Source organism: Vicugna pacos, chromosome 24, assembly GCF_048564905.1.
Source record: "Vicugna pacos chromosome 24, VicPac4, whole genome shotgun sequence".
Taxonomy (NCBI): domain Eukaryota; kingdom Metazoa; phylum Chordata; class Mammalia; order Artiodactyla; family Camelidae; genus Vicugna; species Vicugna pacos.
The window spans coordinates 7,542,129-7,614,217 of record NC_133010.1 but is presented as its reverse complement, the minus strand read 5'-3'; the positions used below and the strand labels follow the sequence as shown (position 1 = coordinate 7,614,217).

The following is a 72,089-nucleotide window of genomic DNA, read 5'->3' as shown; positions in this document are numbered from 1 at the left end:
TCTCCCAACTCACACATGTGGACATAATAAAGCAAAAGAGGGTGGGCAGAGTGGGCAAGAGAGAATTTAAACTTACGGTTTTCACTGAGTAAAAGAGAAATGCTCATTTGTTACTTCTTCTAGGCTCACTAGAAATTCTGGCATTTATACATGGTTTGGTTGAATGTCCTTGAAAAACTTGTGTGAGAGAAAAGAGCCAGAGAAGCCCATTTTTCAGATAGTAACACAGAGCTATGCAATTGATTGTGATGGTTTCCAGTCCATTCAACCCAGAATCTTAAGTCTCTATTGAGCTGTTTAAATTCATCTATAAAAGTTATTATTTTCCTTTCTACAACCAAAAATTAAAATCTAAGGAATTTGTATGTTGTTTCCAATACTGAGGTTCCCATGAAATTTTGTGTTAAAATCATCATGCTGTATCACGTTTTAAAACCACTGACTTACATTAGACAAATGTATATGTGGAAACAGAAAATCATTGACTCAAAATCATCAGCAATGCAGATATTAACACAATGAATTATTGTGTATTAATTTGGAAATGATATAGGTCCAATCTCAATCAGTGGAATTCAGAATTCTAAAATGTTTGTAAGCCAAGTGTCTTGCATCATAATGGCACAAATAACAAGTTTCAAGGAGATAGATTTCATATATTGCTAAAAAGGTGGGAGTCGATGTTGAGTTTAGAGTCATCAAAGGAAAGTTCCTGTATGTCCACAGAAGGCAAGAATATCTGCATCTGATGAAGGGGAGTCCAGGACACGAGGTGTGTTAGAAGTGTTGAGAAGTACGGATCAGAGTCATCTTAAAAAAAAATAGTTTCTTGAGAATTATTTCTCAGATTGTGGTCTGAGACCATCTTAAACAATGTCAACCCAAGTTCATGTTTAAACAAAAGAACAACAGCATCAAAAAGGAAATTCCTGGACCAGTACTTCAAACCTATGAACTGTAATCTCCAGGAGTGTTGCCTTTGCACATTCTAAATGATTCTGAGATGGGAAGTTAGGGTAATGGTGTTCACTTTCTTTTTAAATAATAATTTTGCTTAGGTCTTCTGCCCAGTTTTGGATTGGATTGTTTTTGGATTTTTTTGTTAGAGTTATATGAGCTGTTTGTATAATTTGGAAGTTAAACCCTTGTCAGTCATATCATTTGCAAATATTTTCTCCCATTCTGTAGGTTGTCTCTTCATTTTGTTTATAGTTTCCTTTGCTGTGCAGAAGCTTGTAAGTTTAATTAGGTCTTATTTGTTTATTTTTGCTTTTATTTCTATTGCCTTGGAAGACTGCCCTAGGAGAACATTGCTAAGATTTATGTCAGAGAATATTTTGCTTCTGTTTCCTTCTAGGGGGTTTATATTGTCTTGTCTTATGTTCAGTTAAGTCATTTTGCATTTTATTTTTGTGTATGACATGAGAGAGCATTCTAACTTCATTGATTTGCATGTGACTGTCCAGCTTTCCCAACACCATTTGTTGAAGAGATTGTCTTTTCTCCATTGTATATTCTTGCCTCCTTCATTGAAGATTAATTGACCATAGGTCTGTAGGCTTAATTCTGGGCTCTCTATTCTGTTCCTTTAATCCATATGTCTGCCTTTGTGCCAGTACCATGCTGTTTTGATTACTGTAGGTCTGTAGTATTGTCTGATGCCTGGAAGGGTCATTCCTCCAGCTTTGTTCTTTTTCTTCGATGAAGCCATACAAATGACCAATAGGCACATAAAAAATGCTCAATATCATTAATTATCAGACAAATGCAAATCAAAACTACAACAAGGTATCACCTCACACCAGTCAGAATGGCCATGATTAAAAAGTCCATGAATGATAAATGCTGGAGAGGGTGTGAAGGAAAGGGAACCTTCCTACACTGTTGGTGAGAATCTAGTTTTGTGCAACCATTATGGAAAACAGTATGGAGATTCCTTTAAAAACTAAAAACAGACTACCATACAATCCAGCAAACATAGTCCTGGGCTTATACTCAGAGGAAACTCTGATTGAAAAAGACACATGCACCCCAATGTTCATAGTAACACTAAAATAGCCAGGACATGGAAGCGACCTAAATGTCAATTGACAGATGACTGGATAAAGAAGATGTTGTTTGTATGTGTATACACACACACAATGGAATACTATTCAGCCATTAAACATCTAAATAATTCCATTTGAAGCAAGATAGATGGACCTAGAGATGATCATATTAAGTGAAGTAAGTCAAAGGAAGACAAATACCATATGATATCACTTATATGTGGAATCTAAAAAAACTGGCACAAATGAACTTATTTACAAAACGGAAGCAGATTCACAGACATAGAAAACAAACTTATGGTTATCACGGAGGAAAGGGGGTAGGGAGGGATAAATTGGGACTTTGGAATTTGCAAATACACACTACTACTTAAAAAATAGATAAACATCAAGGTCATACTGTATAACACAGGGAACTATATTCAATATCTGGTAATATCCTATAATAAAAAAGAATATATCTATATGTGTGTGTGTGTGTATATATATATATACTTACTGAATCACTATGCTTACACCAGAAACTAACATAATATTGTGCATCAACTATAAGTTAATTAAATAAATAAATAAATAATAGAAAGTTTGCTTGGTTTTAAGTTTTCTCAAAATCATCATCATTGTTCATTTTTCTCCTTATTTACTTTTTAAGATACATTGCTCCCATTCACTGATCCTAACAAACGGTCACTTTTGCAGAAGAGAAATAACTTTCTAATTTTTTTTCTTTTTTTAAACTCAGGAAAACATAGTGTATTGTGCTGTTTCGTGCTGTGTTGAGTTGCATGATACTATATTGAGTCATATTGTATTGTACTGCATCCTATTGGATTTTCCCACTCCAGATTCGTATCTAAACTTACACGTGAAAATGCGCCCCACAACTAAATCTGAAAAGGGACTGTGCAGGGTTCTCTCTCTATATATAACCCCTTGGGTGAAAGGGAGTGTTGTAAGAACCACCAGCCAACCTGATGTACAGAATTGTCACATGTCATCATTACTATACTGAAGATTTGAAATCATCTGCTTATCTGTCAGGAGTGGGAATTGTGATGGGCATTCGTGGAGCTTCCCCTGCCAGGAGAGGCTGGCACATCCCCACCCTCTCCCAGGGTCGTGAGTACCCCGCAAACACTGAAGAGTCTGCTCAGACTGGGCCAACCCCCAACGCATCTGAGTGCCAATGATACAAATAAACTCCATGATAAACACTCAGGACCTGGTTTAATTTTTCACACTGTATTTTGCATTTTGATGAGGGAAAAAAAATCTGAACTGAGGGCAAAGGAGGGAGAGCAATGGTGGTGGGCATGCTACATTTTTCATCTGAAACAGCATGATTTACTTTAGCCGTTTCTAGACTAACAAATTCTGTAACTGACATTCATGCTTGGAATGCCTTCAAGGGATGTGAAGGCAAGTTGATTTTTCATCTTAAAAGCTATTCTGGTGAATTTGGCCTTGATAGGGGGTGGAAGGAAGGTAGCATGCCAGGTGTGGATAAAATACACTCAGCTCTCTATTTGAGGTTACAGACTTGAACCTCGTTGTGTGTTTGAGGCACACAAAAACACGTGTGAGTTTATTGGAGTGTTCTACTGGATGGCATCCACTTTTTCTTTTGCTCACTCTTCATGGTAAGGACTTCTTAAGTAACAAGTTATACTCCTGAAAACACTGCACCAAAATCAGAATCACATCTGCAAATCTTCACAGGTGATGGTGATGGCGATGGTGATGATAATTGAAATAACAGTTCACAGGCTGGGAGTAAAAACCACCTAAGATGCTGTGATCCTGAGAGTCACCATGAACATGTCCATAACCATCCTTTTACAAAGTCTTATAAACCTTGTAAATGGGCTAACGTCATACACACTGTCATTATCTGAAATAGTTGGGGTTTTTTTTGCTTATCTTTGTGACCATTATTTTCACCTGCAAGATAACCACTATTTACTATATGTTCCTATAATATTATATGTGCATTTATGTATGAAGATAGATTGATTAATATTGACACATGTACAGAAATGTTTCTTTGCTATTATTTATTCTGTCAAAATGGAATCTCCTATTTGCATCATTATTACTTTTGTTAGTAACAAACTGAAATTTCCTCTCAAGTCAACAGGTTGAACTCTCATTCATTTATTTAAATGATTGAATAATTATCCTTGGTAAGGATTTACCACAAGTTGTTTAATCTTTTATTTGATTGTCAATATTTTGTCATAAATTGAACTTTTCATTTTTAGAAAATAGATTTCCAGGAGTGGACATCCAGGTTGAGGAACGCCTGTATATTAATTTTGAGAAACATTGCAAAATTGCATTTTCTCTCTTGGTATTCTTTATCACACTTCCCATCGTCTAATGTCCTTTATCTTTATTTATTTTCTGTTTCTCCCACTAGAAGGAATGATTCTATGAGACCTAAGGTTGTGTCCTTTGTTCATTGCTGTATCTTCAGTGCCTGGCACATATCAAGTGTGCAATTAGTATTTGTTGAATGAACAAATGATTTAGAATTTTAGATTAGGTATCATCCTTAATGAAGGACCTCTTTTTGTATTCCTGATTTAATGGAAATGCCAGAGCTTCTCCATTTAAAATAATGTTTAAATCTTCTGATAAAAACTATTCATAAAAAAACCAACATGCTTTTCTTTTGTTCCTCATTGCTTAGAGTTTTTGCTGTCGTTTTAATGAGGAGTGACTAATAGACATCATGGAATTAGTTTTCAGCATTTACTATTTAATTATATTTTTACACCTTGAATTTACTTATGTATTGCACACACTGATAGATATTGTAATATTGAATCATCCTTGTGTTACTGGAATAAATAACACCAAGACATAGTATTTTTATGTACCATTGTGTTACGTTTTGTTAATAATCAATGAATAATTCCCTCTATGCTTATAATTAAGATTGTTCTACAGATTTTTTGTTTGCTTCAGGGTTTTACTTTTGCTATATTTTTGGTTTAAAATAGTACACTCTTAATAAAATGACTTGGTAAGACAGTCACCTTTTTATAACACCAGAATATTCTACATATTGTTGGAATTGTATGTTCATTAAAGCTTAGATAGAGTTTATAGCAAAACCACATGGTCTTTGGCCATTTTAATGGCAGACCTGAAATCAACATCACCGTCTCTTCTAAGGTAATTGTTCTATAAAAGTTACCTACTTTTCTGAAGTTAGTTTTGTTATTTTTTGTTTCTAGAAATTTGTTGACCTTTTCTAGTTTTCAAAGTCATTGCCTAGAATGGTATGTATCCTCTTCCGTAACTTTGGCTTTTTTGACTTTTTACATTCCAAATTACATTATGTCTGACATTTTTCTTTTTCTCTCTTTTTTTTCTTTCTCCAAAGTAGGCTGGGGAGAGTTACCAATTGAATTGCTCTTTTCAAAGACCTACATTTTAAATTTACACACATACACACACACACACACACACACACATCTACTAAAAACCAGCTCTGTAGCCTAATCTGTGTTTTGAACACTGTGTGTCTATGTTTCCCTGCATATAGAGCCTATGGGGAGAATAAAAATCCTAGTTGATTAAAAGTACTAAGGTAATATTACATGAGTGTTTATTTAGTGTGGGCAAAGCCAGTGTAAATCCTTGGTTAGCATACTTTGAAGTCATTCGGCTAGCATTTAAGACAATAGGAAATAAACTGTTCCTCTGTATTATTACCTTTTATATATTCCAGGTAAATGATCCCTACTTTACAAATTTAGCCTTTTGATACTTTTCTGCCAAGAATGCTAGAGGAGATGGGGGGACAATGACATAAACTCACCTAAACCCGTATTAAAACACTGGAGGTATTTTTACTGTACATAATTCTCAAGAAAATGCCATGCTTCTACATACCCCATTAAATGCAAAAGTAACACCACACATCTCCATAAAAAATACCATCTCATCGGAGGTGTGAAACCTTGACGCGATAGCTCTCAGGATCATTATGCCAACAACTTTAAGTGACAGGATTTGGTAGACTTACTGCTGTGAATTACTTCCTATTTTTAATTTTTCCAAGAGATGAGGAGATAGGCCAAATACTATACAGGGCTTATTTTGGGGTGGGAAAAAAGCAGCATTTAATTGACAGATAAAAAGGGTATAGAAAGGGTAATTTCACTTTCCATGAGTGGAAGTAAGGTTTTATTGTTGAGAATTAAATTAACAGCACATGAAATTGGCTTTTTCTAAGTTCATATTTTTTGATCAAAAAAAAAAAAAAGAGAGAGAGAAAAATAAAGGAAGCACACCCTAACAAAAGTAGAGCTATAAAGCTTCTACCAATGAGCAGTGATTGAATTTTCTTTATTTATTAAAAAGGAAAAACAGCAAAACTCCTATCATCCTGTGTGTTTGTAGGGCTTCTTGCTGGAGTATGGGTAGTCTTTATTTCTGTAACACTATGAGATTCTGCCTGATTCCTGGTACTGTTCGTCGCTCATCTTCAGATTGTTTTTGATACACGTTGCCCCTTCTTTAGCTGAAATATCTCCCTTATTCTGTTATAGCTTTTTATGCGGGTGATTTTTTTTTTTTGACATTTTACCTGAGGAAGGAAATATCTCTTTGGTCTTACCGAAGGTCCTGAGAATATCAGTTTGTGAATACTTCTATATCATGATAGCCACCAACATAACCCACCTTAAACTGAAGTTATGCAGCCCATGGGGAGAATCAGATCTTAAAAATGTGAAAGTAATTATAATTTGGAAAGTACTGATTTTTTTTTTAGTCTTTAACATATGGGAATAAAATGATAAAATTCCCCAGATAAATTTTGAAAGAAAGTTGTTTTTACAATGCCAATTTTTTCACTGTTGATAGCTGTCTATTGACATTAAAGCTAAGGCAGGTGTTTAGTTTTTATAAAGCAATAGGGTATGGCCAATGAAAAAAGTCAATTAGGGACCTCCAGAAATTCTTGCCTTCACAAAAATGAAAAACATGAAAAAAAAAAAAAAACCTGGCAATAACTTCAGAATTAACTTTTTCAGAATTCTGGAAATCAATCAAAGGCTTACAACGATCTGAAGAACAAAATTCAACTGATACTTACTGAGAACCGTGAGCTGTGTATCATTTCAATGCACCCTTTTCCTATTCCCTTCTCCCACGAACAGCTCACTATAATTTTGAAAATCAATAATTGCAATCATGGTGAAAACCAGCAGCCAGGCAGTGACCATTGGGGACAGAATGGCACAGGAGCTCTTTCACAACTTCATCCCAGAAAATTATTATTATTTGACCTGGCTGATATTTCCCTGAAAGACAAAGTTGCAAGGTTGGCTTCATGAAGACACGAAATGGAGCTTTTCCAGTGTGAAAAGCCTTTTCCCCATGCATTTTTTTTTCAAAAACAGTTAGAGGAAAGTGACTCCCTTTGAAAGGTCCAACATATTGTTGGGTATCCAGAAGGTCATGCATGTGGAGAGCCCCAGACACTGACCTTTGGCTGTACTGAAGCTCTGCACAAAAAGGAAGTAGAGACTAAGACCAAATTGTCAACTGCCTGATCAAGTATTGAAATTATGCCCCAACAAACACAGCAAGTCTCTTAGCACAACTTGGAAACTCACTGTTTCATGCGTCAAGGAAATCTCTGTCCATTCTTTAGCTGACCCCTAAGCTAACCAGAGACTTCAGTGGCACACATGACAAAGAATACACACTTTACAGAGTTGGTTCAGAAAAGTCACTCAACAAAAAATGGCAGGTACAAAACAATAATGAATTCTAGAGGGAGAGGAATCTGATTTCCAGATTGGCTACATGAATATTTAAAATATTCAGGTTTCAACAGCAACAAAATATAAGACATGTAAATTAATAGGAAAGTATGTCCCATACACAAGAAAGAAGATCAATAGAAGCTATCTGGAGCAAGTTGTGCATATATTGGGATTTCTAAACAAAGACTTTAAATCAGTTATTTGAAACATGTTCAAAGAACTAAAGGAAACCAAGTCTAAAGAACTAAAGAAAATATAAGAATAATATCTTACCAGATAGAGAATACCAGTGAAGAACTGGAAATTATATTAAAAAATCAAATGGTAATCCTAGGGTTGAAAAGGATAACTGGGAGAAAAAAAAAAAAAAAACAAAGTTCACCAGAGGGGTTAAGCAAGCACTGAGGAGTCAAAAGAATAGGTCAATTGAAATTATCCAGTCTGAGGGATAAAAAGACAATAAAAATAAGTGAACAGAGTCCAGTGGGGATTCCATCAAGCTTACCCATATGGGCATAATGGGAGAAAACGTTCCAATTTTGATGCAAAACACTACACAATCAAGAAGTTTAACAAATTCAATAAAAAGTAGGAATAAACTCAGAAAAGCCCTGGGTTAGGATTCTCCAGCAGAGCAGAACCAGTGACATTTGGGAGTGTGTCAGTCTGTCTGAGCTGCCATAAGAATATACCATGGACTGTATGGCTTGTAGAAAACAGAAGGTTATTTCTAACCGTTTAGGAGGCTGGGAGGAACAAGATCATGCCATGACAGATCTGGGGTGGTAGCTAGTGAGGACCTGCTTCTTGGTTCACAGGCTTTGGCTTCTCATTGTGTCCTCACGTAGTAGAAGACTGTGAGGGAATCTCTCCAGAGCATCTTCTGTAAGAGCACCAATCCCATTAATGACGGCTCTTCCCGGGCAAAAGCAAGATGGTGAAGTAGAAGGAAGCTTGTAGCTCACCCTCTCCCACAAATAAACCAAAACTCACATCTCTGGACCTACTCAGCCAACCAGAGCACCTGCCAAACTCTGACAGAGTATCGCCCTCTTTGAAAGACAAAGACGCCAAAAATCTGGTAGGAGAAAAGGAAAAAGAAAAAAGAAAAAGCAAAACAGTGTGGGACCAATCCTGCGGGGAGGGAGCAGCAAAGGAGGACTGGTGCTCGTTCACTGGGTCTCCCCCCTCCAATGGAGAGGCCAGCAGGACAGAGCAGGAGCCTCTGAGGCTCAGAACTGCCCCGAGCACCCCTTGACCAACAGAACTGAGTTAAACGGGCACAAAGTGTCCCCGTGACACCCAACACGAGACGCAAGCTGGCAGCTGGGGGCCGGGACCAGCCGCCTGAGCTGGCTGGAGGACAGGAATGGCTGCACTGAGGCAGCCCCAGGGGACTGCAGGGTGCTACGTGCCATGGCTGAGAGGGGATACAGAGCAGAACAACCTCAGTCCCCCATAAATTGTGAAAAATGCAAAGCAACACAGTTGGTGTGCCCTGGGGGTAGGGGTGCCATAGCCTTTGTCTCCGCAGACCTGGGCTGCCATTACTGGCACTTCTCATGAGAAGAGAGGTGGGGCAAGCCACAGCTGCCATCTCCTCCCATGCACAGCACCCAGGCAGGTGTGGGGCTGAGACCTGAATCCACACCCAGGGGCTCTGCACCTCCTGGGCAGGACTGAGACTTGGTTACAACCTGAGGCAGATAGGATCTTTCCACCCTGGCACCCAGAGAACTTGCACTGCCAAGGCAAACAAGGAGCTGAGATTTGGCACAGAGCAGGGGCAGGGTGGTTCCGCGGTCTTCCTGAGCCTGCCTATGGATTGCTGACCCGAGATGGAGCAGGCAGCTGCATAGAGCAGTGGAGCAACTGGTGCCAGGAGAGGGTGGGTGGCCCCCCACCTTCCTGGCAGGAACACAGCACCTGACCATGGTGCTGGGAGGGGGCACGATCTGCTAGCCAACAGCCACTGGGAGCAGCACAGACAAGGGTGCCAGCAGAGGGCCTCTGGAAACAGCAAGCTGAGTACGTGAAAAAGGCGAATACACAAAGACCTCTCGATAAAATCATTAAGAGCAACCGTCTCCAGGAGGACTAGATAACTGATACTCCTTCAGCCACAGTGCCAGAGAGATATGAGCAATATGAAGAAGCAGAGGAACCACTCCCAATTAAAAGATCAAGAGAAATCCCCTGAAAGCACGATCAAGGAAATAGACATTGTGGTATATTTATACAATGGAATACTATTCAGCCACAAAAACTGACAACATAATGCCATTTGCAGCAACATGGATGCTCCTGGAGAATGTCATTCTAAGTGAAGTAAGCCAGAAAGAGAAAGAAAAATACCATATGAGATCTCTTATATGTGGAATCTAAAAAACAAAAACAAAAACAAACAAACAAACAAAAACAAAGCGTAAATACAGGACAGAAATAGACTCATAGACAGAGAATACAGACTTGTGGTTACCAGGGGGGTGGAGGGTGGGAAGGGACTGGGATTTCAAAATTGTAGAATAGATAAACAAGATTACACTGTATAGCACAGGGAAATATACACAAAATGTTATGATAACTCACAGAGAAAAAAATGTGACAATGAGTGTGTATATGTCCATGAATGACTGAAAAATTGTGCTGAACACTGGAATTTGACACAACATTATAAAATGATTATAAATCAATAAAAACTGTTAAAAAAAAGGAAATAGACATTGATGGCCTACTAGATCAAGATTTCAAAAAAGGAGTGATCAAAGTACTGAAGGAACTAAAAGATATAGTGTCTAGAGATACAAAATATGTCAAAAATGAAATTGAAGCTATAAAGAAGAACCAAGTAGAATTAGTAAACTCCTTTGCTGAGATGAGAGCTGACCTAAAGGCTGTACAAAGCAGGCTAGATAATGCAGAGGAACGAATAAGTGACCTAGAAGACAGGACAACAGAAATTACCCAATCAGAAGAGCTGCGAGAAAAACAAATTAAAAGCAGTGAAAACAATATAAGGGACCTATGGGATAATATAAAGTGTGCCAATCTACGCATAATAGGGGTTCCAGTAGAGGAAGGAAAAATAAAGGTGATTGAAAAGGTATTTGAAGAAATCATGACTGAAAACTTCCCAAACCTAAAGGAATCAGATATCCAAGTACAGGAGGCTCAGAGGGTCCCAAATAGGAAGAACCCAAACAGACCCATACCAAGACATATCATAATCAAGATGGCCAGAGTCAAGGATAAAGAAATGATCCTAAAGGCCACAAGAGAAAAACAAAGAGTGAGTTACAATGGAACCTCCATAAGACTCTCAGCTGATTTCTCTACACAAACACTACCGGCCAGAAGGGAGTGGCAAGATATATTCAAAGTCCTGAATGACAAAAAGATGCAGCCTAGTATACTCTATCCAGCAAGGCTATCCTTTAGAATAGAAGGAGAGATAAAGAACTTCACAGACAACCAAAAACTAAAAGAGTTTAGCAACACTAAACCCATGCTAAAAGAAATATTGCAGGCCTACTCTAAATAGAAAAGAAGCAGGATGCTACAGAAATGAGAAACTCATAACTGGAAAGGCGATAACTGCCATGAATTACAAATAGAATAAACACAAAATTGTAAAAGAAGACATCGAAATCATTAAGAGTAGGAGAGGGAAGCAAGGAAAGCCACTGTGGAAAACAGTATGGAGATTCCTCAAAAGACTAGGAATAGACTTACCATGTGACCCAGTAATCCTGCTCGTGTGCATATATTCAGAAGGAACCCTACTTCAAAATGACACCTGCACCCCAATGTTCATAACAGCACTATTTACAATAGCCAAGACATGGAAACAGCCTAAATGTCCATCAACAGATGACTGAGTAAAGAAGATGTGATATATTTCTACGATGGAATACTACTCACACATAAAAACCGACAACATAATGCCATTTGCAGGAACATGGATGCTACTGAAGAATGTCATTCTAAGTGAAGTAAGCCAGAAAGAGAAAGAAAAATACCATATGAGATCGCTCATATGTGGAATCTAAAAAAAAAAAAAGCATAAATACAAAACAGAAACAGACTCATAGACATAGAATACAAATTTGTGGTTGCCAAGGGGGTAGGGGGTGGGAAGGGACAGACTGGGATTTCAAAATTGTAGAATAGTTAAACAGGATTATACTGTATAGCACAAGGAAATATATACAAGATCTGGTGGTACTCATAGAGAAAAAAATGTGACAATGAATATATATATATGTTCATGTATAACTGAAAAATTGTGCTCTACACTAGAATTTGACACAACATTGTAAAATGAGTATTACTCAATAAAAAAAAGTAAAATGGAAAAACAAAGGCAATATAGCTTCCAAATCATTGAAGAGAAAATTAACAATAAAAAAATTAATCAATTCAGCTTAAAAATAAAAAGAGGGCTCTTCCCTCGTGATCTAATCACGTCCCAAAGGCCCCACCTCCTAATAGCAACACATGGGGAGTTAGGTTTCAATGATTAGATTTTGGGGAGACACAACAGTCAGATTGTATGTAGCAGTCTACCCCTGGCCCCCCAAATTCTTGTTCTTCTTGCATGAATACATTCATTGTGTCCCAGTAGCCATGAAAACAGTGGGTCTTAATGTTTTGGACTTGCTTAGGACCTATTATCCCATTTCTTTTATCCTATTTCTTACTTGTGGAGTGGAGATCTCTATTCTATGTCTGTCCCACCATTGTGTCTTGGAAGCACAAAACTAGTTTGGTTTCACAGATTCGCAGTAGGAAAGCACTGTGCCTCAGAATGAATTGTCTCATCCACACGTTCTTTGGATGAGACAGTTGACTTAGATTTTCAAGTTGATATTTAACTGGCGGATTTAAATTAATAATTTAAATGCAGAATTGTTTTGTTTTCCTTTGCTAAAACTAGGGCGTGACTTTCAAATAAACTCATTCCTTAGCCTTGCTCTATAATCCTAATTTAGCAATATATTAAGAAATATAGGTCTGAAATCTCTTTAAAAAATCCGTTACTTTATGCTGTTTAAATTATGATTTATTTCCCTCTGTGATTTGGCATAGTCAGTCTTACATTCACATCAGGGACAAGGTTACCCCCTCATTCTCCAGCCTCATTCATATCTTTGAAGTTAGATCAGAGGGACAGTGGTTGTTCTCCAGAACAGCATCTCAAATGTGTACACAGATTGTAACAGCATCTTATTTTCTTGCATTTTACTTTATTATCGAATCAAACTCATTGTTAATCTATGCACATTTCTTGAATAGAATTTTAGCATCGTGCTCCACTGTGTTAAGATATATACTATTTAAGTTGTAGAAAACTCATCTTTAAGAGTGTCTTTTCGTAGATTCATTGTTTCATGGAGAATGGTACTGCCAACCTGCATGGTTCCCCTATCCGCATTAAATCCAAATTAATTCCATTTATCCATCCATAATTTAGGTGCAGGTACTAACATGGGAGAAGAGCTGTGGGACCTACCCTCACAGAAAGCACAGTATAGTCAGGGACGACACAGCCAGTCTGCAGACACACTCATTTTATCGTGTTTCACATTATTGCACTTCAGAGATCCTGTGCTTTTTGCAAGTTGAACGTCTGTGGCAAACCTTGCATCAGGCAACTCTACCAGCAACATCTTGTCAAAGGCATTTTGTGCACTTTGCTTCTCTGTGGCATCTTCTGTTAATTCTCACAATATTTCTAACTTTTCCTTATTATTATTTGTTATGATGATCCGTGATCAGTGATCTTTGATGGTTTTCATTTGACCTACTGAAGGCTCAGATAATGGTTAGAACATTTTAGCAATTAAGTGTTTTTTTTTAATTATGCATGTTGTTTTTTTTAATCCATGATACTTTTGCAAACTTTATAGACTATAGGTTACACACAACTTCTATATGCACTGTGAAACAACAACAAGAAAAATGTGTGACTCACTTAATCATGATATTTGTTTTACCGTGGTGGTCTGGAACCAGACCTGTGATATCTCTGAGGGATGCTCAAGTCAGACAACAGAGTGTTGGTAAATACTAGGAGGAGAAAAAATAAAAGCAGAGTGCTCTGAGGGGCAGTAGCAAAGAACTCACTTTCTACTGGGCAGTAGGGAAAGTCCACTGAGATGATATAAAAATAAGCTAATATTTGAAGGCTAAGAAAGATCCAGTTAGGCAAACAGTGACGTATGCTAGAATTGGCCAGCATGGGATAAGATTTCAACATTTACTACTATGAGTTTTAGGCTATTTCTATGTTAGTTTAAAGTCAAGACTAAATGCTGCTTTGTTTTAAAAATTACAGATCAGGGTCATTGGCAGGGAACACAATTTCCCTGGAGCTGGAGAAGAAGAAGGGGCACCTAATTTAACATTCCCTTTAGGAAAATGAGGGCTGCTTCTATCTTCAAAGTGAAATAGAGATATTTCAAACCTCTGGAAAGATTTCAAAGATACTCTGTCAATGTTTCTAAAGAAGAGATCTGAAATTGTTTTCAAGAAGTCACTATCCAACAATTATTTACCTATTCACGTTCAGAGAGTTGGCATTTAAACACATGTTTTCCCAATTTTAAGTTGTTGGGTAATGGGTTTTGTACAAAGATGCGATAAATCGCATGGTTTTTTGAGAAGATACGAGAGGAAGTGATTTGAGGCCCCAGGTTTTCAGTTCTCCTATGAGAGCAAGTGGAAGCAATGTGTTATTCCAGCTCCGTACTCAGAGGTATGAGGTTTAGATGATTATATGCATCTAGGTGTAACTAGATGCAAATTCCAAATTCACAATTTCTCCTGAAGTCACACAAATTTTAAAAATATTACTATAAAAATTACCTGTTAACATATATTTGCATATATTTAGAACAGTAAAAATTAGTTATAAAAGCAGTTGGAAGTTCCAAAGCTGAAATACCTACACAGCTACATTAAAATGAGATGCAATGTATTCCTTATCTCACAGGCAAAGTTTTGTTTTTTTTTTTCAGTAATAATAGAACAACAAGTCTAAAGAAAAATACAGCTTTTACACATTGCTGTTGAGAGACTAAATTGTTGCTTCTTTTCAAGAGGGACAGTTGGCAATAAATGAAAGTTTAAAAGTAAGTATGCCCTTTGACCCATAATTATATTTTTAGGAACTTATCTTTAGGCCATTGATAAGAAATTCTGGGCAAAGATATTTATAAAATGTGTGCTTTATAGTCTCATAAATCTGAGAATGACTCATACCCAGTTAGGGAGCTGGTTAAATGTATCATGGTTTATTCATATGATCTTATGTATGAAAATGATTAATGAAAATTGTACATTGTATGACTGAAAAATTGTGCTGAACACTGGAATTTGACACAACATTGTAAAATGATTATAAATCAATAAAAAATGTTTAATAAATAAATAAATAAATAAAGTTGTTTATATTTATTGAAAATATTTATAATATAGTTTGGGATAAAATGGATTTATAATTATATTAAGATGGCTTTAGAGGTTCTTGTTCAAGATGGCAACATAGGAAGGTCCGAACTCACTTCCTCCCACAGATATGCTGAATCTACAAGCTACATGCAGAACGAACAGCTCTCTCTGTAAGAAACCCAAGAAATAGTGGGGTCAATGAGAAAAAAATGCACACTGAAATGGGTAGGAGAGCCTGAGACAGAATTTCATCATAAACCCACCCCTGGTATGGAAACCCACAATCAGAAGGGGAAACTCACAACCCTCAGTGTCACCCTGAGCAGTGAAGTTTTCCAGCCCCACATCCGACTCCCCATCTTTTAAGACCTGCACCTGAGAGATGGGCCTCCCTATCGCATCTAACTTTGAAAACCAACAGGGTTTGCATCCATGAGACCCAAAAGGCTAGATCGAACTGAGAAACAGTTCTTAAAAGTCTCATGCAGATCGGATCCCCAGGACGCAATGCAGACACTTCCAACTGAAACTTGCCCAGTCTTTCTCTGCAGAAGTCCTATTTGCCTAATCTTCAAAGAGTTTGTCTGGGGCGGGGGTGGGGGCAGGCATCTAATTTAATACACATCTAGGGGCTTACTGAAATGCTCAGCAAAGATCACAGAGACCAGCGTGTGCCATCCACCCTCTCCCCTGCCACCTTGCTCCAGGTTGCTCTTGTCTCCCAGGAAGAAGCCTGTGCACACATCTGGGGCTCTGGCTTTTGCAGCTGCCACCCAGGGCACAGCCCTTGATTTATCCAGCCCTGGTAACCAGCAGGGTTTACATCTGTGAGCCCACAAGAGAGTAAAAAATAGAGAAATCGTTCTTAGCCAGCTTCCCCACCTACCTCCAGTAAGAGAAGCACCCCGTTTCCCATCAAAGAGGTCTATTAGGTATTTCATACCTACTGAGAGCTGATTAAACACACATCTGGGGGTTAACTGTAGTTCTCTCTGGAGGCTTCTGCCATCTTCATGCTCTCCCTCTGCCCCACCCAGGGTTGCCAGTGTCTCCAGTTTCGCATACTTTTCTTGTCCCAGCTTTTAAGGCTGCTGCTCAGAGGACACATCCCTTGAGAGCCTGGCTCTGGTGGCCCGTGGGGTTTGTGTTCACAGGTTTAACAGCACTGCAGCAAACAATAAAACAGTTCTTAACTGGCTATTACCCCAGGGCTCACGGCAGAGGAAACAGACAGAAATGCCCATCTCCCAGTCTTCCCTTGAAAGAGGTATATTTGCATACTTAAAAAAAAAAAAAAGAACAATCCTGAACTCCTAGCTACAGAGAGCGGATTCGTGGTTGCCTGAGGCAGGGGCTGGGGCGTGGGTGGAATGGGTAAAGGTGATCAAAGGTTGCAAGCTTCCAGTTATAAAAATAAATGTCTTGGATATAATGTACATATAATGTGTTGAGGATATAATCTACGTATGATGTACAGCATGGTGATCATAGTTAATAAAATTGTGTTGTATATTTGAAAGTTGCTAAGAGGATAGATCTTAAAAATTCTGACTACACACACACACACACACACAAACTGTATGTGGTGATGAATGTTAACTAGAGTTGTTACAGTTATCATTTCACAGCATATACATACATTGAAACTTTGTGTTGTACACCTGAAAATGATGCAGGGAAAATGAATGTGAGGCATGAGGAGGGCTGTGTCCCAGGTCTCGGTGGAGCCCCTGGGATGTGCCCCACCAGGTGTGGGTCCTTGGCTTCTGCAGGAAAGAATTCAAGAGCGAGCCACAATTGAGTGAAGGTAGATTTATTCAGAGAGACACATTGAAAGGCAAGAGAAAGGCCATGAGGTGCGGGGGTTGGGGGCTCAGATTAGAGTAAAAGTAGGTACACACTCCATAGACAGAGTGCAGGCCGTCTCTGGAGAGGAGGGAGTGAGACAGGCGGCCGTGAGGCACGGTGTTGCCAGTTTTTATGGGCTTGGTAGCTTCACATGCTAACAAGTGGGAGGATCATTCCAACCACCCCAGGGAAGGGGCTGGGATTCCCAGGAAGTTCACCGTTTCCCACTCTTTGACCTTTATGGTCTGCCTTGAAACTGCCATGGCGCCTGTGGGCATGTGATTCACCATGCTAGTATATAACAGTGAGTGCATAATGAAGCTCAAGTTCTACCAGAAGTCAAATCTCCGACCATCTTGAGCCTCAAGGCCTGTTGGGAGTTGAGTCTTCCACTATTTTGGTGTTAATTGCTGTGTCATTCCTTGAATGGCGGTGCCCTGCCCCCTTCCCTCCTGTCTCAAAACTAATAATATATGTCAGTCATCTCTCTATAAATGTATATGTGCTGCCAAAATGAGCACATCTCCATAAATATAAATTAATCTTTAAAAAAAAGATGAAATTTACTAAATAAAAATTTCAGAAAAACTCCTAGAATGCCACATTCACAAAAGAGTTCGTGCTTATTTCTGCATGGTCAGATTACGGGCGATTTTTTTTCTGTTTTATCATCATCCACATTTTTGGTAATAAAATACATACTCCTTCCTTAACAGGAGGTATAATGTATTACTTTTCAGTTCAATTTCTAAATTTAACTTACATTAACAAGTAAAATAACACCACCAAATGTGAGGTCAAGAGGCTTTTAAATTTTGCATTCAGTTTTTGTTAGAGCAGGCAGAGAGCTAGACATGAGCAGGAAAACGGGGATGCAGGCCAAATGGCAGGAACTGGACAGAAAGCAGGGGCACAGGCCAAATGCAGGAAACCAGACATTATGGAAGCACCAGGGGACCCCAGGCAGAGAAAGAAGAGTGGGAACCTCTGAGCTGTTAACGTGGTCACACCTCTTGGGAATGATGAGTGGCCTGGAAGCCAACAAAGAAAGATGAGAAAAGGCAGGAGCCTCCTGTGAACAAATCTAACCTTTTGCTCATTATGCCCTCATTTCTATAAAATTAGCCTTGCAGATGAGAATGACCCGTCCTGCACCAATGCTATGACACTCCTGATGCAGATCAAATAAGGACAAACATCCCTCCCTCCTTGGGAAGGTGGAATTAGTCTGAGAATCAGGGAATATGGCCCCAGGCCATTCCCTCGCTAATGACTATTGCAACCATTCATTTCTACACTCATGTAACCAACTTGCCCAAGAAAGTCAGGGCAGCCGCTCACCTGAGCCTGCCCGCTCTCCCCCTGACAGTGTGCTATCTATGCCTTAATAGATCCCCACTTTACTCTTTTAATCTCTGCGTCTTGTCTCTGAATTTTTTCCGGGATGGGACAAGAACCTGGGCTCTGGTTACATCTACCGGCAACATCTTGACTGAAGATTTTTAGCGCTAAAGATGCAAACTTCTAGAGTGACGTTAAGGATGTTTTTCCTTATTTCCCCAACTCCTGAGCCATATTCTCATGTTAAATCCTTATTCGTGGCATTTTATGATCATGCATATATAAAGGAAGCATTATTCAAGAGAAGTAATGTTTGTTAAAGTTTTATAAAATACATACAAGAGCCAGATACCATATGAAAACAATTTGGAAATAAAAATTATTATACAGTGGTTTTTAACTCTGTGATGCTTCTTCAGTTGGCATCTAAGGTGGTTTTACTATCACAAGATGACAATGTCTATACACATAGCTATACTTCTAATGCGAGTTTAACTGATTATTTTTCTCAATATGGCTCCATTCAAGGTGACTTCAGATATTATTCAGGTGAGTTGTATTTCCCAGAAAGAAGTGGACATTTGAAGGTCCGTCGATATTATTTTTTTCTAGTAATAATAAGCAAAGAAAAATCGAAAGATCAATGATCTGAAGAAATCTCAGAACCATTAGCTTAGGCTCCCATGATTGTTTCACAGTGGATCAGAGATGCTACAGATGGTCCCGGTTCTTTACCTGAACATTTAGAATGGAGGGTGGACAAACCACTGAGGGTCTTTTCTTTAAATATCATTTCACAGAAGAAGAAAATCTTCCAGTTGAAAAACCGAAGGTAACATGATGTTCATTTTCTCTTAATCCAAAATCTCTCTGGTATAGTAATAAAGCATATTGCTGTGACGTATTTTAGTCTGAGTGCTATTAGGTAAATGGGATTTATACAACAGTTTCTAAAGCTAGCCATGGGAACTAACAAGTTTCAGGTGTTCCAAAGCATTCAAATACCAAAAAAAAAAAAAAAGCATAATTTGAGACTTATAGCAACTTCTGAAGTGGGCTGAGCAAATAGCGTTTCATTTACTGCTGAGGGAAGTTCTGACTGATCCCAGAGGAGTCACAGGTGAGTGACTGAGTGATGAGATGGAACTACAAATGAAGAGATGATTTTTCTTCCATTATTTATATGTCTGTCTGTCTGCCTATCTCTCCGAAAAATCAAAATCCCATCTACAACTGGAAATTAACTTTTTCATTAGTGTTCAGAAGTCCTGGGGGATTGTGTTTGCTTTCGTTGCAGAAAGTTGGAAGGAATATCCCTGAAAGCAGAGAGAGAGAGTGAGAGAGAGAGAGGGAGGGAGTTGCACATTGAACTTCTTTGCTGGCACGTTCAATCTATTCGCGGTTGCTTTTCCCCTTGAACTGTCTGGCAAATTGTTGATTTTATTGTCATTGACATTTGTTTCATTTTTTTCCTCCTGGATTCTTATTGTAAACTGCATATGAAATGAGAAGCAAGCAAACAAACACATCTGATTGTCTTTAAAGCTGTCCCAGAAATGGGCACTTCATGGGTCGCTGTGATTTCTTCCGGTGTCCTCTTACTTAAGTGCGTCCGTGTTAATAGTATTGTGGCCTCTTCTCTTTATTTTTTATTTTATTGTATTACTTTTTACTCTGTGTAAAGAGGTTTCACGGCAAAATCTCAGAAATGTCCTTATTAACTTGTAAACCATTGTGTTGAAAAGATCTATTGACATATGATGCACAAGATGGTCCTAAGACATTCTCAGCGATGTAGAGAGGAATAAAGTGGAAAAAAAAAAAAAGATACTCTGCAAACTTTTAGCAAAGCCTTCTTGTATATAAAGCTGAAATGACTATGAAGAGTTATTAAGAAACAGAGAAAACATATCATCTTCTGGAAAACATGACTTGTACTGTTGAATTGCTTTACATTTTAATGTGCAAACTTGTTCTCGGTTTTTTCCACTGGAGGGGGGAACATCAAACCACTTGGCATTCTGTGTGAGACATTAATGTATAAAAATGTGCAGCAACATTTTTTAAAATATATAATGGAACAAAGACCAGGATTCCTTTTCCCTTGTCTCTCTTTTTTTTTATTTGAGGACCACCATGAGGGCATTTAATATGGGTTAAACCAGATTCAGAAAGCTTTCACTAGACAGTTAACAGAAATGACTAAGAGCTTAATCAGCATATATCTTTTAAATACATTCAATAGAGGAATCGGACTGTTCATTGCATTATAATTTATAAGGGTTTTGTTTTTGATTACATAAGGGAAATGCATGTTTTTATGCCTTAAAAGCTTCTTTTGTGATGTCAAAAATGTATTACGTTATTGTTCAGAAAATGGTGTTTCAATCTGGTGGGAAAGTCTAAAATCACCGGAGTGGAAAAGATGACACGTAGATTCTTCAAAGTCTTGCCATTTGTGATTTCCTTTTTTCTTCCAGAGTTCTTTTCTTTTGGTTAGATAATGAATGTAGCTCTGCTCAGTGGCATCTTCCAATTCTTCCTAAGTGTTTAAATCTTATATTTAGTATATTTGTGGAAAGGCAGTTTCAACAGGATTAAAATAAGTAGTTACAATTCCAAACAGACATAAGGAAATAATAAAATGACGTTGAAAATTAAGTTTGAAGTTTTTCTTTTTCTTTTCTTTTTTCACATTCGGTGGCAGTATAAAAGTAATTCAATCTTCATTTCAATGAGACCTAGGGTAACTATGTGGATCAGCTATTCTATCAAAGCTGATTATAGGACATAAACTCCTAAAGAGGGAAACCAGCTCTTCTTATAGTAAAGTTTATCAAGATACTAACAGAGGATCATTTTCTGAAAAGAGGTCCCTTTGTAACCAGTCTCCCCCTCCGCCAATGGCAGCCCGTTTCTCTCCCAAGCAGGTCTCCTCTGTTTATCATTTTCCTGTGGTCCTACCCGTATTATAACAAAGACAATAAAGAATCATCACTCATTATGAAATTACTGCGAACTCTTATCAGTCAAAAGGGAAAAGACATTTTCCTTTCAGTGGGAGTTGGCTGCACTGACTGTTTTTGTAAGTCAGCCGAAGAGGGAAAAGCTTTCTTTTAGTTTGCATCCTGCGTTGTTCAGAGGAGAGCTCAAAACTGAGACGGAGTCATCATTCTGAGAAACGGGACACCCAAGCCACGCATCTGCCCTCCCTTTCTCTCTTCTCCAGAGAAAAGGATTTGCGTACACACTTCCTTCCGAGCTTTGTCCAAGTTGGCTTGTGACAGATGCAGAGGAAACACCAGTACATTAATCAGGCATTGCCATTGTGGGTTGGGCAAAGGAGAGTGCTTCGCTTCTGATGGGAAGATGACCCTGGTGCGGGGAGACAGCTGCCCCTTTCCAGCGCCTGAGGACTTGTCTTTTGAAAGCAACTATAAACTCTGGTAAACAAAGTATATTTTCTATGGTTGCACTTACTCATCCAAAATTAATTTAGTTATAAATGGTCTACATTTTGTGGGGCTCTTCTGAAGAAAAGAAAAAAAAATTAATACATGTGAAATTGTTTTGAGATATCAATATGAATCCATGAATATAAGGAATTTTTGTCCTTAGGAAATCAACACGAACTAGTCCCAAAAGCATCATCTTAAGTTTCCAATTGTTTTTTAACTTCAAAATATTCATAGAGTGCATGTTTTATATAGATAATCCTCTCTCTTAATTCACACTTGATTAACTGATCTTGATAATAGCACCAAGGTAGATGTTCTGTAACTTTTTAAGTTTAAATTACACAGAGAACTCTATTTCTGACTTGCCGTATTCTAATGTCACATCCTACATGTTCCTACTTCTATTCCAGTAATTATTACCATGTTATGAATATACTATAGGAGTCTTTAAACGGATGATTTTCAAATGTTTTAAACAGTGCAATTGATCTAATGATATCTCATTAGAAACTTCAAGACATAAAACATAAAATAAATAAAAGTGTTAGTTTCGTTAGCAAAAGTAGATGCTATGTATTCAGATCTGGCATTTATTTTGCAAAGGGTCAACCACTGGAGCAATGATACTCTGTAGCTGAGGACAATAACTACAATGTTTTTAGGTCAGTTACTATGATTGACTTCTTTTCTGTTCTAGCCCTTGAACTTGTTTGTATCTAGTGGAAAGCGGTGGCTCATTTGCCTGTTTTTTTTTTTTTTTTATCTGTCTTCCAGAATCTGGACTTTGTCTTGGTTTACATACCAACATAAATCTTTTAGGTCCTTACAGGGCCATGGAATGGGTCCCTCTACGGAGATGACTCAGTTCTCACTCATTCCCTCTGCTCATCTTTTTCCCTAATACAGAGAAGGCAGAACATTCAGATTTGACCTTTTTTGACATGGTATTGCGGTGCTTCGTAATCTTAATAAAACAATAACAAACATTCGCTGAGCTCTTACTCTGTGCCAGGAATTATGCTAAGTAATTTGCACATAATGGCTCTTTTAATTAAAAGGAAAAAGCTACATCAGACCATAAAATGATTATTTTATTACAAGCTTTATTACATTTTTTATTCTGTTAATAAATGTGCACTAGACATCAGTGACCCGTTTGTAGATAATATGAGATATGAATCAGAGAAACCATATTCACTAGGTAAATCAAAAGCCCTCTTGGCTCTAAGGAGGGTCATTTGTTGGGTGGATAAGTAATTGGCCTTCATTGGGTGCAATCCATCAACTCCTCTCAAAGAACTGGTTAATTGAGGGAAATGTCAATCAATGCATTTGTCAATCTTATGAACCCCGCCACACTTAAAGGCATTAAAATCGCATCAGAGTCTTGCTGTTTGCCTCTCTGTATCCATTTATCCACACTAAAAGGAAGGTATAAGATATTGCCATGAGAATCTATACAAAATGCTCAGATAAATCATATAATTAGAACAGTCAATGTTACGTTACTTAATAAAATGGTGTTTTTCTATATGGTTACAGAGAACACATGTGTCTTTACAAGCCTGTATTCATATACAAACTATACGATTGTACATATTTATTGTATGTTTTTACATACATATGGTTGTATATGTGCACATACATGCATATGTATATATATAAATATGATATCTATACATAAACACACATCTCTGTTATTTGATTGCATGCCTTAGGACACATTTTACTAAATGAATTTATATTATATTTGCATTAACATTTAAAATGTATGCATATGGAGTTTTCCTCAAAATACAACATAAAATTTGAAACAGTAATCAGTAAATTAAATGAATGAATAACTGGGATCTATTTCTCAGCAGAAGTGAGGTTCTTCCTGTGAGCAAAAGCAGGGGAAATCTTTATGGAAGATAACCTTAATTTTCAAAATGTCTAGCTGCCAACATGCGTTGGAAAATGAGGATGACCTTAATTTAGTGCGGTGAATGCTCATCAAAGCTCTCAGCCCAGGTGACTCAGTCATGCTGTCAAACATTGACAGAAATTGACACATTGTAACTGACTATACTTCACTTAAAAAAAGAAAAAGAGCCCCACAGGCAAGGTCATTTTCTGATGGCCGGCTCTTCTCATCTAGATGCCCCCTTTCTGTGAAGAAGTTGAGGGAAAATCAGAAATACACTCCCTGTGAGAAGATCAGCTTAGATAAAGTTTGCTTCTCAGGAACTGACTTTTCCAAGCCACCTCGATCCAGACAACTGGCATGTGGTGCATTTCGAAGATGGATTGTCAGCTGGGCCCCCACAGCTGTGAGATTCTGGCACACTCTCTCTCTCAAGCAGGCGAGCAGGAAGACAGATACTGTCATCTGGGGGGGGATGGATCACCCACAGAAGTTTAGAGGAGGAGAAGTGTCTATGTCCTTTGGCAAGCGCATCGAAATCAATCCCTCACGCACAGGCACAGAGAGGACAGAATCACCGCCTAGCCTGCCGTCACCTCGCCCAGCGTACTTTTAAACCACCCCCTCATTCATCCGTAAGTGGAAAACAAATCGTTTGAAATGAAGTTCTTTGGCCCCCGGTGCAGATGGTACCATGTTACCTCCATGAGAAAGAAACCCAAAACACCTGGATTTTTAAGTCCCAAATTTCCTCAAGAGCACCTTCCTGCTCTAGAAAGCCAAGATCTATTTTTCTTTTTTCCCTCGAGAAGTAGAGTTAATGTTTGCTTATGAATAAATGTTTGCTCCTTGCGCTACAGTAACTGTGCATCTTTCTTTATGTGCTTGAGCTGAGCAATGATGGACTGGTCGGGGGCCACTCTGACCAGCAGAGATACAGTTTTGTAGAAACGTGCATCCTCAGTCCTTTCTCTTTGTGTTTTCACTTCTTGAAGGCTTTTGGCTCTTTCTCTTTACCATAGTGCAAACACTACTATTCCATTCTCAACTCCTATTCTTGTAAGTCCACTGCCATAGCTAACTGAGCTATTTCTTCATCTCATTAGAAAGTTGCAGAAGAGAGAATCTGATTGGCTCAGGCCATCTAGTAGGCTAGCTTTCTCTCCGTCAGGTGTCCTCCTCTGGTCCAATCAGATGTGGCCAAGAAAGGACAGTCACAGGTTACGAAAGTGGCTATAGGAGTTGAAATGGGCAGTTTACAAAGAAATAATGTGAGTATTGGATAGGCATCCTTAATGTGTCATTGTCAGCTACTTCTTTCTCAAGCTAGGTCAGTAAGTAGCAGGTGAAACAAAAATTAAAATTTCAATCACTTATTCTCTAGATTAAGAACAAAATTATCATTATTTTATGTCCAATTGATTCATCCTTCATGTCACTGATTTAAAACTCTGACCACAGGGTTTAATTTTTCAGTTTACATACTTGTCAAAGTTCAGATAAATGGTGTTATATCCTTGTATGCCCACACCTTGTGTGGTGCCTGACACATAGAGTTTAATTAATGTTGGAATAAATGAGTTAATAAAATTCTTAAAAGAGTCTGTGTTTACAATTGGCTTTGAACCTATTGAAGCACGATATCCTAAAAACCTAGAAGAAAATTCTCTTCCAAAAGGCAACCAGTGAGCTGAACTTCAGTGGGGTATTTAATTGAATTTTCGACATGTTTATAAATAATTATGATTTGGGTCTGGGCAGTTGCCTGATATCAATCACACTTTGCAAGGGCAAGAATACATTGCTTCCTGTTATATTTAAACACATACTCCAGTGTTTTCAAGTGTTCAACTTGGCCAAAATATTGTAAGCAATATAATTAAAGTAGAAACTTCTTCTCGTTAATTGAGCCATTTTATTCCAAAACTGAAGCATTTATTCAGGACGAAGCTTTCATGCAAGGATAAAATGATGGCCAGAGGAGTTTGTTCTATAAGCATCTCTCTCCTTGGAAAGTCTGATGAGCAATGAAGAGAAGAATGTTTCCGCTTTGAGAAATAAGCAGGGCGTTAACGAGGCCGAGTTAAATGCCATGTCTTACGTGTCACTTCATATAAGAGTCTTTCTTCCTACGTGAAAGATAGATTCCAACTACTCAGGCTGGTGTGACTTGCCCTAATTTGGCCCTACTCTACATTTCCAACTTTCCGTTATCCCACATTCCATGCTCATTCAAGATTTGGGACATTGTCCATCACCCTGTTCCTCATCTTTCTCTGAACCTCCTCTTCAGATTTCAGAGCCCAGCTATGTGATCGTCTCATTCTCTCTTTGTTTATGTTTTCTTTTTTCTCGTTTTCCATTTCTAGGAGATGACTGAGTACCGTTAACTCAAGAAACCATAGAAGAGTGACTGGTCCACATCTCAGAGAATCTTTAGTCATGACAGCTAGGGGTATCAAATGACTTTTTTAGATGCCAACGTGGGTTATGATTGAACAGTGAGTGGCTTACGAGAAGAATTAGTTTTTTGAAAAGGACATGATCTGGAAAGGCAAGTATCCCTCTGCACATCCTCTTCCTGAATCACAACTATTTATTCCTTAGTGTTTACATCAGGTAAAGCTTTTAAATAATATTTGATGTAAACCAAAAGAATGCTTTAAAACAAGTGATCATTTCCCTTAAACTCATAACTTCTGTTTATAATCTCTTTGGCAAACGTAAAAATTAACACTGAGAGGAATTCTTGAAGGGTGGTCAATAAGATTCTTTTACAATAATTTTCCCTGCCTGAAGTGCCCCCTCTACGAGGCCCTTAGCTCAATTGTTTTGTTACTGTGCCTTGTTGAGTTTACTATTATTCATTTGCTTGGAATTACTTCTTCTCTTCTGTTCACCTGGACCGAATTCACCTAATCTGTCAAAGTCATATGTGCTTCCCGCATTTTCCATGAGCATGCTCCTGAATAATGAAATTGCTTCTTGATTCTCTGTAGTAATTTCGGGCTGTGCAAAGGTTTATTTGGAATCAGTGTTGCGGACTTTTAGAACTAGGATGCATGTTAGAGATTATCTAGTCTCATTTGTAATTTTGCAAAGAGAAAAATGAGACCCTCCTCCGTCCAGTTTCCCTCCTGTTCTGTGCCTGCTTTGTAAAGCTCAGTTTCATTAATGGGATAACTTAGCTTTAATTTAAAAAATGATTATTGACTTTATTTATGCTAAAATGCTTTTCTGTGAATTTGTTACTCTCTCTTTATGATATACATACATATGTCATACATATGTAAATTGTATATATCTATACATATATATGTATAAGATATACATTTAAATCTCTATGTGATATATATGCATATAAATATATTTTTCACATATATGCTTTGATATGAAACACTTCTACTGTTATAAGGATTTTCCCATTAATTTAGGGTTCCCATTAGGCTAGACAGCAATAAAAGTCTCACATCTGAAGAAATCCCTCAGACCCAGGGAAACTGGAATTGTTGATCACCCTACATCAAGTTATTCTGTCTTCTTTGCAAACAAAATTTTAATCTCTGTAAATATACAACTAAGGTATTCCATAACCTTTTATTTAACCATTCCTCTAATGCTAAGTATTCAGGTTGTTTCCAAGGGTCCAACATACCCAGATTTTTATGTTTCCCTGAATTGAACGTCTCTACACTAGATGGTATGGACAATCCAAGGGCAAACACGCACCCCTTAGACCTGAGCTGTCTAATGCAGTGGCCAGGAGACGTAGGTGCCTAGCGAGCTAGGCATTTTAACTTTGCTTTTTCCTCATTGAATCATGTCAGCAACAGCATGAAACAGCCAATGCTAAATTGATTCAAAGATGAGGAACTAAGCCTCAGATGACCAACAAGATCCAAATAGCATTTCCGCATTTGAACTCAATTTCTGCATGAATTCAAAAATGTATACTTTACCTCCTCTACTACAAGGCTTCACAGGATTATCATTTTGAAGTTCAGTCTTCAAGACAGACAGATCTCTCTCTGTTCTGGCTGTGAAAGAATTGGTAACAAGGTTAAATCCAGGTGATGGAAAGAAGCAATCGCACAGCGGGTGGGACTGTCTCCTCTAGCAAACAGGCAGCTCCATCAGCAGAAAGAAGCAGAGGCAACGACCTCCAATGGGTGGTGATATCTTGTCAGCCCCCGACTTTCCCATCCTGCTGCCTAAACTGATGGATGCCCTTCTCATCTCAACTAGTGGGAATTGAGCAAAAAGTCTTCTCTAGTCCGCTCTAAGACGTCACAACATTCAGGTACTTTCCCACCACGTCGGCTCAATTATTTTGATTCAGTTTTATCCTTGTTTATTTGCATGTCTTTCTATTCTAAGAATAGAGGTTTTGACATTCTGCTTGATTTTTACAAACCCCCTGAACAAAGACATTTATTATACTCATAACGAGAACCTACAGCATCATCATTAGTTTGACTTTGGACATTATTTAGCATTTAGATTTCACCTTTATTGAACCTCTTAGATGTTCACACTTAATCTAATCAAACAGAACTCACAAAATTTGCACTTCAGCTGGCTACCTTTAAGGGGCCACATCTCTAACTAGATGAATTTCCCCCTTCATGGTCCTGCCCAATTTAACTTCAATGCCTTTCCTTCCCTGATCGTGTGGCTGAGATCTAATACTCCACACAGCCAAGCCTGAGAAGATAAGGCAGGGTCAAATGCGTTGGCTGGAAATATTGTGCTCAAAAGAGAAAGAAGGCTAACCAGCAGTTACCTAGGACCCCCCGATACAACACAGGAGATAGACTGCCCTTGGCAAAGCCACGGGCAATATTGGTAAACGTTTGTTTTTATGATTTTAGGTGAATTAATCTTAAATGCTTTCAAATGAGAATTCCTCAACAGTCTAATAGTGTTTTGTTTGTTTCTTTGTTTGTTTCTCCTTTGCATGTTTAGGTGAAGACTTCAGCCGAGAGACATGCAATAATATCCTTGTGAATGTAATGAGTTTTTAGAGTACAGATTTAATTATATTCGACTTTGTGGGGGTAACACTGTCTCCAAGAGGAGTACATGTGGCATTCCATAGACATCTCAAGGCTGCTTCTTGCTTTATATTAGCCCATTCAATTTCCCTTTCCTTTGGATATTTCAGTTATTAGAGTTCTTTAGAGAAACAGAATTGGATGGATAGATAGATAGATAGATAGATAGATAGATAGATAGACAGACAGACAGATAGAGAGATAGGTAGAGAGATAGAGAGGGAGAGAGATAGAGAGGGAGAGAGATAGATAGGTGGATAGATAGATAGATAGATAGATAGATAGAAGAGAAGATTTACTGTGGGAATTGGCTCACTCAAATATGGAGGCTGGGAAGCCCCATAATGTGCCCTCTGTAAACTGGAGAACCAGGAAAACCAATAGAGTGTAATTCAGTCTAAGTCCAAAGATCTGAAAACCAGGGAGCCAACGGTATAACTCTTAGCTGGGGACTGAAGGGCGGAGAATGTAAGTCCTATAGTCCAAAATCTCAAGAACCAGGGGCTCTGATGTCAGAGCAGGAAAAGAAGGCGGCCCACATCAACAGGAAAGAGAAAGTTTGCTTTCCGCCATTTTGTTCTACTTGGGACCTCAACATATTGGATTATGTTCCCCTCTGTTGGTGAGGGTCAGATTTTCTTTAATTCAGTCTACTGACCCTACCCTCTCAGACACATCTAGAGATGCTGGTATACCTACTCTGGGCATTCCTTAGCCCTTTCAAGTTGGCACAAATGTAACTATCACAGTTCCCCCCAAGCTGTTATTCCCCCAGTTTCTGACCACTGCGTCTCCTGACCTCCATATGCAACTTGCCTTTTCTTATATTCGTTGGGAAGCTTTTGGACTTCCTGCTTTGCCTTAACTCCCTTGACATAATAACACTCACACCCCACCCTCCCAAAGCTATGGGATTTTGGTAATCCAAGTTCATCCACCTTATCTCCCAGTTCTCTCCTTTTGTAATTCATAAATTGACGTGAAATAGAGCAAAGAAAGGCTAGAGGCAAAAGTACCTCCAGGACCTAGACCCTCTTCCCCCCCGTAGTTTGCACTTTCCATATAACTTGTTTGCCTGTATGTTTTCCCTCTTTGAGATAAAGATAGTTATAAACTTCTCAGGGTTGAACTTCTTTTCTTCATTCATCTGGGACAGTCTTCCTCCCCTGAACAAACAGATACTTTTTTTCTTTGGCTCTGTAAAATGAATTATTTGATCTGAGAGTCCATAATGAATTTTTCTCGGTCTTAATTAGATCATTAAACCAGGGGTTGAGATCATAACATGTCATACTAATGATATCTATTTAATCACAATGTCCATTTGTTTTCATTACAGCAAGTTTAGAAAGCAATTCCGAAGTGCTTTCCAGGGTGTTAATTGGTCTTTGAGGTTTTTCTCTCTCTTTTTTTTTTTTTTTTTGTTTTACATGGAGGTGAAGAACTCAATGGACAAGAAAAGAACGATTTTACTAGGTCACTCAATGGTTCTCCTTTTCTGTCTCTCATTATCCTCTGTTCTTCAATATTCATCACTCTTCTAAGAAATCTAGACAAGGTTTGACTATGATTTTTCAGCATGCTGGGTAATCCCGGGTCTCCATTTATTTACCCAAATGTAAAGGAGGTAGTAAAGAAAACAACTCCTAGCAAAAACAATAACAAAAACAAAAAACAAAACAAAACAAGAAACAAAAACCTTCTTAATGTCTTCTTTTAGAAATGGCAACAGGTAACAGCAGATGTCAGCTCTCCCAGCAGGAAAAAGGAGGAGCAGTAAGACATGACATGAGCATTAAAAGAGAGTGTCTCAAAGTTGGGTCCCAAACCAACACTGACAGCATCACCTGAAGACTTATTATGAAGTCTCACACCAGAACTGCTTAATCAGACACTCTGACGATGGTTCCAGGTGATTCTGAATGCAGGCTGGAGTTTGAGAATGCTTTAGAAAAATAGACTGTGAAGCACTCCCAGGTTACTTAAAGTGTTAATAGGCCTCACCAATATACATAGTGGTAGATAACTTCTCACATGGCTCCCAGTGCCAGTTCCTGGCATTCACACCCTTGTATAATCACCTCCCCTTGCCTATTGTCTGGACATTTGCTTAGAATAAAGCACATGTTTATCATTAGTGTACACAAGACACTGACTTTCATATTGCTAGTACTCTCTCTCTCTGGCTTTTCTCACTGGCCTGTCCTGATGGTAAGGGACTCAGAGCACCTTCTGAACCATAACAGCAAGGGACTGAAGCCCTCTGTCCAATAGTCTGGGAGGAAATGAATCCTGCCAACAGCCACGTGAGTGAGCTTACAAATTAGTCCTTCCCCAGCTGGCCTTCAGATGAATCTGTAGCCTCATCAGACCTTGAATATGACCTCATGATTGACCCTAAACCAGAGGACCTGGTTTAGATTCCTAACCCACAGAAACAACGAGATAATAAATGTGTGTGTTATTTTAAGCCGCTCAATTGTGAGACAATTTGTTACACACCAGTAACATACATACAGACACACAGATACACATGTCTTCTATGTATAATTTTTAAACTTTGTAACATCATTCAGCTTCATATGTATTTAATGAGCACATACTGCTTTGAACATTCAGCTCTTCAGTAGCTGTGGGACAAATATCAAGAAGTATTACCTACTCTTAAAGAGAGAACATTTCTTAAAAAATATGTTTCCTTGCATGGCAAGCCTAGGAGACAATGCTTGGAAATAAAAAGTAAAGCACTAGACCTAAAAAAGTTCAATCTCAGAAAGGAAATGACCCAAAATAAAAGATGTTATGTGAAAGAATAGCGTCTTCTATTTATCAATAAATAATCATATACTGAGCAATATGCATGAGCCAAGCATTTAATCATTGTGCCAGCCTTTTAAAATATGTACCGATAGTCCCATTTCCTAGATGAAAAAGCAGTAAGTTGCTTAGACCAGAAAAAGAACCTACCCCAGTTGCTATACAGCAGAGCCAGGTTTCAAATGCAGGATGTCAGACTCCGGAACTTGCACCCTTAACTGCTGCAACATTTTATCCCCATAATATGAAGATGGCATTCTTCTTGTTCCCAACGCTGCCCCAACATACACATATTCCTGGCCAATAACAGATGCTCGGTATGTTTTTAAGAATGAGTGAAAGACTGGGACTATTTTGAGATGTGCATAGAAAGCAAGCAAGGAGTAATTCTCCTCCCTTTGCTTATCTAAGCAGATTTTCATCTGCCCGCTTTTCACCTACTTTTTATGGGATTCCTCTTTGTTAGGAAGCAGTCCTATTTCCACACGACAGAAGCAGATCCGCAGCCCCAGGTTGTGACGCTTTGTTCCAAGTCAACATCCTCTAAATGTTGTCAACCCTTTATCAACATGGGTTTTGAACTCCGCAAGTCCACTTATCTGTGGATTTCTTTCACTGAATACATACTACAATACTACATGATCCTGGATCGCTTGAATCCCAAGGACCCAGAACCAGGGATACGGAGGGGCTGGAGGACCAACTATAAAGTCATATGGGGATTTTCCACTGGTAGAGGGTTGAGGCTCCATGTTCAACGGTCAACTGTGTCAGTTCATCCCTGTGGTTCTCAGGCATTGGTCTACATCTGAAGCACATGGTGAACTTGTTAAAACTGTGAACAGCTAGGCTCCATCCTTGCAGATCCTCACTCCACAATTCTGAAGCAGGATCTGGGATCTGGAATTCTTTTTCAGCCGAGCACTTGGGAGGTTGTTACGGACGCCAATGAAATTTTTTTTTTAATTTTACGTAAGGAAAATACTCTAACAGATCTATGCAGACAATTGCTTTAGCCCCAAGGCAGGTAACGATAAACAAATTAAATACATATTCAAATCAAGTTGAGGGAAGATTGTAGGCCCTCTTGTCACAATCAATGTTATACATACAGTTTTCAGGGCCGAGTTACAGTTTCTTAGTAATTGCTCACTGAGACATAAAAATACACCGAAGATTCATTTGAGAAAATAAGATGGTGAGATTGCGGGGAGAAAGTGTCCAGTTTCAATTAGGAGCTGACTATATTTGATATCACTCTCACTAATTGAAGAACACTGGTCTTTGTTACCTGGGTCAGGCAGAGATCAAGAGAACAGGCGGTTGAGAGCAACTTCATAAGCACCTGTTTAATATTTGGCTCTGCAATTTCCCTAAAGTTGATAAAAGTGGGGATATGGTCGTTACCTGAAGATTGTTTAGAGGGACCGAGCCTTGGCTCGTGAAAAAGGAGCTAATTAGAAAGTCACCTTTCCAATCTGGGAAGTGATAAAGTTTAAAGAATGTCAAGCAACGGGCTGACCTGATAAAACTGGTCTCTAGCCACTGTCCTCATCCCTCTTAACAACCAAAATTTTTCATTCACTTTTCCCAATTTAATTTTCCCCTGGCTCTGTTAGAACATACACGTTTGTTTTCTAGTCTCATCCTTTCTCCTTCTTTGTGATGAACTGGATACAACGCTGTCATAAATTCTTTCAGAATTAAAATAGATGACGTGTCTTGTTGGTCCTTAACCACGTGTAGATTTATCTTCTTCAAAGGCCCCCATAGATTATTTGCACGCAATTTGTCTTTATAGAGCTCATACGGTTTTGAACACAACAGTTGGCTAGCCAAGCACGCTACCTAAGACACATGCTGGAGAGAATGTTAGTGGTGGGGAAGGTGGCCACTTTTTAAGGCACAAAACTTGTCAAACTAATACAGTTACTGGGAAGATCAAAGTCTGGATTTTCGTGCATAATGAAAACTAGTGAAGAGATCTCTTTTTTAGCTTCAGTTACTACACAGGGAAACATTTTGGAAATGAGTGATTATGCAAATCTAGGGTATCAATATCTCAGCATGAGTTTGAAAATGAACTAAAGGCATGAGTGACAGACGAATAAATTGAAGATTTGCATCTTTTCTCACTAGAATTAATGGATATTTTAAAAATAAGCATTATACAATATATGATTTAAAGCAGCAAGTCATATATTTTTTCCTAAAGAATTAGAACGTATTACAGAGATGGTAACGTTATTCTGCTTTCATCAGCTCCTGAATACATTTTAAAAGTAATGACCATGTTTTATTAAAAATTTCTAGGATGTAAGCAAGGTAACCACTGAAAGAAAGAGCAAACTTTTTTTTTTTTTTTTTTTGCTTTTTAGTTGAAAATCATATGGGAAGCCCCATCGTGGGAAATTGGAAATAATAGATACAGGCATAAAGAAGAAAATCACCGTTACCAGGGTTACGTGCTCAGATAACAGCTTTTTCATCTGGCATCCCACCTCAAGTCTGAAGGTTGATGATCGTTACAAGAACATCCAAACATACATATATTTTTTTCACTTTATTTTCCCCTTTATTGCTCATTCAATTACTTCAGCAAATATTTATTGAGGATCCACCAATGGGGCTACATAAGAGAACAGAGAGTAAAAACTCTGCCCTCAAGGCACTTAAATTCTGGAGGATTAAAGGGAGTGAATTTTTATATAGATGAGGATGAAACATTTTCTTATAGATTCTCTTTCTTCCCCATCAGGTAGGCAAGCACTCAGAAGCAGAGCAACCAGCCTGGTGAAGGACAAAAGTGGCCACCAACCTAGTAGGTGAAGAAGACAACCCAAGAGACCTTGACATTGGTCAAGTTCGTGAATTCACACGAGAAAGGATCTATTTCTGGTAAGTGATGAGAAGAGAGTAGACTCATTCAAGTCCACTGAAAGAACTTTGTCGGGTGTGGAAGAGCTTAGATGGCTTTTGCATGGCTAGAGCTGTATAAATAAACCCACTTTTATGCGGGGGAAATTGTCTCATCAGCTGACAAAGAATCTTAAAATAGATTTAACTAGCAAGTCTTTTGTGGCACTGTGTTATGCGGTCTGGATTGAAACAACGAAGTGCTGTTAGGGATATAAGTCGAATTCAGAATGTGATCTCTGATAGAGAAATAAGGTACATTTACATTTGGGTTCGATGTAGAGGCATACTGATGGATCAACAATTTTGTGTGTGTAAGGAGCTGTTAAAAAGCCAATTGTGCCAGGTAGACAAGCCTCACATATTTTAGAAAAGGGGTTGCTGTGAACTTTGAAGGGCTAATAAAACCACAAGTGGGGAAAGGAAAAAAAAAATTCTTGGCTCTTGTTGATGAGAGGAGAAATACAAAACTCTGAGAGAATGAATGCATGTGTTAAACCCCTCCCTGTTGGAGGGAGAGAGAGAAAATGAATTTTTATTTTTAATTTGACATAAGTCAAATTTCTGACAGCTATGAATCCAGAGATAAAAGATTCTCTCTTAGGGATTCTCTCAGAGGTTGTGGGTCTGGAACCATTTTCCCAGTTTTCCTAATTTCATTTTTCCCTTTTTGGCCCTCATACGCAGGTCCCGATCATCACTGTCTTTACAAGGTCTTTATTTTACAGCTTTTATCTCGTCTGCCTAAATCCCTCCCTCATGCGCACAGGCATACGTTTCACGTTCCTCCATGGTGTGTTCAGGTAGGTCTGTGCGCATGTGTTTTTTTAAAAACAGAGCGTTACTTTGATTTTTCAATAAACATAAGTGGTATCATGCATCAAATCTCACGCTAATTTGTGCTTTAGTAATTGACACGGTATATTACCATCTACCCTTGAGCCTGTACATAACTGCATTTTAGGAGTTTCCAAACTTTTTTTTGTTCCGGAGACCCTTTGGCAGTCTAGACTCCCCAGAATGATCTTTTATGGAACCTTACGGACCATAATGTCTTTGATGTTTGTGGTCGCTATACCCATGCACGGTGGATTCCAAAATAAACCAACTATTCTGAAACACACTTATCAAAATACTAAAACAGCAAATGTGTGGCGTAGCAATATATGTGCTTACATATTAACACATTAAATAATACAATCCAGTAGCCACTTTCATACCTGCCATCATTCCATTACGGTGACTAGCATATGAAATGCTTCGAGATGTCCAAAACAAGTTTAATGTAATTTAAAAATAAATGTGACTTCTGTTAGCGACAAAGTCAAGATACCACTAACAGTACCGTGGTCTGTTGTCTCCATTCTTAATTAAATGAAATGCTAAATGCCAGTTACAGAGTTATGAATATGAAGACAAATTTTTCCCCCATATAAATACATCAGCTCTCTGAATCCTATTTGATTTCTTACTCAAGGTTGACAACGCCTGCTCTAGTTTCTTGATTCTTTTGCATTCATCACATTTTACCAGTTCATTCCCTTAGCGATGGGCACCTAGGTTGCTTCCGACTCCCTAATTCCACAAATAATGCTGCACTTTGTTTTTCATAGTTTCAATGTGGTTGAAGACTGAGTTACATAGTGATTGCTCTGTGTCTCACTCAGAGTGGAGGGAAAATTAAACAGGATGATATACAGTAATGTTCATTGAATTGCATTAACATGAGTAATTGTTTTATAGAATAAAAAGTGTTACATACAAGTAAGAAAATATCACTCCTTTTCCCCAGACATCAAGGTTTGGGCAGATTACCAATTTGAATTCTTCTGGGAAAACAGAAAAATTTAAAAAATAACCTTTTAATATAGCCACAATGCAATCTCTTTATTAAAGATTTATATTGTCTCTTAAATGCTACTGACTTGAAATTTGCATATGTTATTTACTATTTAGCTCTTGAAGACATGAAATCCCAAACTAGAAATATAATTCAGGCAACTGCTAAACATCGGTATGATGAAGCATTTTAGAATTGGCAATTGATATCTTGACCATGAGGACAAAGAGAGGAGACTCAGACCTCATACATGAAAACCACAAAATCCTAGCAGTTCAAAAGCAGTCGTGTGAGCATACCCTTGTTCTCAATATTGTGCTGATTTTTTTAGTACAATAAATATAACGTATTTTTTAAATTCTAATTCTTATCTCTGGAAACACACAGACATTTTCTTATGAATGAAATTAACAGTGGTTAACTTTAGAATAACACCAGAAAAGCGCAAGCTTTATACATCTAAGTTATATATCTCCAATTTAACTGGTTGCTTCAGAAAACAGTTATAAGAGTATTTTATGCACTACCATTAAAATATAATGGTAATGGAACTTGACAATTTTTATTTGGTGAAATTGAAACTTTCATTTTACCTCTTAAAAAACCCAAGATTAACAAATGGTGCGAGAATAATTGAATATCCATCAGCAAAATAACAACACGAATCCATACCTCACATCACACACAAAATATTAACTATGTGTTTTCAGAAACTACTGCTAAAAAATAAAAAAGCTACTCACAGCCTCAAAGATCATAATGTATAAATATAAATGTACGTATATCGATAATTCTTAAAACTCAATAGTAAGAAAACAACACAATTTTTTAAATGGGCAAAATATTTGAACCAATATTTTACCAGAGAACACATATTTCTGGCAGATAAGCACAGAAGAAAATGATTAACATCATTAGTCACTGGGGGAATGTAAATTAAAACCATGATGAGATATAGCTACACACCCATCAGAATGGCAAAAATATACAAAGCTGACTATTCCAAGTTTGGTGAGGATGTGGAGAAACTGGAGGTCTCGTACACAGCTGATGAAAATGTCAAATGCTGTATCCACTTTGAAAAACCCTCTGACAGATTCTTAAAAAGTTAAATATTTACCTACCACATGATCCAACCATTCCATCCTTAGATATTTAACTAAGAGAAAAGAAAGCATACATTCATAAAAATACTTGTCCATAAATAATCATAGAAGCTTTATTTGTAATAGCTCAAAACTGGAAAGAACTCAAATGTCTTTCAAAAGGTGAATGAATAAACACATTTTGGCATATCCATGTAATTCTAATCAGCAATAAAAATAAACAAACTCTTGATATACACAGCAGCTCAAACGTAACTTAGAATGAAAATGCTGAATGAAAGAAGCCAGGGGAAAAAAAAGAATAATGTGGTATTATGTTGCTATAAAACTCTAGAAAATGTAAATTAACCTGTAGTGGCAGGAAGCAAATACGCAGTTGGCTGCCTGGAAGGATGCTTTTCAAAGATCACTGATCTTTCCAGCCTGATTAAGAGCACAAACAAGAACAGATCCAGCCTACTTTGATGTAATTAATGCAATAAACCTCTCTCCCTCTCCTAGTCATCGTTCTAATCCATGCTTCTTCTATGATTCACAAAGTCAGGAAATCACATTATTTACATGAACAGTCTTAAGTATTTGTTAATGCCTCTGTCGGTGTCTTAGATGAGAGATGAGCAGATGCCTACCATTGAACCCCATGTCCTAAATGTCAGTGGAACCAAACAACTCCTGTTTGGAAATATGAGGACTTGCTCAACCTGAGTCTGTGTCTATATGCAAAATATGGCTTTCCCAAAGATAATAATCTTTCATTTCACCCTGTGTGGCATTTTAAGCACTTTCATATATATCAGTTGATCTGAACTTTCTCCTGTTGACTCTTGAGAGTGGCCTCTACGTACAGAAGCAGAAGATTTACTTCCTGAGTGTAGGAATTAAATCGTCCCATGTACCTCTCTCCATGGAGGGTATGGAATTAAGGCCCAGCCATGCCAATTCAGTGACAATGTCCTGTAGGATTTGATTTCCCAATATCAAATATGTTTTCTAAAACAAGTGCACATTCATTTCACATGGTTTACTCTCTTTTTCAGGGTTGGGTTCCTGTGATATTATAACAAGAAATATATATCCATATTTTTTTCTCCCTGGTTTCTGGCACAGAACTTCTAACATCCTTGTAAGGTTCTGAGCGCTAGGGGTGAGGGGAGCATGTGTTACTACAAATAATGAAGACTTTTCAGCCATACTTTGAGTTTATGTCAATAAGGTGACTTTTGGTGGGCCCCTAGATAAGATTTAGGATGAGGGCTGCTTGCGAGAGCAACCAACTATATGATTAGAGGATTGGAGTTTTCAGCGCTCCTCCTTGACCTCCTAGGAGCCGAGAGGGACTAAGGACCGAATTAATCATACCAATGGCCAAATGATCAACTCATTGTGACTGTGCAATGGAACCGCCACAAAAACTTTAAATAAAGAGGTTCTGAAAGCTTGCAGGTTGGTGAATGTATCCGTGTGCACCTCGAACTCCAAGGGGACAGAAGTTCTTGTGTTCAGGTCAGCTCTGGACCTCTTCCATTTGGACACCCAGTTGATATCCACAAGAACTGGACAATTACTTGCTGTGGAAAACCTGCACCTTTGGTGTCAAAAGTGTTGTGAATAGACAAATAATTTTCTGGTAATAACCTTTAAGGAATTTGAACCTCATCAAAATTGAGGTAGGAAAAGAGAGTAGTTAGGTACTTCTATTTTCCTCTGTACCTGCTCATCTCTTTGGGCAGACTATATGCCAGTTACCTCTCTCTTATCTCCTATTCATCCCCCAAGGTTCACTTTGGTTGGCATTTTATCTTAAATTCACTCTCTAAAGTCCGAGCTTCTATTAGGCGTCTTCCTCTAGACTCCTTTTTCACACTATTTTCATCCCTATCTTCTGTTTACCCTGACATTGCACTTGCTTCAGTACTCATTTATCTTCTCCACTGAACTCTAGGCAACTTGGAGGAGCTGGTAGGGATGCAGTATCTGCTAGTTAAATATTTAATAATTGTGACAGTAAAGATGCTTTGGGGTCCCGTGGCCAAGGACCAAGACTAGAGTTCAGACTGTATCCTTGTCCTCACTAGTTAATGATACTTATTTTGATAGCATTAATGAAAGAGAGAATATACAACTAACATGGTGACAAAATAATGCATCATTACCCAAGGATGGGAAGTAGAGTGTTCTCTGATGATCCATCAAAAAAAAAAAAAAGGAAAACAAAAAACAAAACAAAACAAGAGCAACTACCTCTCTTAGAAAGATTTTAGATGCAAATTGAGGAAAAGACTCAAGCTTTCAGATCTGTTGTAGTCTCATGATACTACTAAACATTTTGTCTAAATGGCTATTGTTCCATTGCAGGCACTGAATCGCTAAACTGAGCAATTTCTGACCTGATTTTCTGGAGTTTGGTGAGTCACACACACAGAGACTTAGAGGGTTTACTGGTGTGGGTCATTTGTAATGCACCGTGCTTGCGGCTTAAATTAGCACGACTTTTGCAGATCCCTTAATATGCATAATCTGACCCAATATTGAGATGGTCTTTAGAAAGAGAGAGAGTTAAGGGGAAAAATATATATGAAGTGATTTTAGAAGATTTCCCAAGTACTAGCCAACTAATTTGAAGGACCTCCACTGAATTCTGATCAGAACCTTTCCAAATCTCTCTGTCACACCTGAATTTGGCCATCTGGCTGCTTCATTTTACTATTTCCCAACTATGAGTCAACAATGGGGATGTCGGATTTGGGCTCAAAAATGATTTTACTCTTTAAAAAAGATAAAGATTTGAGAAAAAAGGAGCTGGCTGGATTGACATTTCCAATCAGGATCAAATACATGATTTTCTGCATGTAAGAAAATGAGGCTTTTATTCCATTCACATATAATATATTGATGATGAAAATAATATTTAATTAGAACCTATTCTGAATTAGGTAATAGAGAGGTATTAAGCAAGAGACGTGGTTATTACCCTTAAGACACTAAAATATGATTTGAAAGATGACATATGAGAAATAAGAATCCAAATCAGGGCCTCATATTTGTGCACAGCAGTACTATTGTGACACTCAACTTGAATACATTTCTAAGAAAGGAGAACTGAGGCTACTTTATGTTAAATTCTTACATATTTATTTCATCTAACAATTACAATAATGCTTTAAGTTTCTTATTATTTTAAGACCTTACTCTATTTTCAAATGAGGAAAAGAAAGTCACACATTTGAGCAAAGTTCCCTATTTTGGAAATTGCAATTAATTCAAAAGAGTTACACTCTAAGGTCACAATGTCAAATTGTCAAACCATGGAACTGTGTGTGAGATTGTCTAAAGAAGTGAGTGGTCCTCTGTGTAAAAGAAAAACGTTACTCCCCATGACCACACGTCATTTTTCCATTCCAAATAGCTCATTCTGTGAACTTTCTCTTTTTTGATCTATTATTCATTCTGTCTCTCTCAACTAAAAGTCCATCTAGTATCCCCCTTCCTCCCCATCTCCATCCTCTGACTCCCTCTCTTGCTTCCAGCCCAGCTTACCAACAACTCCTCCTTCTTATTGCGTCTGAGAATCCACCATGATGTCTTTCGTCTCGGAGCCGCCCTGGCACATTGCACTTACTTACCAGCCATTTATTCACAAGTGGCTATTAAGCATTGGCTACATGCCAGGCACTAATCTAGGAAGAGAGGACAGAACAATAAACAAAAGGAAAGTCCCTCTTCTCAAGCATCTTATATTCTAACGAGGTAGAGGAGAGTAAACAGATTCATACAATAATTAAGGCAGACGTATACGCTATGATAAAAAACCAAGCAAAGGTAGCGGGAACAGTTAGGTAGCAGCGTGTGACTTTGGGTGGGGCTGTCAGGGAAGAGCGCTCTGAGGAGTTGGGTTTGAGAGAAGTCAAAGCGAGCTTAGAGAGAGAAACACATTGAGAAATAATGACAGCAGAACAAGCAAAACCCGAACTTGTACTTACCTCTGTCTACGTGATGAGCCATCTCCAAATTTAATGAGTTCACATTTTAAATAGTCAGTTTTTTTTTTTTTTTAAGGGAGCTGTAATCTCAGCAAGGCTTTGTGACAGTGGCTCATCTGTGCTCCACCACTGTCAGTGCTGGCAACCTGATTGGGGCTGGAAATCTGTTTCTAAGGTGGCTCACTCTCATGGCTGACAAACAGGTCCCAGTTGTCAGTGGTACCTTTCAGCTGGGAGCCTTGATTCGCTTCTACATGTGCCTATTTGGGGCTTCCTCATACAGAGATGGCTGGGTTCCGGATTCAAGCACTGAGAGGGGGAAGGTAACCTTCCTGCCTCTTAAAAGCCAAGCCCATAGGCTGGCACAGGGTCACTTCTGCTGCATTCTTTCGGACAAGTAGCTACAGAAATGGCCCGGGTTTTAAGGGAGGTGATATCTGATCTTTTTTTTTTTTTTAAATCCACTTCAATTCATTTTTATATATTGTTATTTATCGTTTCTCATCAGAACGAGTTCCTACTCCTGGGCTTGTATCCAGAAGGAACCCTACTTCAGGATGACACCTGCACCCCAACGTTCATAGCAGCACTATTTACAATAGCCAAAACATGGAAACAGCCTAAATGTCCACCAACAGGTGACTGGATAAAGAAGAGGTGGTATAGTTATACAATGGAATACTACTCAGCCATAAAAATCGACAACATAATGCCATTTGTAGCAACATGGATGCTCCTGGAGAATGTCATTCTAAGTGAAGTAAGCCAGAAAGAGAAAGAAAAATACCACATGAGATCGCTCATATGTGGAATCTAAAAAACAAAAACAAAAACAAACAAGCAAACAAAAACAAAGCATAAATACAGGACAGAAATAGACTCACAGACAGAGAATACAGACTTGTGGTTGCCAGGGGGTTGGAGGGTGGGAAGGGATAGACTGGGATTTCAAAATTGTAGAATAGATAAACAAGATTACACTGTATAGCACAGGGAAATATACATAAAATGTTATGATAACTGACAGAGAAAAAAATGTGACAATGAGTGTGCATATGTCCATGAATGACTGAAAAATTGTGCTGAACACTGGAATTTGACACAACACTGTAAAATGATTATGAATCAATAAAAAATGTTAAAAGAAAAGAAAGAGTTCCCAAGCTAAACTGTAAATATCTTGAACATAGACACCGTCTTATATTCTGTATAAATGAGCACTGAAATAGTTTGGAAAAAGTACAAGAAACACTGGCTTAAATGAATACAATTATTATAAGGTCCAAAGGGATATATCCCTCAAACAAGACTGTATTGTTATGAACATTCTTAACAGTATTTATTCATATCTTCCCTTTTCACATATATATATATATAATATGTATATATTTATATTTCAGATTATGTTCCATTCTCTTTTTACAAGAAACTGAATGTAGTCCCGTGTGCTATATAGTAAGTAGGTCCCTGTTGTTTATCTATTTTATGTATAGCAGTGTTAATCCCAAACTCCTAATTTATCCTCCTTCCCCTTTCTCCTTTGGTAACCATAGGGGACTTTCTATGTCTGAGAGTCTATTTCTGGGTGGTAAATAAAATCAGTATCATCTTTTTTCAGATTCCACATAAGTGATATGGTATTTGTCTTTCTCTGACTTACTTCACTTAATATGATAATCTCTATATTCATATGTTTGTATTTCAGCTCCACTTTACGAACAACAATATGGGAGTGTAGCACCTGATGAGAAATTCACCAATTAAGAACAACATTAGGTTCCAGTTAAACACAAAGGCATAAATAGAGACTTAAAAAACGGAGATCGTGTTAGGACACATGCAAGGCACCATTTAACATTAGTTACAGTATGACAGTATCTCGAACAGAAATTAAGAGAATGTCCGCGGAGCCAGCAAGTTTCAGTCATGTGTCTGGGTGTCTTACAACAGCAGGAGGGGAGACCTAGATTTGCGGTGAGGTTGGAGGTGGTGAAATGGTGAGGCTAGCAGACCAAGCATGCTTTCATGTGATTCGCTTTCTGTGGAATTTAGGTTGATAAGAAAGAAACAAAAATAAGTACGAAAACCCCAACCAGAGATAAGGTACCATGAAGTACAGATTACTGGTTAGCTGGAGTGGGAAGAACTGGTAGGTATTAGACATGAAGTAAGGGAAATTATTTGCTATGGAAGACAGACAGTGTTTAAGGAACCAGGAATGAGGTCAAGGAAGACACATTTTGAAAGTGTTATTGCTTGCCTAGAGAATACCTATGTAGGTGATGTTGGGCAAAGAAAAAATAGATATTTTTCACAGGGAAATTGTAGTTATATAGTCACAAAGTATCTCTCCTGAATCTGTCTTTATTTCTATTTTAAGCGAAAGATTCCTAAACTACATGTTTTCTCAAAGTAGCCCTGTACTTGGATTCTTAAATAACTTCTAAGGCGCTTTGAGCTCTAAATGTGTGGTTGTGAGACTTGGATTCAAATCCTGATTATGATGCTTAACTTGCTTTGAGGTCCTGGGAAAAGATCCCTTAACTCATTCATGTATAATTTTTGATCTGAAGGTAGAAATTATAACAGAGTCCTATCTCACGGGATAAGAAACAGCTTGGTTAAACAATGCGACTCTTCTAGTAATTAGCACTTACCCTAGTCTTTCAAATGCATCTTCCCCAGCAAGTCACCTATATGTTAATTGTCTGAGGATGAAATTAAGGGCACCAAGTCAGAATTCCCAGGCTGGTCAGGGCTCTCCACGGGTTGAACCAACCCTACCTATGTAAACTACAATCTCAAATTAAATGTTCCATTGTCCGTAGGCATCTTGTGCATATGTGATGATGCACTTTAAAAATCTAAAATGTTTTACCATAAAATTTAATTCATCATAGGCAGTTGACAAATTTAAGATAGAAAAGTTCAGAGAGATCTTTATCACATCTTCCTATGTTTTACCAACTAAAGAACAAACAAAGCCAATAACATAAAAGAACAGAAGCTCAGAGGTACTGAGTTGCCCAAGGCCAAGTGTCTAGAATTTAAATCTTCTAATTCCAGGAACAGTGCTTTTTTCTATGACATCAAGCTGTTGATCCACATTTCCTGCTAGGATTGTATGTAAATCCTTTCAGATAAAATTTTAAAAGTAAAGGAAAATAAAATACATTATCGGACTAATTCCTTGTCTGACTTTTTATTTTAGAACAGTTTGTGACAAAATTAAGGTGGAAAGAGGTGGAACCTCAGGGGAATTTAATTCCTGAGAAGTGATCATCCAGATACTAAAGAAACCATCAACTAAAGATGTAAGTCCTACTACACTTATCAAATTCTGCTTTTTCAAAGCTGCTCCTGCTGGAAGCTCTCATTTCATCCTGGTGCATGTACAGGCAAAATGGTAGATTGCTTGAGTTTAAAAATAAATTCTCAATCATGTGAATGTTAATGGAGAGTCAGGGATACTTTTTATAATAACTCATTTCCCCCTGCGGACAGGTAACCTCGTTAATGCTGGCATTTCCAATCCCAATTATTGCATTTGTGTATTAAGTTTGATCTGTTTTAACACTTTCCCTGCACAGCTGCTGTTTTGAAAGTCTCTCCTAAAACAATGAAATGAAATAAAATAAAATAAAGCATCACACCTAGAAGTTATACTAAACATGATCTAATCTTTCTTCATTGTTATTTCTGTTTGTTTTAACACATGAAGATATTAAGGTGTGGAGAAGCTACCTGGCCACGCAAAGTCACCTGGCCAGATGGGGCAGAGCAGAGGTTGGAACTAAAAGCCAGGCTTCCAGGTCAAGCGCTGCAGTTTTCAAGACAGACTGGAACCGCTTACAGCTTGTCCCCCAGATGAATTCAGCTTAGAGTGCCCTTCTAGCCACTTTTACTCCAAAGAAATTCTATTCCACCTTTTCAATCAATAGTTAATATTTATGATTCTATGTCAGACAATGGAGTCAAACCAGTGGATCCCTGTTCCTAAGATGAGGGAGATGTCACTTTCCACGTCCTCCACGGAGATCCAAGAGCAGATTCCCTGGCTTCCTGACACACTCCTGTTCATGCAGCCACCTCCATTCACCTTGGTCCTCGCTGCTTCTCCATCACCAGAAGGCCCACCCATTGCCTTACCTGCCCCGGCGCTTATTCAACCTCTCTTTCTGTCATTTATCCAATGCTTTGCTGATGGCAGTTGCTGGCAACTTCTTTTGCTCAAGTATTTCAGTCTGGAAAAATTCAAAGCAGAGAAGAGTGCCTTGAGCAACGGCGGCTGCTGCTAAGTGCATTGGCAGCTTGTCAAGGTTTAGCCACCTGCCTGGAAGAAGTTTTACTCACCAGCAAATTCTACCCTCTCTGCCTCCCGTCTCCAAAACTCAAACGCTTATGAACAGTGGATCACTTCTGTGTTTATTCACTATGATCTTCGTGACAGTCAAAGGTGTTTGACTCAAAACATCACCATGGCAAACAAGCAGACTTTTTTTTTTTAGTCTCCAATTTATTTCCTTCAGGGTGACTGCTTTCCAGTGTTCCTTCGGATGTGGCATCACCCTTTGCCAGAACACCTGATGGCTAGGTAAGGACGAATCCAAGTGCAAACATACCTCTCTTCATTACTAATTTGCCTCTGTTTCCCGAGAGAGGCAAAATCAATAAAGAAATAAAAATAAAAATACACTGAGATGGAAAACAATTACACCAAATCTCAAGATACTGGAAATAAATCATTTTGACTGATGCTAAAAACATCCTCCAGCCTGGCTGAACCCCACACAAGCATTTTGTTTATTGCTTGGACAAAATAAAATTACAGAGGAGAAGTCTCTTTGTGAAGTTATAGATACTTGAAGGAAACTGTATGAAACGTTAAAGGAAAGGGCAGATACAGTTTGAAGCCTGAAGCTCTTGGGTTTTATTAAGAAGGAGCCAAACAATGGAGTCCAGCATCGGAGAGAAGTGAAAGTAAACATTTTAGACTTGGACCATTCTGTAACCCTGGAAAATTAATTCGTGCCGTGTAGAAACAGAACAAACGCTCTATTGCCAACACCTCTGTACTTAGAGAATCAGTTCATTAGCACAACCGTACAAGCTGTGCCAGCAACTCACTGGGTCATCTGCACACGGGTACTCATGGCCATGGTCTCACTGGGACTAATTTCACAGAGATATGAAGGAGGAACAGCGAGAGAGGTGCAGTTTGAAAAATAAGCTTCGCTATTTGTGCCAGGAATCAAAGAAGAAAAGGATGACATCTGAAATCAGATCAGAAAAGCAAAGAACACAGTATTTTGCTTTCTTGAATGTTGACTTTTACTGATCATTTTCACCTCGACACTATAAACTCCTTTGAGGGAAGGGAGCACATGACGTGCTCATTTCACTGACAGTGTCCAGGACCAATATCTGGATGGCGAATCAGACTTGATTTTCAGCTTCACACACAAAATGGCAGCAGCAGAAGGGAGCAAATGGGTCCAAGAAGGCAACTTCCCTTTCCACAGGAGAAATCTGACCTCCAGGCAGAAGGTCGGGTTTGTTGGCAGAGCAGGGACCGGTACTGAAGTCTGAGCTTCATGCTTGTCCGGCTGGACTCCTTTCCCTCCTGGTGGGCTGTCCTTGACCCTACGCAAACCGCATGATATATTCAGCTCGATAGACTGCAATTTAGCATATTTCCTTTCCTATTCTTGCTTTTCCAAATCCTACTGATCTTTCAAAACCCAGAGGAAGCCCCGTGTTCTTCCTTAATAATTCTACCACCCAATCTCTCCATCCCAGCCACTCTTCATCTAAAGCTTAAGACTCTCTGATAGACACTATGGCTACAGAAATCCCCATTATCCGCCTGCCACGGCCTCAAGATGCTGCCCTTACATCTCCCCTCTCCCTGCCATTTTATTTTCGCTTAGGAATCCCTTCTCATTCTTGCTGTGATTGGAAGCATTTTTAAGTATTAGGAAAGGGTTATCTTTTATTTATCATCCTCATTGCTTCCTCTTTCCTTCCCTTCATTGATCTACTTCTCTAATTCTATTGTAACCACGCTCATGATGGAAGGCTGGAGTAGCCTACAGGTATTTCTATATATATACATATATATTTTTTTTCTCTCAAAAGGTTAAATTTTCCTGAGCAGGTAGAATACTCTCACAGACCATATGAAAGAGGTGGAAAAAACACTAAGAGGAAATGTGAAAAGAGAACACACTTGCATTCTTCCCTGTAATAGAAACTTTCCCTGACCTGGTTTGGAGAGTGGGGAAAGAAAATTCCGGAAGTCCCAGAGCAAAGAGGCCCTGGTCCTTGAATCTGGGCAGCATTGCTGGTCAATGGCCAGATGCCCCAATCGGAATGGCAGCAGAGTGTGTGGGTTCTGGCGCAGGGTTCCCAGGCTTAATCAAAAGTCCCAATTTCCACGTGTGAATCTGGGACAGCAGAGAGACTGGGGACCTGAAGAGGTCAGATACCCAGGAGTGACGGATGCCTCGGAGGTAACCTGTACAGATAGATGATGGGGTTTTCAGCATCTTCCCAAACCATCAACCCTAGAATCCTACACCACCAAGAACAACTAAACTAAATTTTCAAACACCTGGTGGAATGGGAGATCATATTTGGAAATACAGCTGAGTCACAGAAAAATAAGAGAAAAGGTATTTCTTATACATCTGAAGTGAAACTGAAATTCTTCCCTTTCCCTTACCTTTCTGGATTTAGAATCAACTCAGACTTGTAGGGGCTGGACTAACTGTGATGGGTGATTAGGAACAAAGGGGTGGTGGAGAGAAATAGCACCCCCTTAACAAGGCCTTTCTTAGCAGGTGTATTCTGATCTCAACACTGGGCTTCTCTGCAGCGTTCTTCGGCCCTTTTGAAGAATCTGTCTTCACCTCATCACCTATGAAGCTCTGTGATCTTGGGCAGTGCCTCAGTCTTCTCATCTGTACACAAGAGATAATAATTCTACCTACTTTTTAGGGAGATTAAGTGAATTAACACATGCAAATTACCTAAAACGCTACTTGTCCCATAGTGCACAACCAATAAGTATCAGTTATCATTTGTATATCACTGTTACCCCTCAGTTCTCTCCTTTCCTAGACTGACTCCATTTCGTTCTTTGAAATGGAAATGATTATGCACAGATTTTAGCTTTTTCTCTAGGGTGTAAGCTACAACATGAGAAAGGACACTGAGGGGACAGGAGATGGCAATAGAAGTAAAAAGGGAAGGAGTCTTCTATAACTTCCTTGCCTTCACATAAGGAATCAAAAAAAAAAAAAAAGAGAGAGAGAGAGCAAGCAGACAGATCTTAAAAATTCTTAAAAGAAGTATGTGATCCCTTCAGGGATGTGATAAAAAGGAGAGAAAAAAATGTGAGACCAATCCTGGGGAATGGCAAGAAAAGAAACCCGAACTTTCCTTTGGAAACATAAATGAAAACTTGACAACCCGGGGCCAGCCAGGCCAAGCCACGCCCCCCAGGGATTGTCTAGACCAGGAGCCTCAGTTTCTCAAGACTCCTCGCCATCCTGCTCTGACGCCTCCCCACCGGCCCTCAGCCCTTCCTTCCACCCGTCTGCGGGTTCTGGCCTGCTAAATCTCTGCGTGTAAATGAAAGGGACTCTGAGGATTTGGTGCTAGAATAACTCCCCTCCCATCGCAGCGGCAGAGACCCATTCCCGGAGATGCAAATCTGAATTCTGAATACATTAGCCCACAGAAACATCGCCACGCTTTGTGTTTAGTTTCCATCGTGTCATTAGGACATGACTGTAGTTCCGCTACATTATGACTTAAATAGGCTTTTGTGAGTGGCTTGGGAGCTAAAACGACATGTCTAAAACACATTTCTGTGGGGAAGAAATGCCTCCTAACTTCAAAAGTGGACTTGTAAATTAAACTCCATTTTCCATTTCAATGTGTGGGAAGGAAACTGTTGGTGAGAGCATTTTGATTGGAATGGCTCTTAGATTACACACTCAATGCAGAATACGAAAAGTTAGATTTCTCTAGAATTTCTTTATCAGACTCCACCTCCACACACCCCCCAACATTTATGCACACGTCCAACAGAGTATTTTTCACAGAGGTGTTCAATTACTATTGGTTGAAACAGATTTCTTGGGGCTGCCAGAGCTGCTTTCCTGAGAAAGCGCTCCCCGAATCACAAAAGCAAATTTCCCTTTTAATAATTTGTTTTGATTGATGTTTTTTTCCCAAGGTTATTCTCTGTACTTCTAATATGCAAATGAAAACAAACAAATGGACACCAAAACAGAAAACAAACAAACAAAAAAACCATGTACCACATTTGCTAGGAACTACTTACTTACATAAAAGCAAATACCGAGATTTGCAGATTCAGATACTAACTACTATGTATAAAATAAACAAACAGCAAGGTTACACTGTACAGCACAGGGAATCATATTCAATATCTTGTAGTAACCTATAATGAAAAAGAATATGAGAACAAATATATATGTATATGTGTGACTGAAACATTATGCTGTACACCAGAAACCGACACAAAATTATAAACTGACTATACTTTAATAAAAATAAAATTTTAAAAAGCCAATGGCAGGCAGTGGCAAGCTCTGTATATTCTGAGCACTGGCTGTTGTAAGAGACCAATGGGAATTACCTCTAGTGACATTTCATTTCCTGTTCATTTTTAAAAGAGCAAAATCATCATGGAGGTGACTTTTGACAAATCTGTTTGTTTTTCCCTCCTCCGCATTTGTCTCCACAATTGAGACCCATCCTCACCTCATTTCCCCCCACGCAACGCCACCTCGCCTCCTCACCCTTTCCCTTCTCCTCTTCCTTTCTTTTTTTCCTTCTTTTCCCCCTTTTGAAAACTCTCATGACTTGAAGAAACCAAAATGTCAACATTTGCAATTCTGGAGCTTCATTTAAGCAATAAAAATAATAATTAAAAGGGTAAAACCTTAGAGAGATTTCTTCATTTTATATGGTTTGCCTGCGATGATCCACACTCCAAAAAAAAAAAAAGTAAAAGAATTAATTAGAAACAGTCAAAGCTCGACAAGCTTTGCAAGTTAATGAAGCAGAGAGGAAAATGTCATCTCTGAGACCCAGAGCTGCACTGGTTTGGATAATATCCACTCCTGCCTTCCTCTCCGAACTAAACCTCTTTTAATCTCTCCTCGAGAAATCAATGCTAATGACACGGATTTACGGAGAAATGACAGCAGCGTAATGTGCCGAGGGCCGCTCCTGCTTCATGCAGCTGAGTTCTGATGGGAACACTCAGAGTTTCATTCTGACAGCAAGTTGTTGTTTTGCAGACTCCTTATGGGACCCGAAATAATGGAAGGGCTTCGTTTTATTTTATTTTGATTCCTTCCATTGTGAGTTTATTTTTTAATATTGCTCCCTCTCTCCCTGTTTCCAAAGCCTCTTTCTCTTTTCCAGCCGTAAGATTCCCACCCCTGCCTTCCCCATCCACAGTCTGGAGACCATCCGGTCTTATGTCCTCTATCTTTCTTCTGAATGGTTCTCTTACGGCCGCAGGTGGCGTCGCAGCGTGAACACAGTCTTGCCCCACGTCTCCTGTACAAAAAGTAATTAATGTTCATATATCTACTTATTTGTGTTTCTGTTTCACCCGCCTGTTTATGTAGTTGCTGCGGTCAATACAGGATATTTCAATAATATGTCCAGAACACACAACTCACATAAATGTAAAAAAATACTATTTTATTATTAAGAAATGTAATATTCATACTACATAACAGCGCTGTTCTTAAGCATATCATACTAACAGAGACGTATTCCCCAGGGTATTTAATGCCCTTGGAAAGATTTAGAGTCATAAAGGAATGAATGCGTCTGTTTTGGGCACTCACTAGGTAAGTGACCTTGCGAAGAAGATTCAATTCTTCTAAAGCTTTTCTTACTCTGTAAAGAGCTGTGAATAGGACATCCATCATACATCCCCCTGTCTGTAAGAAGCAGTGAGGAAGTGGAAAGTGTCTGGCACATATTTGGTCTCTAGGAACCCTGCTCCCTTCCCTGTTCCCTTCTCGGTCTAATTCCTTCCCTTGGAGTTACTAAAATATATTGCATCTTATTTTTTGCATGAAGTCCATCAGGCTTTCAAATACTGTCAATGTGGTCACATTGTGGCTTCTTCTCTTTGGGATAAACATCTCAGTAGAAGTGTCAACCATCCTTCCAATGACAGAGATTCCAGAGCAAGCAATTTGTCACTATTCCTCTTAATTTGAAGCTCCCCAAGTCAGAATGTGACTTGTATGGATGGATTAATCAGTGTGAAACACAATGTTTCAGTTCTATGGCCTTTCTAAGGATATTTTTAGGAGTAGATTCAGGTTTTGTGGGACCTAAAACTTACACAATTGGAGGGCTTTCTTTTAATACAAAGAATACAGAACTGGATACAAGGACATGGAGGGGTCACGAAACTCATGGTTCATTTAGTTTCACAGGAAAGGACAAGTAACAAGATTCTTCTCACACACACCACGTCCTGCCACCTACCCAGGGTCATTTGGTGAACCCCTAGAATTTAGTTGCTTTTTGGAGTCTGGTCAGGAGGAGGAAGAGCCAGGCATGTTTCTAAGTGTGCTAAGATGAAGTATCAGCTTTATTAATAGGAAATTCGGTTTAGTTTTAGAAAAAAAGAAAGCAGAAATCTCCATTTCTAGAATAACTGAATATGTAAATAAATAACTAGAACTTCACGACTGCATAAATAATTTCGGATAGAAAGCTCTTGATGGAAACGTTCTAGGGAAATTGTGAGTTTGGGAGACTGTGACTTTAGGTACTGGGATTGGGGAGATAAAATTTGAGCTCTTGAAGAGCAAGAAGAGTTGGCTAAGCCAAGAGGCAGGAAAAGGGAAGCCATAGCAGAGGGAGAGCAAGCACAAAGCCTGGGAGTCTGGAAGCCCAGAAAGACTACGGACTATGTAAAGAAAACAAAACAAAAAAAAAGGGTAAATGTTATCAGATGAGTTTGGAAGGGTTGCGTCTCACCTACTGAACAAAATAAAAATTACAGTATAAGCATGATAAGGCAAAAATATCCTTTGTTTGTTATCTTCACTCTTTCATTGAATCCAGTATTGTCTCATAGACAGACTAATTGCCTTTCTATTAGAAAGTAAGTTAGGGAAGAAACTGGTAGTGGATTTTGGAATCATGTACACAACTTTATTCACAGTGAATACAATGATCACCTAAAGCCTACAAACTCTTAAACTCCAACCAAATTGATTATCCCAATAGATGCAAACTTAAACTCCCCATCATTAGCTGCAGTGCTTTTCAACGTTTCTTACAAAATTGGAGCATGGGGATTGTTGGTGGACATCACTGTGGCTCAGTTTCTCTCTGACTTTCAGCCTTTTTGTAGCACATCCCTTCACAGGACAGGTAGCCTCAAATTCAAAATTCAAATGCCAGAGTTCTCTTAGGATCTTGCATGAGTCTGGGTTTGTTTTCAACAGCACTGCTTCTAGTGGACTGCTGTCAGTCAGATTTGGAGATGGAGGCATGATTCTCCTCTTAAAACATCTAAAAGAAGAGGCAGATGAGTTTCAAGGATGGGTGCTGGTTTTACTCTGGAAAAATTCGGAGAGCTCAGAGGGCAGCAGCATCAACATTACATGGCAGAGATACATTGCTGTCTAACAACGTCTCAGCTTCCCTTGCCTTGTTGCTAGTTAACAGTAATCTAGGCAGAGACTGTGTTTCTTTAAATGTATAACACTTTTCCATTCATATAGAGAGAAAACTTTGTAGAAGTGATCACAGTATTTGTCTTGTTGGAGGTTTATAGGAACACTGTGATCAGACCTATGTGGACAGCTGGAAAAACAAAGGATTCTGGCACCAAGAAGTTTGTAACAACCAGTCACATCATCCTTTCCTCAGCCTATCAATTCACACTCTCAAAAGGAGCAAGATTTTCTCCTACATTCCTTGTACCATGAATATACTCTCTAGTTCTATGGGATGTTAACTTGACTGCAGTTGAATTTGGGATAATTTACTTTTTTTTTAAAGAATGTCTTCTGAAGTCATTTTGTTACCAAGTCCAAGCTCATACTGCTCACTGCACAACAGGCCAATAAGTCAAGAAGCAAGTTGTTAGGGCAAAGAATAGCGACTTTATTGAGAAGCCAGCAGTGGACTGGTCAAATCCCAACTTTTTCCTAATTATAAAGTGAAAAACAGCCCCCTTTTAGGACCATGTGTTGAACTGGGTGTTGTTCAATAGTTGACGGAGATGCTGGACTTTCTGATAATACAGTAGTTGGGGAATTGAGTCATCCATATATATCCATATATGTCTCTTTTATAAATAAATGTGAGAAAAATCTTAAAGATTATATATATAGTTGAAGATTTTCAGCATGTTATATTCTTAATATTTGTATAACTTCTTATAATTTGTAAGGGATTTTCACAAGCTTTATTTTATTTGACCTTCTTGGCAACTCAATAAGGTAGATTTTATCATCTCAATTTTATTGATAAGGAAACTGTGGTTCACAGAGATAAAGTAGCTTGCTCATGATTACACTAATAGTAAGAAGGCACAATTCAAATACTGGATTTTATCTAACCTGCAATCTTAAATTTACCTCAAAACCATGATGTAACCAACTGTAATCCAGAGAAATAATGCATCAAAATTTGTTCTTAAGTTTTTCGACTGCTGCCTTATGGCTGTCTCTGTGGTTTCTTTTCTCCCCCAGTCATTGCTGATTCCTTGCAAAGAAAAGGCTACAGTCAACTTCATTCTTCGTTGCTGTTTCATTATTCCTTTTCAAAATCTGGCTAACATCAAACTGCACTGACTTAAGACTTTTAAGATGAAGAATAGCCTCTACATACACACACACACCCTCACAGATATACCCCAGACACACTAGATTTAATACAAAATAGGCTCATTGTTTGAGTTTTACATTGATAAACGATTGACAATTTTGCTCCCTTGAATAAATTCAAAGGAAACGCCATCTAAATACTTTGTTTCTTTGTACCTCTTCTTGAAAGCAGAAATTAGACACTCACAGGAGTTTTGTGCCTTTGGATCCTGAAAAATCACAATATTTGCAATATTCAAGTTTATTTCTTTCGTGGTTTAGCCACTGTCCTTCCACTCTGATATTTGCCTCACAGGTGTTACTTTTACTTTCTTTACAAACTACACAGCTGAATACTGTGTATTTCCCCACAGGACATGGGTGACCTGACCTCTGCATGAGGGAAGCAGGACACACACGGAGAAGCCAGATTTCATCTGTTCCAAAGAGCTGATGGGGATATTTGTCTCCTTACAGAACGGAAGGAAGGAAGGAAGGAAGGAAGGAAGGAAGGAAGGAAGGAAGGAAGGAAAGAGAGAAAGAAAGAAAAGAAAGAGAGAGAAAGAAAGAAAGGAAAGAAAGAAGGAAAGAAAAGAAAGGAAAGAAAGATTTATTCCACATCAGCATAAGAGCATGGTCCCTGCACAATTTTCTCAAATAGTGACCCTTTGGGAAGTGAAGTTGATGAAACTAATTTATGAAAGCATGAGATAAATACTAAAATAGAAATACTGAAGGTTTTAGCCTCCTGCAGTTTCTAGGAAACTTGGAGTGACTATTTACCTTGACTTTTCTGCCATGGAATTATTTTGTGAATCTTACCATGAAGAAGATGAATTTTTTTCCAGTTACTCTCAATAGCATTGCTCTCAGGGTGATCACTGCCTTTTCTCTTTCATGCTCTGATGTTATATTGAAATGCTGTGAGCCTGCTCACATACTGTTGTGAATTCCAAAGGGTACTCATGCCAAAAAGCAAAAGACAATTCTTTCCCTATGACTTCCACCACCCTTACTTGGGTAGCTGATAAATTGGCTCTTTATGAAGCCTTTAACATGAGGAAAAGAAAAATGTGGAGATTGGTGTGCCGGGGGTTGGGAAGAAGTCTTGGTTTAATAAAATGAGTACTTTCATCTGAGTCTACAGGACAACCACCCCATCAATGGTAAAGTGAAAAGTCCAACTTTGTCAGACCGTTGTGTCTTTGTCTGTAAGTTGCCAGACACACAGGGTAATGGATGTTTCCACACCAAACAGATTGGTTGTCTTGAAGTTGGGAGCAGCTGTGTACTGTCTTTGGATAGTTGATCATCTTGTTCATATGTTCATCATTTACTCCTCTGCTTAGAAATGTATAAGATTATGGGTCTCCTGTGTGTGTGTTCATGTGAACAGTGTTTCGTCTGCTCTGTGTGTGTGTGTACGTGCGTTTACCCTTCTGTTGGCCTTTTCATTTTCTTCCTGACACTCATGATTTCTCAAGTTGAGTCCCCTGTGGAAGTGAGTTCTTGAGGCAGCTCAAAGCAATGGTCACATTCTAACCAAGCCAAGCAAGTAATGATACTGCTTTTGTATTTAAGCCAGTCAATGATTAGGGTATAACTTATCCAAATATGCATCTCTCTCTTTTCTGCAGAAAGAAAAAAACTTTCTCCAGAAGTTAACTCTTGTTTTAGAGAACCCTTCCTTCAGTCCTGCACCCTCTTTATCTTTAGCATCTTATCTGCAGGTGCCTGCTGTCAGCATTGAAATGAATCAAATAACGTAACCCAGACACGTTTCTTGATGCAGCAGCCTTTACTCTTTGCCTGGGATCCCATTCATGGCTCAAACAACATGGTGTTTAACTCCAGGACTCCACAAAAATCACTTTCACAAAATATTTCAATGGTTTTGTATTTAGTAAATCCAATAGAATTATCTTTCTTGTCTTCTTTATCACTTGACATCATTGACAACTTTCTTTCTCTTGAAAGATTTTTCTATCCTCACGTCTATGTCTCCACACTGTTTTTATCTACTTCCCTCTATTTCTCTGGCTCTACTTCTGTTTCCTTTATTTGCTTATTGTTTGTATGATAGTTTCTCTTCCCCTGCCTAAATCCTTTCCCTGGATAACCTCAACTCTGCTTCCATTGAGTGAATTGTTACCTTTCTTATTTCTTAAATATCTTTTCTGAAATCCAATCACACATGGATCCAACTTCCAATGGACTCTTCCCATGTGAATATTCTAGACCCTTCAAACTCTACTCGGTCTGAAAAGAAAACACTCTATTCTCCTTATTTGTTCCCTATATGTTAAGGACTAAATATTTGTGTCCCCCAAAATTAATTTATTGGAACCCTACCGCCCTACATGATGCTGTTAGGATGTGGGGCCGTTGAGGGGTATAAGGATTAGATGGGACTATGAATGGAGCCCTCATGATTGAGATTTGTGCCCTTGTAAGACACAAAAAAGCTCGCTTCCCCAGTCTCTGCTTTCTAGTATGTGAGGATATCATGAGAACCTGAAAGACTGATCTCACTAGAACTTGACCATACAAGCACCTTGACCTCAGACATCCAGCTTTCAGAACTGTACAATAAATTTCTGTTGTTTGTATTGACTGAAATAAAATGCACAACCTTCAAGTTGAGAGGTATGTTTCATTTGGTGGACTTTCTAAGGACTCGAGCCCAGGAGGCAGCCTCTCAGATCACTGTAAGAGACAGTTCCGCCTAGGCAAGGGAGAAGCCAGGATAACTAAGAGTTTTTGCAAAAAAGACCAGGTAGTTGTAACATCAAAAGATTACTATTAATTAAAGAAAACAGATATCTCAAATTAAGGAATTTGGTGCTTTTTTTATGTATGGGAAGGCGCAAAGATCTGGGCTCACTGAAATCATTCCTTTGATATGAACCTAGCTTTTACAGCCAGTATCCATTTCTTCCACACCCTGAGTTCCCTTAGAACCCACCCTTGACAGTGGCAGCAGAGGCTGGGCTGCCTGCTTGTCTGCAGCCTGACTTCCCTCTGCTCTTTGTCAGGGGTGGCAGTAGTGGCCAATGACTTGATGGTCACAGCATCTTTTGTTGGCAATATTTTCCATTCACATTTGTAAGCTCCCTAGCCTATGGCACCTTGCTGTCGCAGCCACGCAGGACAAAACAGCATCCCAGTGACTGGCCAATGTTTTAAATGTGCTTATATCTCTAACACTGCAAAGCATTCTGGTCAAACTATCTCAGGAAGGTTCAAACAATGGAAAGTGTCCAAGATTAAATGAAGAAACAGTTGAATGTATGAAGACTAATTCTCCTTAAAAAGTATTTATGTTCATTATTTATAAAATTATAAAAGTCATAGAAAAAAGAAGTTCAAAAGGTTGAATCAAAGCAAAGCACTAGAATGAGGAAAAACACTCCCAGTCAATAAATTGTGAAATAAAAATATAATAAATGATAGAAATACTACTTTTCAAGCATTTGAAGCTCAGTTCCAGAAGTAATACAAGCTAACCACATAGATTTAGATAATTTTCAGGCATTCCACAGAGAGTAAACATCCAGAGAAAAATGAAAGAAAAAAGAAATACTTGTAAGATATTTCCATTTTAAAGAACAGCTTCACACTATCACAAATCATGCCAGAATGGTCCGACAGTGTTCACCAAATTACTCTCATCACACTCATATCTCAATTTTTAAAAATTACAGTATGCACTTCCAACATATGTACTCTTATTTATCTATTTATGTGTATAAATTTTCCTATAAAACATTGCATACATTAAAAAGAGATTTCCCTAAAATACAGTGAGATAAAAAATAAACTATCATGTTTTAATAACTAATTTTCATGCTCTGATGGGTTGTGTTGCCAATTTCCTGGGCTTGGGGAACCCCACTAAAGAAGACTCTGGGTGTAACACATGGAACACGGGGCTGGAATGTGTCCCAAAGCTGATCCAGATGACTTTTTTTTTTTTTAACCATTATCATTGCCACTTCTCAGCAGAATCTTTTCCAAAGATGTTAATTCCTTCATTGCTTTCTTAGCCCCTTTCCAACTTTCTACTTGTCTCTAATGAAAAAAGTCATTTAAACTTGAGAGCTGTGGCACATTTGATTCAATATTGAGAATTTATTAAAAAGTATCAGGCCTGTACTTTCTTCAAATTAAGATACTCCTTGTGGTTCATTTGCAGTGATCGGTAATCCCCATCTCCAATCACTTTGCTGGGAACACTGGTATTTGATAAATACATTTGCAGGGAGCAGTTATATTTTCAAACTCCACTCTCATCAAGCATTGTCCCCCTACAAAATATGATCAAAGATTAAGCGCTCTGGGGACTCATGGGCTCTGAACTCATCAGCCTTGAGTCCTACCATAAATTATCCAAATGAGGCACTTGGCAAGATTCTTAACTGATTGTGCTATTCGGAACACCTCCATTTCAATTAGAGGTAACCATGACACACGGCAGCACAGAACAAAACTAATAATTTTCACTGATGTCAGGGAAGGTTATAGGACTTCAGGGAATCAGAGCAAGTATCTCAAGAAATGCACGTTCACGGCAGCGTTTCTTGTCCGTGTGTCTGCCTCTCGAATGAGAGAGGCTTTTATTTTAGCTTCTTGGTTCATAATCAGATGGGTTCAAAGAAGATCCATATATAAAAGTCTGGTTGGCAGGGAAAATTGCTATGCTAAGGACTAAAGAAGTCAGTGCTGAAACCCCAAATTCTGAATCCCTCAGGCGATGTGATGTGTCTTCAGTTTTAATCCTGAGCCTGGGCAAACAATCCGTAAGCTGATGAAACAGCTAACATTCAGAACAGAAACACTGGAAACTTAACAGCTAACACTCAGAAGAAGTTAAAAGATTTAGGAGCCACAAACATCTACTCTTCCTAGACCAGGAGAATTCCTGAAATCCTCACTGAATGCCGTATCCTAAAGCCAACTTTAACAGAGTGTATCTGAGCAGTACACCATAGCAGCTAATAATACACTATTTTCCCTAACTTTGAAAATTGTCCTGAGGGTTAACTCCCCCAAACTTTGGGGGTTTCATCAAACAGAACACAAATCAATTATTTTCTAAAAGCCAACTCTGGGATTTGAGGAACTTGCCACATACCAAGCGAAAGCAGTTTGATTCGATGATCCTGGTATAAACATGAAAGTTACAAAATCCTGTTTTCTTGCCCTACCTAGCTAATTACCAACCTTAAGACTTGGGTCTCCTTTTTCTTGACTCTAATTTAAAATTTTATACTCCCTACCCTTTTCTCCAAATAGGAACTACTGTGAGAATTTACTCATTTTTCAAATGTAATTCAGTAAACACGTATTGAGCACCCACTATCTGGAAAACATTTTAGTAACCAGAGAAGAATACAAAAGAGAAAAAGCCACAAGTTCTCACCTCAACGAGCTTCTGTATAGTCTAGTAGAAGAGATATTAAGACAAACAAACAAAAACTAGCCTCTCCTGATGTGACATGATAAAAAAGGGACTTCACCTCTGTCGTGTCCCTACCCCAAATCCACGACTCCAGCTTAACCATGAGCACAATGTCAAATGCAAATTGAAGGGCATTCTCCAAAGAATCTGACCAGTGCATCACCTCATGTTGCCCAGGTGATGAAAAACAAGAAAAGACTGAGACACTGTCACAGACCAGAGGAGACTAAAAACATAGGATAAATAAATGTCATGTACTAGTGAAAAATCTGGTGAAATCAAATAGAGTCTGGAAATTTAATATACCAATAATGGCTTCCTTGTTTCGACAAAATACCTTGGCAATGTCAAATATTGACACTAGGGGAAACTGAGTGAGGTTATATAGGAAATTTCTGCACTATTTTTGCAACTCTTCTAGAGATCGAAATTATCCCCAAATAAAACATCTACAGAAAAATTAAAATGCACAAAAATAACTATCATATAATCTAGGTTTGACAATATCTGTGAGATAAGAAGAAAGTTCTGTTAGCCTCTGGAAGTGAGGGACACTACTTCTGCATGAATGGAAGACGAATGCTTTTGTCAGAGTCTGCAACATCTATTTCAGAAGCTTCCCTCAATATTACCGCACGCCCCTCTGTCCCTCCAGGTCCCAAACCACCTCAGGGATCTAGTCTGAGTGCCCAGCCTCAGACACAATGGAAAAATATTTTTGTAAACCAGACACATATACCAGAGTTGTGGCAAGAGGATGCTGTGGGAGCAGTGAAGACAGAAGGGGGTACCCTTTCGCTAGAAAAATTTCTTTTTCTTAATAATAAGAGCTTATTTAAAAATTGATATGCTTTTCGTCATCACCATGCACCAGAAATTTTAAACAATGTCAGTGGCAAAATGCTTCTCCCCACTGGAATGAACCTCTTTCCCCACCAGCCTCCCACCTTTGATATGTCACTCCAGATGGCTATGTCTCTGAAATAAAGAGTCAGACTCTACTACTTTTAATCGATGCTTTTTTATTTGTTTTTCAGCCTGGTATATTCTTTTTTTTTTTTAAATGGAAGTACTGGGATTGAACCAGACTTCAATTTTTGATGTTTGTCTGTCAAGCTATTACGCCTCACCCTTCCTTTTTCCCCTTATGCCCTATATTTGGACAAGCTGCTATGAAAGGTACTCCCTTCCTTGGTACAGGCTGGGAATTAAAGCTGTGCAATCCTCTGAGTATGCATGGAAACCTCATACCAACTGCATCTCCTGAACATACAAACCTCAAACCAGCCCCCTTTTTATTAGTCTTCTCTTTGAATTCACAGCACTTCAGCAGCAAGAACATCAGATCTGAGAAGAACTTCTTGTATTTATACAGTTTTTAGAATAGATAATAATAATATTTTATCAATTAAAGTTGCCTCAGTTGGCATTCTATTGTCATTGAGGTGAGTTCAGACGTTGGACCAAGATGCTATGTGTTACCACCTTTGAACTATGGTTCTGGATGGGATCTCAAAGGCAGTCTGGAAGAAGGAAAAATGGGTAGCTCAACGAGTCTGCTCTAAAATGCATCTGATGTCAATAAGATACGTACATTTCCCATCTGAAGGTACCACAGAATTGAAGACACACCATCAATTTATTAAAAATTCTTTGAGGAGAAGAGAAACACCAACACATAAAACAAATCCACCAATTACACGACACTCCTTGCCATTTTGAAACATCTTAAAGAAAAATGTGTGTGTGTGTGTGTGTGGTGTAGTTGCTCAACAGCCTTGTCTTGGAGGCTAAAACCAACATATTCCCAGTTAGTAACAATCAACCTTAAATTTGGATGGTTCCAAAGCACACCCTGTGCCCTTTTCTATAAGTTTGGACCATTATTTGAGTGTCTGAAATCCACTGGGCTTGTGAAGCAAGTTTTTGTTTTGTGAAGTTTTGTTACTGATGGTTTTGACCTTGGTGGTGACCTTGAGGTAGACTTCATAAAGCTAACTAAACTCCACAGCCGGCACTGTTAAACTCTACTCTCACAGCACAGATGAGCAAAAATCAATAAATAAATGGAGGCCCGAGGCAGCCACAGGGCAGGGGTGGGGGCGGGGGGAGGCAGAAGTTGATGGCATGTTTTCCTGAGTCTGGGCCACATTCAAACTCTGCTCAGCTCCGCTCGCTGCCACATGCCACTGTGCTTTCCCGTCCCCCGTTCACACAACTACTGCAAATGGTATCATTTTGCAACTAATTTACTCGCTTAGTTTTGGCCATTAGTCATTCCCAATATCCTCAATCTGCAGGTAATTTTCCACGTTATTAGTTACCCACCTGTCTTATTAAACTGGACTTTCTGAAACCCTGTGTGCCTGCATTTTCTGCACCTTTAGATCAAGCAAATAATTGCCCGTACCTGGATGAAAGAATTTAATAGGAAGATTATAGTTGATTCCAAAAGTTAATAACTGTAGCATCTGGTTTCCCTTTTTAACATTTAAATGATAAATTCGGTGTTCATGGAGAGAGAGAGAGAGAGAGAATTAGAATGAGTCAGCTCGCCATAGTCTAAAATCTTCTAACTCTTTTGTGGTCAGGTTACGTATAAATGTGCAGAAGGCACATTTTAATCTCTTCGCTAACGTACTTCAACTTTGACCCTAAGGGACCCATCTTGATCACATTAAAAGGAAAAGCTCTTTCCATTGATGGGAAATTTAGCTCCCCGATAAGGACGATGGCCAAGTCCTCTGTTTTCATGCAGTGTCTCTGATGTCTTTGGTTGCTCTGAATGAGAGACTACAGCTGCTCTGAGACACCTTCAACTCATTTTCATTCACATCTCCATAAAACCATCTGCACAAGATGCCGTTTTAAATATTGCTGGGCGAAACTCAGAACATTATTTCCTAAACCAGGTCAGGAAAATCCAGCCCCAAAAACCCAAACTTTCAGCACGGAGGGCCAGGGTTGCAATTTGCCATGAGTCTGAGGAGAGTGCCTCATTTGCAATTAAATTGACATTCATTTTTATCAAAAATAAATGTGCTGGCCACAATATTTGCTGGGAGTTATAAGTCTGATTTTTAGTACGAAAGGAGCTCCATATTCGCCGGTAATGAAAACAGAATGCCAACATATTTCCAAGAATTGCCAGGCGTGTTTTTCTTAAATGACACAGTCATCAAACTCTAAGGCTCGCGGGCCCTGATCTGGAATGAGTCAAATAGAGAAGGCGGTGATTGCACAAACTTCATATTATGGTACTTTCAAGTCTATTTAATCACCCACTTAAATTTCAGAAGTCCTTGATTTTCCATCCTTCTCTTCTGGACCTTTTCCGCCCACCTCTTTTAATAGAAATGTACTCTCGTGAGGTACACTTACCAGGGATGAAAATCTACTTAAAGAGAAGGACCGATAATGATCCTACATTTTAGATTGCAGAATTTGAAAGAACACCAGCGATTTCATCCAAGGCTCATGTAAAATATAATTATTATTCTCAAGTATCACTTGCTCCTCTGAACTTGTGCATATCTTATTATCTCCACTGCTGATTTGGTGTTTCTCAAGTTATTACCTTTAATTGTCTCTTTATTGCTTTCTTATCTGCCTGACTGGACTGTGAACTTCCTGTGGGCAGAGGTCTAGATCAGATTTATGTCAGAAAATGTTTTGCCTCTGTTTTCTTCTAAGAGCTTTATAATGTCTTGTCGTCTGTTTAAGTCTTTAAGCCATTTCGAGTTTACTTTTGTGTACTGTGTGAGGGAGTGTTCTAACTTCATTGATTTCCATGCAGCTGTCCAGTTTTCCCAACACCATTTGCTGAAGACACTGTCTTTACTCCATTGTATATTCTTGCCTCCTTTGTCAAAGTAAGCCAGAAGGAGAAAGAAAAATACCATATGATATCACTCATATGTGGAATCTTAGAAAAAGGCAAATGAACTTATTTACAAAACAGAGACAGACTCACGGACATAGAAAACAAATTTATGGTTACCAGGGGGGAAGAGGGTGGGAAGGGATAAATTGGGAGTTTAAGATTTGCAGATATTGATTACTATACATGAAATAGATAAATGACAAGTTGCTATTGCATAGCACCGGGAACTATATTCAATATCTTGTAGCAGCCTAAAATGAAAAAGAATATGAAAACTAATATATGCATGTACATGTATGACTGAACTATTATGCTGTACATTAGAAATTGACACAACATTGTAAACGGACTATATTTCAATTAAAAAAAAAAAAGGAAGAAGAAGAAGTCTAGAGCAGGAATCAACCAACTACAAACCACATGCCAGTCCAGTTCGTCACTTTTTGTAAACAACGTTGAATTGGAATTGAGACACAGACATTTGTTGTGTATTATCTGTGGCCGCCCTTTTGCTACAACAGCAGAGTTGAATATCCCAGAAGCTGCATGGCCTGAAAAGCTGAAATATTTACTTCCTGGCCCTTTACAGAAAAAAAAAAATGTTTGCTTGTCTGTAGTCTACACTGCTTGGTGTTCTTTTAGTGACTGGTACAATGTTTCACTCCTAGGTACCCAACACATTCTGAAGATGCTCACATTTTAAAGGTAGCTGGGACCTAACACACCTCTGTTACCTTAAAAAAAAATCCATGGCCTCAGAATATTAATATTTTGTTATGCTGAGGGATTACCTCCAATGTTTGAGGAATGTGGCAAAGTTTTAAAACCAATCCTGCGTCAAGCTGAGGGAGTGGTACCCAACAGTGTTGGAAGCGCCAGCATCACTGTAACTTCCCACGCCACCTTCCCTTAGACAGGTATCCATGTGACAAAGGGAAAGAGGGCAAAAGAACACCATCAAGGTGGCTCAGAGTCTTAACCTTTGGGCTTAGAAGATCTCTGAGTTTATCCTTGTAAACTACTGACACTTCATCAATTTGGCGTCCCTGCATAATTATCAACAACTAAAAAAAGAATTAAGCTTTTTATGAGACACCTTGTCTTCAGTTTCCCAGCCCTCACCCGTGCCATGTCCTTTAAAGCCTGATGCACATACAGGATAGACTGACACATAGTTCAGGGTCACACTCAGAGCCTTATTTGTAAATATCTGGCAGCATTTGATTGGTTTTCTTGAAGATATTCTAACTCCATTGGGATGCAAAGAGAGAAACATCACACAGATGTCTCATCATTCAGATCCCTTTCAGCCAAAGAGAGTCTGTAAAAATGACTGTGGACTTTTTTTTTTCCCCCAACCAAGTTCACATCACCTGTGTGAGCATTTCTGGAACGAGACCCCAAAAGTGAGCTAACAGAGCCTTATGGCAGTAATTGTGTCACACCCTTGGGAAAGCACCTGCAGTGTTCCCTATGCCAAGAAAAATGCAGGGGAGAGAAATGTTGAATTTTGGCTTCCATCTCTTTATAGCTTATTGTCAGCCTCTATTCATTCTAATCCATAAAGCGTCAAAGTTTGAGTTTTCTGCCTCATGGGAGTTCATGGCTAATTCTCTTTTAATTATTTGACTTTAACACAATTCATATTATAACTTAACACGTATGGCCTGACGTTGCTGGGGCATTTGATTACTTTGCTGAGAACATCACATGAAAATCATTAGTTACAGGACACTGTTTAGATGCTGTTCTGCTGTATGGGTTTGTTAATTGATGGGTATGGACATTTGCCTTGAGTTTGCAGGTTTCTGTCCCCACATTCACAGGCTCATGGTGACAAGTGGGAACCAGGAAGAACCAAACATCAGCTTGTCTTTCCGAAGGTACCTACATAGACGTCTCTCCTCATCGTGGAAATACCACCACCCACATTTCCAATACTCATTCCTAGAAATCTGCCCTGTTTCCAACTTCTTAAACTGAAGCAACCTGTGGCAAAGAGGCCTCTGACATCCCGCCAGCAGCCAGACCTGAGCAACCGTCAGCCAAAAACTGGGAGGAAAACAACAGAACTTCAAATGAGAAAGCAGTTGCCTGGAGCCTCTGGGAATCCACTGGCGTAGAACCAGATGATCTAAAATCCACAGGTCTGTTTCCTGCATAAACAGGTGAAGACAGGGCTGGGAGAGGTGTGAAATCGTTCTTCAGCCATACTTCATAATGTATGGCTCCCAAGGTGCCCTCCTACATCTGTTCTGCATTTTGGCAGGAACGCATGCCAGACACTGACATTCTGCGGTACAACAGGCGGTTTATATAAGGAAAAAAGGAGTGAAATGTCGATCATTCCTTTCTTTAACGTTCACGGGATATAATTCTTTCGAACTCTGTTTCATTTTATTTTCAAATGAATTTAAACACGGTTACGAAAAGTGAATTATTACCATCCACCTTCTCTTAGGTGGCAATATTCCACTTTAAAAAAAAAAGATAAACTTCAAAAATGAAATTCAATTTAAGGGTAAAGCTGTGGATTTACTTATACTCTGTCATCTACAGTCTTTTTGGAAAAACAATGTAACTTGATAGTAAAATGTTTTCCACTTTCTTTCATTTAGTTCATTCATAGGGAGGAGAGGGGCAGAGAGACACACAGATATAGTAGCTTGTGCTGTAATTGTGTGAAAGTTTACGCAAAGTGTGCACCTGTGGCCCACGTTCTCCAGGACTATGGAGTTACATAAACTTGCAGCTAGGAGTTCCCACAAAACTTACTGCATGGAAATTAGTCACCAAGGGAGCTCCTACAATGATGTGGCTAAAAAAAATGATTAAAAAAAAAAGGAATTAACAAGTAAGACTGGGGAGGAAGAAAAGAATTCAAAAGCATTTTCCCTGTGTTTGCATTATTTAAACAATGTATGTTATCATGTGTTCACTGTAGGAAAAAATAGCTAATAGACAAAAAGAAGTCAAAATGCCACATGTCACCATCCAGTATGTGGTATGTTTGTGTGTATCTGTTTTAAAATCTGTGTCTAGAATAGAAATGTGTATGAGCAGGGGTTGACATGATGTAGAATTAGGTATGCAGATGGATGTAGAGACAATTACCAAAGACAATGTATTGTGAACTGAACCTGAGTTTTAAACAACAGAGAGAAAATCGGGAGGATTTGCAAGCATTATTTTGTCCTCAGTGTTACAGGAGCTCACCTATAATGTATCTCAGGCAAAATGTAACAGTAACATTCATGCCAGTGAGATCTGATACATGTTGAATATGTACTGTATGCCAGGTGCTTGGTTAAACACCGACCTACACTGTTCCATTTAATCCTCACAAGAACCCTATGATTGTAGATGTCGTTTTGTTTACTCTACAGATGAGATAAAAAAAAACCCTATGACTTAAAGTAATTTGCATAAGGATACATGACCAGCAAGAGGCAAGCCTTTATCACCATGTGGTTAATACTCCTTTAAGGTCCGTATGCTGAACTGCTATGCTGTATGGCTTAAAATCCATTTTATTTGTACTTCTTCCTTTTCTTTACCTTTCTTCTTTATTCTCTAATATAATTGTGTGATTTCTCCCCGGCTACGCTGTAAGTGCCTACACTTCAGGGACCATATTCTGTATCTGTCCCCTCCTTTTCTACGTCTACCAAGACTGAGATCTGTATAGATTTCATAGGATTGAGCCATTATTGGCAAAAGCTTAAACATGGGTGGGATACCTAAAGAGAATCTAAGAATTTCAACCCTGACATTTTAACTACTGAATAAATGTTACCATTAGTTGGCATTTTATGCCTATGATTATGCAGCACATGCTGTAATAGAAATCTACATTTTCTGGTAAATTCAATCAATAGAAATATTCAGAATATTAAATTCAAGGCATGAAAACCAAGGAATTTTGAGAAGGGTTTGCTCTCACTGATGACATTCTGCAGGTAACTTTCTGCGCTTTATTTTTTTTGGTGTGTGTAGGGGTGTAATTAGGTTAGTTATTTATCTATTTAATTATTTTAATGGAGGCACTGGGGATTGAACCCTGGCCCTTGTATATATTAGGCATGCACTCTACCCCTGAGCTATACCCTCCCTTCTATGGACTTGACTTTGTGTTGGCCAACATAACCTCAAACTCACAAAGGATTGAAATCAAAACATTGACTCCTTTTCCTCCTCTCTGAGTCTGTGAGTATCTCTCAGGTGTGAGGACAGTGTCTCCTTGGGCACAGGAAGGCTCCTGCCCAAAGCAGGGTCAGTGAATTACCCTCCTCAGTCTATCCTGAAACCTGCAGGAAGACAGGCAAAGGGGTGAGACCATATGAGGTCAAACACCCCACTCTGCTGATAATCACTTTGGTGGTCTTGTTGTGCAAGTATCCAGTGATCCCCAAACAAGCATTCTTACTTATTGACTCATTACAATCTAATAATTAGATATATGGGGGGGGGAGCCAGTTTCCTAAATCTAATAACAAAATACATATATTGGCCTGATCTCACATCTCACCTGTCATTTGTGGATGCCGTCTGCATAGGTACACCCTTCCCTTTGACTCATCGCCCTGAAAATACAAGCACCAGGGCTAAATCCCCTCCGGGTTACTCACATCGGCGCCTTGACTGCTCCACATCTGAAAACACGTCTCGCCATCCAAGAGCCTGTCACCTCCTGCCTTGACAGCAGCTGCCTGAGTTGGGAGCACACGCTTTAGTAGCGAGATGCTGATGGATGCCGGGGGGAGCGGCGACGAGCCTGAGTGCTGCTTTACACCCCACTGAACCGGGGGAGACACATCTGCTTATTTGCTCGCAGGGAGAGCGCGAGGCTTAGTCTTTGCGACAAGGTCACGGCTCCAGCCCCGGGATGCCTTGCGGAGCGATGACCAAACTTCTCCAGACACTCGGTGACACAGCTGCGAGGTCTTCAGACCGAGACCCAGGGACAGACTCGGGTCTGGCTGAGGTGGAGCAGGCCCGGGCAGGCAGGCCCGCAGCGCCCCCCGCCGGCCCCCCGCCGGCCTGCCTCGCTGGGACCCGCATTCTGCAAGCGCAGAGAGCTTTGCCACTGACTGAAGCAGGGACGCTGATGCATTTCCCTTTCCCACGCTTGCTTTAAATGTGTACTTTTCAACAGTCATCCCTACGTCTCTTCACACTCAGGGTTTCGTTATCAAATGGACCTTCGTGGTGCTTCACAGGGCGACTCCGTACCTGCTGGGGTTCTGGAGTCACACGGCCCGAGGTTAAACCTGGCCTCCGCCCCTCCCTCATCTGCCGTCTTTGGCGAGTCGCTGCACTTTTCTGCTCCTTAATTTCCCCATCTGTGCGGCACTGATGGTGTCTACCTCTCAGGTTAGAAGAATGAAGTAAGATAATATTGATGAAGGACTTAAAAACGACCCTGAAATATAATTAGCTCATAAACACTATATTAATTTTCATTACTATAAATATTGTCCATGATATTAACATTATAAAATATCAAATAATATCATAATAATATGATAAACAATGTCAATAATATAAACACTGATAAACTCACATCTATTTTTTACCTTCACTAAAGTACTGAGTAAAAAAATTTTCCCCAATCTAAAGTGGATGTTAGTACTAATTTTATTTTATTTTATTTTATTTTATTTTACTTTATTTTATTTTATTATTTTATTTTATTTTATTTTATTATTTTATTTTATTTTATTTTATTATTTTATTTTATATTTTTAGTACTATAATTTTAAATAAAGAGTATCTTAGAGTAGTCAAAAACTGTTCCAGGAGAGAAAAAATTTATTTCCAATTATTTTTTTCTTCCACTAATTCTACCTGATCTTTCTTTGTTTTTTTTTTTTTTGTTTTTAATGTAATCTCAGATAATGCATTCCGAATTTAGAGAGGGCAACAAGACCACTGTAACCAATCAAAATAGTCTGTCGTGTCCTTGTTTGAGAATTCCTCCATTTATCTGGTTATTTCCTTTGGGCTGTGGAGTTTATGATGTGGTTAGTGCTCGCTCTAAGTGGACCACTTTAAGCTTTACTAGTTATTGAAACTAATATGTGAACTAATAATATTTACTGCTGTCAAATTTTGAAAGAGAAGAAGCAAAAAATAGTACGTCCTTGGTGTTCATATTTAGAGAAAGCATAGGGTCTCCACCAAAGAGAGAAAGGGATGGAATCGGAAGAGCCTCTTGTGAGAGAACATTGTACTGTCTCAAAATGTGCACGAAATCCATTTTTTTTCCTGAAAATACTTATTAAATGTTCTACCCAGACACCGAACAGAGTGTGCGCCGCCCTCGCAGACTTGCAGCTGGTTCCTGCACCTTGCGGGCGCTATTTTTATCTTCCTGCTTCAGCACAGAATCAGATGATGCAATAATGCCGCATTCAAATGAGAGACTTCTTCAGGGCCCTTTCATCCAAGGATCTAAGGTGCTTCATAAACATTAATTAATTCTCCTAACACCTATGTGAGGAGAAATTCTATTTTTTTCGTGCTAGTTAGGTTAGACATGCAAACGAAATGCCACCAGCGCTTCGACAGAATCCAGGCTTCGGAATAAGACAGATCCTTTTGTTCTGAGGAAGCAGCTGTCCCCCAATTGGGTCCACGTTACGGAAGGTGAGCAACGGGACAGAGATGTTAAACGCGTCACAGAAGGGAGTCACAGCAAGGGTCACCAATCCAGGGAGCTCAGCCCTGCGCTGAGCCTTCTCTGGGCGCCCTTGGTCAAACGCATGCGTGCTGCCAAGGCGAGGCAGCCCCTTAAAAACATTGTACGGAATCCAAAAAAGGAAGTGGAGAGAACAAAGTTAGAGCCCATTTCACAGCCCACTATAAAATAGCTTTTTCATAACCAGCAACAGTCACTCTGCTTTGTGAATCCCGATGATTGTTGTTGAATTTGGGCTGAAAAGCCTTCTCTATTTCATTTCCTTAGGTTGTTTTTTTTTTTTTTTTTTCTGAGATTCTCTCTTCCTGATTTTTCCTTCATTCTCTTTCCTTCCTTTACCAGATTCTACCATTTGGCCTCTCTGCAGTTAATCTTCCAGATTGGTAGTGCCTGATCACTACTTACAACTTCTTGAAGTTTTCCTTAGTTTTTTTTTTTAATATGTATTTTAAGACAATCTCTCTTACATGGATGTTCTATTTTGCAGAAACTATGAATAGCTTTCTTCTTTAGTTGTGGCAGGGGTGGCTACTGCCTTTGCATAAATTGGTGTCTCCAAATGAACAAACAGAAGTACCACAGTTCAGAACCACTAGTGATAACTTTGCTGGTACCAATTCCTAGATTAGCAATCAGTCAAGGAATGGGGGAGAAATTATCCCCTGAATGAATGAACAGGCCTAGAAGGAAATTTGAATAGATACATACTTTTTTCTTTTTCTAAATTTGAAACAAATGAGAAAGAATTTTAGATTTATATTTTTTAATTAAAAAAAATATGTCTTGCTTTCAATTGAAAGGCAAGAAGAGTTTTCAGAAAGGACCAGACTAAGAACAAAGACCCCCTAAGCTCTAGCCCACTCTGCCCTTAACTACATAAGTCTGTTTCCCCATTCGTTCAATATATAATTTCATATAATTTTAACATACTATGTTTTGACATATTTAAATAAGAATACAATTTAATAATATACGTAGAAGGAAGTATTAAGTGGTGTAGCTATGATTTAGGCAGTTTTTGGTGTCTGTAAAGCAAGAAACCTGAATCCAGGGCCACGACTTTGCAGGAAGAGAAGGATTTTAATCTCCAGAGTCTATTAGATATTAAGGTGAATTTCCCAACCCAAGATGCCCCCACCACAACTCACAGGAGTATTTTTGGCATTCAAGATACAAAATAAAATGATATAATCACACTGGCAACAGTAGCCAACACATTGATTAGATCATTCTTCAGTCTCTTTGAGCTACAATAACCTAGACAGTTCAGTTGTGAATAATTTTGTAAAAGCTGGTAATTGTTGGAAAATCCAGCAACATGTTTACCAGTCAGTGACGTCCGAACCAAGGAGAATGAGAATTTATCCTCCAGAAAACTCAGAAAAGAAGCTGTATAACCCTTGCAGAGAAATATTTGTGTCCTTCATGGTTTATTTTGAGGAAGTGATATTTTATCCTGCAGACAAAGCACCTATTGTTTATTTATGTTTCCCCCTTGGCAAACATGTCAGCCCTAAAGCAGGGTCATTCATGTATGACCAGGGTACGTCATTCTGTATCAATTGCATCCTGGACACAAATGTATTAGGATTCAACCTGA

General features: G+C 38.8%; 1 long non-coding RNA gene across 1 annotated transcript; it reads right to left on the bottom strand.

Moving 5' to 3' along the window:
- Positions 1–23,082: 23,082 nt before the first annotated feature.
- Positions 23,083–41,166, bottom strand: LOC140688870 (uncharacterized). The gene is made up of 3 exons (XR_012063713.1): positions 41,110–41,166; positions 27,799–27,876; positions 23,083–23,354 (listed from the first exon to the last, which is right to left on the bottom strand). It is a non-coding gene; the product is annotated as an uncharacterized lncRNA (long non-coding RNA).
- Between the last annotated feature and the right edge of the window lie 30,923 nt (positions 41,167–72,089).